The 71,486-nt window shown below is 45.5% G+C and overlaps 3 protein-coding genes across 6 annotated transcripts; 2 read left to right on the forward strand and 1 right to left on the reverse strand.

Moving 5' to 3' along the window:
- Positions 1–2,363: 2,363 nt before the first annotated feature.
- Positions 2,364–3,304, forward strand: LOC122626415. Of its 2 annotated transcripts, none has more exons than XM_043806667.1 (3): positions 2,364–2,553; positions 2,606–2,719; positions 2,775–3,304. In XM_043806667.1, the coding sequence occupies exons 1-3, from the start codon at positions 2,482–2,484 to the stop codon at positions 3,216–3,218; spliced, it is 630 nt and encodes a 209-aa protein (XP_043662602.1). In that variant the 5' UTR covers positions 2,364–2,481; the 3' UTR covers positions 3,219–3,304. The 2 variants fall into 2 exon arrangements, with proteins under 2 accessions (XP_043662602.1, XP_043662603.1); XM_043806668.1 differs by having other exon boundaries at positions 2,370–2,514.
- A 12,403-nt stretch (positions 3,305–15,707) lies between these two features.
- Positions 15,708–57,098, reverse strand: LOC122626188 (roundabout homolog 2). Of its 3 annotated transcripts, XM_043806351.1 has the most exons (14): positions 56,550–57,098; positions 31,250–31,440; positions 30,019–30,121; positions 28,580–28,864; positions 28,336–28,476; positions 26,854–26,985; positions 25,754–26,691; positions 25,550–25,669; positions 25,014–25,440; positions 21,588–21,683; positions 21,272–21,518; positions 21,007–21,170; positions 19,114–19,399; positions 15,708–16,881 (listed from the first exon to the last, which is right to left on the reverse strand). In XM_043806351.1, exons 1-14 carry the CDS (start codon positions 56,836–56,838, stop codon positions 15,843–15,845), a joined length of 4,458 nt encoding a protein of 1,485 aa, XP_043662286.1. In that variant the 5' UTR covers positions 56,839–57,098; the 3' UTR covers positions 15,708–15,842. The 3 variants fall into 3 exon arrangements, with proteins under 3 accessions (XP_043662286.1, XP_043662285.1, XP_043662287.1); XM_043806350.1 differs by having other exon boundaries at positions 25,550–26,691; XM_043806352.1 differs by lacking the exons at positions 15,708–16,881; positions 19,114–19,399; positions 21,007–21,170; positions 25,014–25,440 and having other exon boundaries at positions 21,378–21,518.
- Positions 57,099–65,533: 8,435 nt separating this feature from the next.
- LOC122611465 lies at positions 65,534–65,713 on the forward strand. The gene has a single exon (XM_043784577.1). It carries the CDS (start codon positions 65,534–65,536, stop codon positions 65,711–65,713), a length of 180 nt encoding a protein of 59 aa, XP_043640512.1.
- The last annotated feature ends 5,773 nt before the right edge of the window (positions 65,714–71,486 follow it).

A 71,486-nucleotide genomic window follows, 5' to 3' on the forward strand; every position in this document is an offset into this window, starting at 1 on the left:
CAATTGGCAACAAGTTGTATATTAGAAACCTCAATGGTGCAAGCTCAATTTAATAAACGCTTTGATATATTCAAGTGTGCTTTTCGCTGAGTGTAGAGAGGAGCTGCGAGATGTAGACGGAACTGCCATTGCCGTCTGTTTCCCCATCCTTCACAGTTACTTCCCGGTTCCCCCGACTTCCGGTTGGAACTCTGTGTTGGCTGTCGCCTGCAGATTGTCAGCATTGTCACAATTGCAATTTTTAGGATGGCAAGGGATCCGCTGATTTGGTTGCCATTTCACCATTTCACCATTTTACCATTTGAGCTCTTCAAACATTTTGCGGGCATTTACCATAAGGAGCCAGGCGACTCCCAATCCCTATTCCAATCCCAATAGCAATCCGAATCCGAATCCAAATCCGAATCCGAGCCAAGAACGTCATTCGATTGCGTTAATAGCCGAGAGTGGCGACCAATGCCAGCTGCAAATCGCGCAAATTGCAAAAGTTTCTCGCCACTTTCTGGTTTACTTCTTTGTTGTTTTTATGGCTTATGTGTGAGTTGATGCGGTTTATACACATGTAGTTGTCATCTTTTGTGCGAGGACTTTTTACGTGGTATTTGAGGTGTATGGGACACTTTCCAGAATGGCTTAAAAACAAAGAAATGTTTATTTTATGAATGCTAGTTTTATTGAATCCATAACTCCGGGAAATGCGGCTTCTCTACCATATCATACAAATTTTGTGTACCATCTAAGCAATTTAAAATAAAGGGTAACTAATAATAAAAGTTTGATTAGAAAATATATTTACACTGTTCTTATACTATATATGCATTTGAATCCAGAAAGCAGAGGAAAGCAGTTAACAAACATACCTTATGCAGCTTTAAGGACATTTCCAATGTCCTATTGATTTTGGCAACTGCTCACTTTGTATTCGATCATGTCGCCGGGGCAACTTGTATATTTGCCTGACTTTCAGTGCAACTATGATTAAAAAATAATTTCGCAAAAATATTGAATCACGTCGCGCACTTGGCAGCTCGGCAGCTTGGCAGTCAAAGAGAACGTTTGCTGGAAGACGGATGGCGCTTTTGATGGCCGAGAATCAAGTTTGTTTTTACGTGCCATGTAGCTTGGCCCGGGAACGTGGAGGACTTGGGCCTGGGGGATGTCAAAGGTCGGTCGCAGCTGCTGCAAATGGCTGGTGCTTTGGCGAAATGAGGGCTCCTCGGTATATCCCAGACCCCCAGTTCCAATACCAATCCTCCCCCACCACAAAACTCACTTTTGGCTATGAGAAATCGCTCGTCATTATCGACGCCTGCGAAAATCCGCCAGCTCAAACACACACTCACATGCGAAGTCGCCATAAATTATGCTGCTCCCAAACATATATACATTCCTTCTCTACATATATATATATATATATAGACATCTGGGGCCGTGAAAAATCGTGCCCCAGAAACTTTGACCCCAGCGCCAGGAACTCGCAACTTATTGAAAATCACTTAGCCACACATGTGACGCCCTCTAGTTCGTGAGCATGAAAATGAAGCAGGAAATTTCGGGGCTATAATTTATGTCTCGGGGCTTTGAAGTCGAGGTAGCAGGGTTAAGCCACCGAAAGCACCTATGAAAAGTTTGCAAAACGGCCAGCGAGGGCTGCTCCAAATATGCAAAGCCAAAGGATTGGCAAAATAAACCGAAAGGAGTGTCAAAAATCGGACAGCTGGACAGTTGGACAGCTGGACAGTTGGATATCCTTGGGGCTTCTTAATAGACATGACCAGCGGCTAAGACCACCGCCAGCATGTGACGACAAACTCATAATTTATGGCCACATCCCGGCCAGACGCCGAATGCTATCTCTTCCTGACCCACTCCCTCCCCAGCTCCAAGTCCAGCTCCTGCTCCAAGTCCAGCTCCTCCTCCAGCTCCTTGTCCCCCAGTAGAATGCGTTCAGGATCTCGGTTTCAGTTTCGCCCGGCATTGCGAGCCTGTCAGTGTCGTCTGTAATTGTTTTCCTAATGGAGGGGAGCCCTGGATCTGGAGAGCTGGACCCCAAAAACATGACCGCACTTAAGTTGTCAGCCCAGTTATGGGCGTGGACAAATTTATGGGGCCGAGTGAAACCAGATAATCGCCCCACCAGTGGAAGGCAGTGGCAGTTGGAACGGAAACAACTCCCGGCAGCTTTTGGGGAATTGAAATGCAACTGTGGGTACAGGAAATGCAACCTCGAGTTTATGTACTATGAGTATAGGAAAACTCCCAACACTGATGAGTGTGAATCAAATCAAAAGTGATGGGGTTTTCCATGAATTCAGCTTCGTGCACACTGTAAAGCTGTCAAACTTTCCAAAAACATTACTGCTGAAAGTCAGTTTATAAATCCTGCTCGAAGTAGACTTTGCAACTAAATTAGCTGGCTTGTTAATAAAAATTAGTTGTGTTTAAACTTGAAGGCTGATCGGTGCAGAAAGAGCCAAAATCATGTTCCTGGACGACTTTGGAAATCCCAAGGAGGTGACTCCCGAAACCCTGAGCACTTACACCTACGATCTGGTAATTTTCAAGCTACAATATTTGTGAATTAAACAAGAGCATTTGTTTACAGCACGGCACCAAGCTGCTGACATCGGCGGACTCCGAGATTTACCTGCCACCGAAGTGGCACGGCACGATCTACAGCACTGAGAAGCTGCTGGACACCTACAGGCGGCGCTTCAACGTAAGTGGCATTCCAGGCAGCTGAAGATCGATGACTGATCCATCTATTCCACCAGCCCGATCCCACGCTGCTGACCTTCCACGCCATGCAGCCCTATGAGCCCGAGTTCGTCTGCGTGCAGCGGGGCGTGGTGGAGCTGACGCTGCTGCCGGCTGGTCAGAGCCTGCACAGCGACAAGGACATCGTGGTGTTCCTGATCAAGCAGCCCGCCGAGGAGAAGAACTCGCTGGTCACCAAGGAGCTGAGCACGCTGCTGGACTTCTTTCCGCACAACCACCACTACCACTCCCGCATCCTCGACGAGGGCATCGACGTGGTCTACGTGGACGACAGGATCTACAACAATGTCCCGCCCACCAGCCACCAGTACCATCGCCTGTACAACTTGCTCCGCAACATCCAGCCCGGCGCCGTGCTGAGCCTCTCCGGCAGTCCTTTGCCCGATGTCCTGCGCAGTGCCTGCAGGAAGCCAGTGCACAAGGCCAAGGAGTCGCACTGAAACGCCGCCCCTTCCCCGGGATTTGTGTGCCTCCAGAAACATGGTCGTAGTTGGAGTCCGGTTTAATAAACTTTGTGACTGCAGAAGATTCGTCTGCCCGCCGATTGTTTGCATATCTGATGGCGACGCATTAGTCGCAGTTGGTTGGGCCAACTGTCTGCGCTCTCCTGTCTGCCGTCCTCCAATTGATTTGATTATGTCGCAGCTGGACTACGGAGAGGAGGTGGGAATGGGCATGGGAATCTGGAGGAGATTATCAGGAGCAGTTAGATTACTTGCAGGGGTACTTTGCTATTGGTTTTTCTATTCTTCATTACTTTCCTAGGAGCCATATTTATTAAACTACCACATTTCCATTAAACCATATCTGGTGGGCGTTGTTGCCACCCACCCACTTGTCAATAAATATATTTTTGGACTATGCAAAGCAGTCCTTGGCATAAACTTTTAAGTCGCCCCCCCTTCTTGGCCCACCAGCTCACATTAGTATTCATAACAAAATGTCATATATTATATTTTTGGGCGTTCGCATGGCCAAATCCCCTTGGGCAACGCACTGCGTGACATCTTTGTTTGTGGTCTGACCTCCTGAATGGCCAAAGAATAATCTGGGTCCTTGATCCCCCCCCAATTCCCCTCCTAGGATCCTGCGGCCTTCGGCCATTCGATGGCTTTGCAATCGCTTTACTCTTTTGTTTTGTGCCTGGAATATCTAATGGATGCGGCAACTAATTGAGTTGCCTGCAAAGGATCCCACTTTCTTCCTTCTTGCATTTGCAAATCCTTTTTCCGAGCCAAATCGCTTTGTTTCCTTCGCTTGGGTCGAGCTTTTGGGTGGGTCTCAGTACTTAATGAAGCGGATGTGAGGACTTGCTGGCACAAACAAATTCAGCGCAAATCAAAAAGTTAAGCATTCGGGGGAAAGTTTTCAGCGAGAGTTGCTTGAGAAGTTGAAGTTAGTATTTGAAATCAATCTAACAGGTAATATCAATATATGCATATGGTAAGGTATGTGTTTCGACTGACTTCCTCTTTGGGAAGTATGTTCTATAAGTCTTACTTTTAAAGTTTCCCTTTCATCTCCAAACAACCTGTTAGTGCGCACCTGTTCAATAATTGATGTAAATCTGTCACCACTGAGAGGCGCCATACTCGTTGGCATTCCAATTCCAATTTCTGCTGCTGGTGTTTGGTGTTTGTTGCTGAGTACCTTGTTGATCCCCTTTATTCCTGTCGCCGCTGTTGTTTCGAACCTGCAACTTGTTCACAACTTTTGATGGCCCTTGCTGGAAAAAAGCCACACCATGGAAACTTCACAGCTGCTGGCTGCTGAAGGAGCAGGGGTTAGTCCTGGCAACCGAGGACTACTCTCTGCTCAGCAGCCTATGGACGGCCTGAACTTATGTACAAGCTCCTGGGGAATGATAAATAGCCGGGCTCAAGTGGCTACCACGGCATAAAGCGACTGCAGGCCAAACGAGCTGCTCACCTTGTGGCCTTATGCAAAAGGCAAGAGAGGGGGGAGAAACAGGAAGGGCTGCGCAGGATAAGCTGGAAAACGTAATGAAAATGAGATGAAAATTATTGCAACGTAAATCAGGCGCTCCTGAGGCGCCCAGCTGGGAAAATCCTTGGAGAGCAAGCCTGGCTCCTGGCTGGCTCCTTGCTATCCAGCCATCCAGTTATCCTCCAACTATCCAGCTATACAACTCCCTCCATCGATTATCCCCCATCTGGCTAAACGTTTTCCACTGCTTAATTTGGCTTTCATTGCTTCGGATTCGGTTCGCTTTTCGCCGTTTTCCCCCAGCTTTTCCTCCACTTGCCGATTTCGAGGCGGCCTGACATGAATTATTTAACGATCTCCAGCTGCGTTGATGCGATTTTCGCCAGGGATGCCTCTAAATTAAGGCCATAACAAGCTTAATGCAAAGACACAACCGCAAAAGAGGCCATCAGCAAAAAAAAAAAAGAAATGGCAGTGCTATTCTTCATTTAAGGCAACAATATGTGGGTCCGAACAATAAGCGATTCCAATCCCCCGCAGGATTCCTTTTCCGCACATGCAAGGACTTAACTCTTTGTGCCGACGTCGACTTTCCAATTTCAAGTGAAAAATCCCGCGAATGAACATGTAAACAACACACTAGGTGGACCAATGAATCCTGAGGCAGGGGGAAAACTGGCAGCCAAGAGCGACAGGCAGGAAAAACAAAAGGAAAGCCCGAAATGCAAAGAAAAATCAACTTAGAACGGCTGCGGATCCTGTGGCTATATGCGAATAACTCGGTGTCCTATCTGGACTTTATATATATAAAAAAGATTGAGAAATCATTGACAGCTGATTTTGAATTTAGAAATGTACAAATTAGTGGTCTTACTGAAATCAATAATGATATTAACCCAGTAATATTATACCAGTAGCTCTCTTAAATGTTCTTAAGTGAGAAAATCATATAAAGTAAAATCGAAACTTTATATTTAATCCAAGTTGATTTAACGTCCCCTTCGAATGCATGAACTCTTTCCGATGCGAGGCAGGAGTGGAAACCAAATGAAAACTGCTCTGCGGGAGGTCAAGCGAAGTATCTCTATCTGCAAACTGCAATGGCCGAAATGTATCTGAATCTGTATCTGTATCTGTAGCTGCAGAGTGCCAATGTGTCTGCGTGTAGGAAACAGTTTGTGTGCATGAAACAGTTTGCAACAAACTCGTGCGTTTTCGGGGCGAAAATCCTAAAACCAAATAAAAAGCGCTCTGCAGTTGAACCCACTTGAAATATATATTTTTGGCAGTGAAAATAACCCCCAGAACGGCGGAAAAAAACGTCGAAAAACTTGTTATAATAAATGGAATGAAGCGCCAACGCGTTGAGCTGCAGGAGAATGTTGCAACATCGGCGTGGCACCAACAAACTGCAGCATCCAACCAGCGGCGCATCCTTCGCAGATAATCCCCGGGAAATTTGTCTAACTTCCAGCCCCACCACCCCCCAACCCCCCTTTAAGGCTGATGAATGGCGCCGCTGCTGTGCAAATTATAATAGCAATTTGCATTATGTGGGTGGTCCGCCCTTGGCCCCAAGCCCCTAGCCCCCAGATTGCCCCCCTTTTATGGGGCGGATTAAGGGGGGGCGCCCATTGTTGCCAGCTGCGTGGCGAATGAAATTTTAGATTGCCGAGTTAGTTATGGCGGTTAAGTGGGCGAATGTATTCCGCTGCCGGTGGGTTAATCACCGCGACTTTGTCCAGCACTCATAGCATTCATGGTCAAGGACTCAACTGGTCAGAGCTCTAAAAAGAATTATGTAAAACTACTTAAGAGAGTGAGACTTTTGTGGCCAATCCCAGTAAATATATCTCCTTTCATCTGCTTCAGAAGTGGGTGCAATGCCCAACTTACAACAATTCGTTCCTTATTCCGCTTCACTGCTGACATCATCAGCTCCTCGGCTGCGCTCCCCCATAAAAATATCCTCACATTCTAACAATCATCTAATTGAAATCGAGATGAGATCAACCGTACTAGCCCACACCACCAGCCCAAACGAGAAAACCATTCAGAACTAGAGACTTGGAACCAATTCCACCCCGTGCAGAAATAATTGCAAATACATAAATAAATTGATGGTGGGCTGTGTGTGTGTTAGCGGGCTTTAAAGCATAATAAATTTTGAATGCGCCATTAGCATGATTTATGCCCATTTAATTTTTCATAACAATGAAAAAAGCACAACAAGGACACAGGACAAACAGGACAGGCCGGCATTAGCAGGACAATAGAGCAGGAAGTTTCGAAGGGCAGAAGCGAAGAAGGGACTGCCTCATCATAAACAGAGAGAGTGCATAAAAAATGCTCGAATGAGGCGACAAGCGGCAACATAATTGAATAGTAAAAGCGTTGCACTGAAATTAACCACCACAAAATGACGCAAATAATGTTGAAAGGATGGCTGGCGGTGGTTGTGGGTGGCTGGATGGCCAGTGTCGTATGAACGGACGATTAAATTTCATTGAAATTGAATTACATTAAAAAGGAGAAAAGGAATATAAAGCCAGGCAGCCGGGCAGCAAAGTGCAAAAGGCAAACGTTTCGCTCGCCGGACAATAGTGCACAAATTAACTTACAAAAGCTAAATAAAAACTGCCATCGCGGCAGTCAACGTGTCGTGTGAATGGGTGGCCATACTCTACTATACTGTATAGTTCATCCAGACTGGACGCATTTTCCTTTCATCCTGCGGCCATCTGCCTTCATTTCAGTCCCATTCCCCACTCCACTCGCCTGCACTTTGTACGGCTTTGCGCTTTGGACTTTGGACTCTGGGCTCTGGGTTGTTTATGCCAAGTTCTTATCGCGCTCATTGTCATCCCGGCAAGCAAACAAAATAAGCAGCCCGAAAACGAGTTGCTTATAAAGTAATTTGCGGATTTATTAAAACTTTTCCGCGCCTTCAGACGCACTCTTAGTCGGAAAAGCGGGGAAAGCGGGCAAGGCTGCTTTTCTTTCGCTCCGGGAGACTGCGGCCAATTAGTTTGCCTAATTCCTGAGGTGAAACGCAAAACGCTTTAATTGAATTCAGCGGTCTTGGCTCGCAAAGGAGACAAACGGCTCAGATGTATAGTATTTAATCAGTTAAGGAAGTCAGTAGATTGGGTCTGAAGTCCTTTTGAGATCCAAGTTCACTACACTACTTCTGTAGAGTCGAAATAAAAGATGATTTGAATATTATCCCAGCAGATGTTACATTTTTAGCTGGTGTATTAAGTTCCTTTGTATGAGTTTTCCTCGCCAAAATAAATCAGTGGGAAACTCATCACCACACAGCGAAACAGCAGCAGCAGCAGGAACATAAATCCACTTGACGCAGCGAGAGCCCAACTTCAGACCTGGTGCGTGAGATTTATGAAACAGTCAAGTATTTTCTATTTAAGTTAATAACAATCATAATAATGGCAACGGCAAAATTGATGCAGCTCCGGAAGAAGGCGAGGAAATGGCAACCGGGATGGCAGAGGAAAGGCATCGAAAGGAAAGCAGAGGAAAGGAAAGGAAAAGTTGCCCACTCCCCACCTGATGATAGATGATAGATGATGTGCATATAAGCGCAAATAAACACAAGATTCGCTCTTGTCTACGAAAATAAGTTCCTTTTTTTCCAGCTCCCCATGTTGCAAGCTCAGCGGGGAGTCCTTGAGGGGGGGAGTGGGGTGTGAGTGAGTTTTCCTTGGCTGGGTGAACGTAATAAGCTATAAGGTGTCCTCCATGTCTGCGTGTGCTCAGGGTAAAAGTCTTTGCATATTTGAGCAGCTTGTTGTCTCATTGTGCTTTGTGCATTTCTGTGACATTCGCTTAAAAATTCCATTACACTAAGCTCGAATTACAAACATCAGCAATGGATTCAACACGGAGTCGTGTGTTTTGGAAAAAATCGTAGAATGCGAAGGCGATGCCCTTTGTTTTCTTGCATATACACAAAATACTTAACAATGTAGCAATTTTTCATATAACATTAAGATAAGATATCAAAATCTTATGACCCACAGCTGGTAATACTCTATTAAAGGGTATTCGGCATCCCATTTCATGCTGCGTCAAGCACAAGAAATATGAAGTACATCACGTTGAAATATTTGGCTTTGCCAGAATGTCCTGCCCCAAAACCCAGCAAATATCATTTCACTTTTCATTTCACTGCGAAGAGCACTTGAACAGCTGTCGGCTTGTGATTTTCGATGGCCTGCGGCTGCACTTAGCCAACACCTTGAGAACTTTTCAAATTCTACGAATTTTCCACACAAAATACGTTCTAATGCCGTTCCGGGAACTTTGTAATCAAATTATATTTGTGTTTTTAGCAACAAGTCGAACAACAATTTCCCAAACTTATCCGCAGACGGGCGAAATCAAACGAAACTACGACGAGGGTAGAGGAAAAATGCCTGCTGGCAGCTTATCAATTTTTGTCTATACAAAATCCTTGATTTTTTGGCAGAAAGTGAGCCGAAGTACGAGCTGATGGATTGCGGTTAGCCTCGGGAATTTTCCTACTAAGCCACTCTCTCTCTGCCACTCAGAAGCATTAAATTTTTAATCATCCTGTTGTTTGGGGGGCCAAGCCATAACTGTCAATGGCAATTAGTGGGGGCCAAAATGAATTTGTGTGCCCGCAAGTTGGCAAAGTGTTTGGGCCTGGTTTGGTGGATGCCTTGGTGGTCAGAACTTTGAGGTCAAGACAAGTCAATTATGCCGCCGGCGTGACCGTGCGTACATCAATTTAATTATAGCTCCTCAGCTGGATTTTCGCCGAGTATCTATGCCATTCGGCTTTCAAGCCGAATTCAACTTGAGCGGTTAAAGATTGGTTACTGCCAGTTTCAATGTATTTAAGCTTCCCTGCCCAGGGCAAAGGATTCCATTGATTCGTTCAACGAAGGGAGAATGCCAATTGCAACGCTTAATTAGGCAAAAACTAAAGCTAGCTCGGTTCCATGCCCTGTGGAAATAAGTCGGAAAGCCTTTAAGCAGCTCCCAGACGGAGAATGGCCAAAACAACAGAACAACTATTTATGTCTGCCCAGGTATTCGCCATTCAGGGTAATTTCCCTAATGCGATTTGGGCCCCCGAAACAAAACGGCCAACGGCCCAAAAAGGAACTAAGGGAAACTAAAACTCGAGTCTGCCCGCCCAGATGGCCATAATTAACACACGTTGTCAGTCAGTTGGGCGAAAGGAAAAACAGAGGGATCTGCACATCTGAGGAGATGAACAGCTGAGGAGATGAAGAGCTGAGGAGCTGAAGAGATGAAGAGCTGTAGAGATGAGTGCCAGACAGACGGCAAAGTTGGCTGGTCCCGGGCCTGGGCTCCAAAATACACATGACAATAATAATTATTGTCTTGATTATGCTCCCGTGCATGTTTTACTTGGCCAAGTTTGCCATTTAGCCAAATTGCCAGACATTTGTCTTCCTCTTGGTTCCCCTGGTCTCGTTTGGGTATTCATCTCTGGCACTTTTGCGCTTCGTCTTCACCTTGAACGGCGCTGCTCAAGAGCTTTTCATTTAGCTTAATTAACTTATAACCATTTTTATGCAGGTTTATTGTCTCAATAAATAACCGCCAGACATAAATCGTCAGCGGCATTAGAGCAAGTGACATTTGTGTGGTTGATTTGAGGGGCAGTTCTAAAAATACATACGATTGCGAAGAAATAAATACATTATCCGCCAGCTTTCTTTGATTTATAGCTGGCTAATCAAAGGACTCAATCAGGCCAGCAGCAATGCGTCTCGGTCTCGAATACAACTAATTTATTTAAAATGCTCATTCATGTCATGCCGAATTCTTGGCCATTCATCAAAAGTCAAACGCAGGGCCAGGACACGGGTCACTCGCCGTGTCCTTTGTGCTGGTCCTCCACTGACCTGACCCCCAGACCAGACCAGACCAGCCCATCGCCATCTTATCCGTCTTGGTCGGAGCTCCGAAGCTGCGCAATTAATATTGAAAAGCTGGGCAAAACAGGAACTCCTTGAGGATGGGGATGAGGGTAGCGAATGGAGGAATGAACGAATGAATGGCCATCCAAATCAAGATGATGATGGAGCTGGTGAAAGCGAGCGTGTGACAAATGTCCTGCTGCCTGTCCGAAAAAGATTTTCCAAATTCTGACAAAACATTTTTGCCTGGGTGGGGTAATTAATTGAACTCCTCGATAGTTTGACGTCTTTGAAGTTAAATCGAGAGTTCTTGGAAAAGATATGACGAGCTTCATATTATTTGTTTAGAGAATAATACTAGAATTACATTTGCCAAATTATTTCTGTACAGTGCCTTCAATCTGCTCCACTTCCTTTCCCCAAAGCCACAATATCCCCCGAGCTAATTGAACTTTTCAGCCGAGTTTAATAAGCGTTGAGCTGTGAAAATTTGTCAGTCAGTCGCTCGCTCCTCGGTCTTTGGAGGCTTAGTCATTATGGGGGCGTGGCATGACGGGGCAGATACTTTGGGCCCGCTGCCAGAGCGCCATGCTTAATGAGGTATAAGTATCTGAAAACTGGCGAGGCATTTGCATGATGATGTGGCAATCTCTGGCCCGTTGTATACACTATACTCGTGTTGTGGTACTTGTATCTGGCTGCCACCAAGTATGCAACAAAGTTCTTGACAAACGACTGCGATTGTCGACGGGGGCGTCGCTTGCAATTAATTGTCCGACTTGATGAGACTGCAAACTCGATCCCGGCTCCTCGAGTGGTCCACTGAGAAATGGCATTCATTCCCGTCACGGCCATCACATTACGTCTCATTAACGTTTTGAATGCAGCGCGGAAATCATTCATCTCCAGCCGAAAACGAAAATGAACACAATTTTGGCCGAACTTTGTAAGCTCTCAAAGTGATTTTTCAGCCGACAAAAAAGCGGCGATGACAACGCAGACTATCCACAAAAAAGGAAAACACCGAGTGAAAAGTCAACCCTCCGCAAGAGGAACAAAAAACCAGGGGGGAAAATGTTTTTCAATTGAATTGATTTTGAATGCGGCTGTCTGACTTCTGTCTGTGTTTGGACCATTGAGGAGTGCGTACTTACCAGCAGCCCAAAACGCCCACCCCCCCACACCCAATACACTGGAAATAAACTTACTAAGCTGAAGAAGGAAAAGAAGTCCCTGTTTGCAGCCATAGCAACCATTTTCAGGATGTGTCTTTTGTTAACTTTTATTATTTGAATTTGAAGTCTATAAAGTATCTTTCGGTTTTTCACTGTGCCATCCCCCAGTTTGCTCCTGCCACGCCCACCACCCCCTGGGGACCACGCCCCCTGCCCCACTCATCTGCTCGGCATCAATGCATTGATTGACTTTTGCGTTGACATTTGCGCCGGGTTAACACTTCTTTGGGGGATTCCCCGATTCCCTGATTCCTGGGCAATCCTGCTTCCCATCCCGCACAATAAACGCATTATGTAGCCATTAGTTGAGTGCCAGGAGAGCCTTCCGCTTGTTTGCCAGCTTCCGTTGTTGTCCTCCGTCTGTCGTGCGTTTTGTTCGCCTGTTTGTTTGTTTGTTTGTTTGTTTGTTTGTTTGCCTGCCTTTCACCTAACAATAAAAAATTCCACTCAATGGGCTTTTGAACCGGGAAACTTGAAAAGTTTTCATGCCTGGAATTGTTAATTTAGTTAAACAGTTCTCAAGTTGCTCATCGAGTTTAAGGTGATTCCAGTTGATTGAATGGCGTATTATTTGGGTCTATCAATTAATTAATTCGTTTCTTTGTGCATTTACCTATTTTATTAAACTAAACCAAATCCACTACATATTCTACTACAGTTTTCCCAACATCGCGTGCTGCATTACCGTTTAAATATTCCCCCGAGCCACTGAATAAAAGCCACTTCAATTATGTAAACGCTCAAACGAAAATGGCTTCACCGCCCATTAAAAGTTGCGATTAATATGTAAACAATCATGGCCAATTGCCGGCGGGAGTTTATCCCTGAAAGTCCTTGCCCCATCCTCATCCATTCCCCCGTTTCCTGCCAGCATAAAAATAACACATAATCATTTTATTAGCTCAAGGAGCACGATGCACTGGGGCATGATGGTCCATCCTGTTGCTATATCGTCGATTCGCTGGAATCAACTGAGCTCAGCGGAGCGAGTCCCTTGATGTCCTGTGCGATCCTGCTCCTGCTCCTTCTCCCTGGGTTAACATGCTGCACTAGGGCTTGGGATTGGGAGTGGGGTGCTAGAGCTCCAAATGCCATGTGTGTGTGGAAGCCGATGGAAGTTTTCTCGTTAGTGAAACTAATTATCCGTTGTCGCTGTCAGCAAATTTATCGTTAAACGTTAGGTGACAAGCTGAAGCCGAACGCATCTGTTGCCCCACCGAAGTGCCATCCGTCTATCCGAATCCTCGGAAGGACTGGGCAGTCCTTGGGAAAGTCCTTTGGGAGGATGTTGGATGACTGGCTGATTTGCTACGCCTTGAGCGCAAGATAAACAATGACTTTTGTATTGGCACACAAGCTATTAAATGATAATACATTTATTAGACAGGATTTCGGCTTACTGATATGCTTAACATATGTGCTGAATATTTGATAAAAAGTTTCCGGCTTCTTAGTTACATTTCTTTCAGCTTTTCGCAAATGCGTTTCCTGTTTAATCATCATTTAAATACATTTCTCTCCTTCTATTTTTTCTCCTCCTTCAGCTGTTTAAATTATCATTAAACAATGTGATGGCTTCTTTTTCGCATTAAAAACCGCAGCTCACAAATGCTGTTCCGTTCCGCCTTCCGAACTCACTCCCACTGCCACTCCCACTCTCCGTCCGGAATTTCATACACCGGAAACGGTTGTCGATTTGCAACAAATGGCCTCCGGATGTTGCCACATGGCGCACGTGGAAGCTTCGCTTTTGGGCGGCAAAAAATTACCGGATTTTTGTAACCCTAACCCCTTTGGGCCATTAATTGCCTAGCACGTAATTATTTTGTAGTTAAAATGGGCGCGGTCGCCCCACACCCACACACACCCGCACACACCCACACACACCCACGCAGCAAACACCCACACTGTTGCAGCGGGAGTCATGCATAATTCGGGTGCTGGAGTTTGCAGCTAATTAAAAGCGCGTTGCCGGCTGAAATTAGTCGCGCCATAAAAAGGGTGAGTGGGAAATTTGTGGCAAGGAAACATTTAGGAAAGGGAAAACAACGCAGTCACAGGTGGCAAGTTGTGACTTTTCAATTAGCCAACCTGGAGGAAAAGCGTTGCCTACTTCAGGGGATCCAAAAACAATGGTCCTTTCAACCAGTTTGTTCAGCATTTTAAGAGAAAAAATAAATATAGCTGCCCAGGAGATTTCGACGATAGACAACACAAGTTTAATTCAATCATTTCAGCTGCTGATTATTTACGCAGCGCAAAGTCAACAGAACCCAAACAGAAGACCCAAACAGCTTTTGTTGGTTTTAATTTCATAATTATGGCATTTTTATTTTGCTTTTGTAATTGCTACATTGTAAATACGTATTCGATATCAATAATTACAATTACGCATAGACACACATACAAAACGCACTTAATTTCCACCAATTGTGGGGTGCGGTAAACAACATGCTGAATGAACCTGTGCTGCTGAAGTTCTCAGATCGATGGATCTATCATACATATATATAATATTATAATCATAGATCTATATATATAATTGGCTGCCTTTGCGCGCAGTTCATTAGTGCGAACCAAAGAAGGGAGTAAAAAGGATCTTCTTGCTTTTCTTGGCTCAAATTGAAGGATTTTTCATATATGCCCGGGTGTTGGGTGTATTAATACTATTACTAAACGGGTTAGTTAGATAAGTGTGTATGTATGCGTACGGGTATGTATGTGGTAAACAACAACTAATTAAGTGGGCGTGTGGGCTGCGATGATTATATTAATTATTACAGTTTAAATTACTATATGCACAATTTATTCACTTGTCTGTAACTGTAACTATTCACGTTAAATATTATTTGTTACGTCTACTCGTTTGTGTTCACATTTGCATAATCATATTGAATAATTCATTTGATATTTATAGAGATATATATATATATATGTATATGCGTACGTATAATTAACTACAGCTAGTGCATTACTATATGTACACTTAGTGGATAAACATTCGTGGGTGCTGAATTGATATCTGTCTGGACGCTTAGACTAATTACGAACCCCTTAAGTAACAAACAAAATGCTGCGAAATGCGGCCCATCGATCTATCTAAGTGGGTGTATACTGTATACTATGCACTATATATAATATATTCTAAAGCTAACGCAGCGTTTTGGCTATCATCGTCTGCATACTTGGAGGAACTTATCATACGTTTTGTTTCATTTACAGTGATCTTTGCTATAGCTACCTTAGCCTAAAGTGTAACGAAAGCAGTTCTTAGTCGGAGATTAGCGCGAGCGGAGATAGTTGGAGCTGGAGAAAGGAGTAATATGTCTATCACTAGCATAGGGCCGATGGCTCAGAGTTCAGAGCGCGGAGCTCGGCTTTCTTCATATAGAAACGAAACCTTGTAATACTAATCAAACTAAAAGTAATCCTCACACGAATCTCGCACGCTGTCAGTCTCAGTCTTGGTCACAACTCTCATTTGTGACGAACGCAGCAGGGAACAGGCGAAACTCAGTTGGTTGGAGCAACTCTTCGTTACTTGGAAAATCAATCATTATTTAAATAGCTTGTTTGGTGTACCAGTTGTTCAGTTTCAATATCAGATGTTTTCAATAACACAATTTTAAGCTCAACCCTGGCAGAAATCAGTTCACCACTTCATTCATTTCGCCTGTTCCTCGTTATTGCGCAGCTGTTCAATGTGTATACCCTTTCCTTCGCATAATCTTTCCTGCAGCACATGCCTCTGCCAATACCCTTTCTGAGCAGACTACTCAAAGTTCTCCACACCGCCGTTGTTGAAGCGTTCGCACCAGGCGAGTAGTTCCCGCACCTCCCGAGCGTACAGCTGCTCCTGCGACTGCAGATCACTCTGGGATTGGGACTGCGACTGCGACTGGGATTGGGACTGAGACTGGCCCAAGGATGAACCAGGGAGCAAAGGTCAGACATTGTGGCCCGCTGGCTGGCTGCTGGTGCCGCTGCCCGAGTTGCTGAGCAGGCTCCTCTCGCTGGCCACGCTGCCCGGAGCGTAGATCAACTCGCTGGGTTCCTTGATGCACTCCTGCCCGTTCTTGCGACTGCTGCGCGTGCTCTGGTTGCGCCAGGACTGCAGATGTCCTTCCGCCGGATGCTGTGGCACCAGGGGCATCAGCTGCTGCTGCTGCTGCGCCGGCTGCTGCTCATCCACCTTGACGTACAGTCGCTCCATGTCGTCCAGATCCCCATCCGCCGTGTGGTACAGCGCGTGCTCGTCCTCGTGCGACATCAGCATGGCCATCGGCGAGGGCGAGCCACCGCAGCCCGAGTCCGCCAGCCCATTGTAGCACATGGAGGAGCCGTCGAGGTCCAGGAGATTCTGCTGGTTCTTGCCCTGATCCGTGTTCAGCACCTTGAATCTGGCACTCTCCCTGCCGATGCTGCAGTTCGGTGGCAGCTGCTGCCGCCGCACGCTGGCGAACTGCGAGGATATCGGCGAGGACTGCTTGGCGCCGGGAGCCGCCTCGTAGGTGTGGCAGTTGCTCAGCTTGTTCTCGGTGATGTGGATGTGCCGCTGCTTGTCCTTGGGGTAGTAGTACTGCTCGGAGTAGACGGAGCGCGGCGGGCCCGTGCTCGTGGGGTAAATCTCGCTGGTGGTGGACATCTGCTGGTAGATGTTGCTGGGTGGCAGTTGCTGGTGCTGCTGATGCTGCTGCTGCAGAGCCTGGTGTTGCTGGTGCGCCTGCTGCGCCTGTTGCTGCTGCTGCTGGTGCTGCTGCTGCTGGTAGTGCGGATGCATGGGGCGCTGGAGGCCATAGCCGGGCACTGGTCGCTGTTGATAACGCGGCTGCTGTTGCTGTTGCTGCTGGTGGGGACTGAGGATCGAGGAGGTGGCATATGGGGCCGGGGAGGCGTTGCCATGGCGTCCATACTCGCTGGGTGCCTTGCCGAAACTGGACACCTCGGCATAGTCGGTGGGTATGTTGGAGTACTCGCCCACGTACCTGCAATGGACAGATAAAAACAAACAGAGTTGAAACACAGAATACTCGGTTATTACTTGGCTTGTTTATTACAATATTCCTCTGACCCACTGGCTCCATGGCCCCCTGTGCCCCGTGTGCCCCGTGTGCCTCTGGTGCCCGCCCACTTCGGTTATAAATTTGCGCAATTTATGGCGCGGCGGAAATTTGCATTTTCGGTCATGCTGCTGCGCGCTTTTCCGAGCGGGAAATATGAGAATTTAGTGGGATTTCCCGTACATACACTGCGGATACACACACTCACGGCCGAGATCAGGTGCAAAATAGTGCTGGAGACGGCTATCCTTACATCCATTAAATAAATTACCAGCTTAAAACAAAGGTGCAAATGCCGGACTTTCCCGAAAGGCAGACGCCCCAGTTTTCCATCCCAGTTTCCATCCCAGCACTCGACCGCTTCATTCTCGCATTTTTAGCATTATTTTCACATTTAAATACTGAAAGCGGATTAACCTGGCGGGGCCATCGCGAGCCCAGCCCGAAAAAAGACGGAAAAGGGGAAAAACGATTTTAAAACTCTGTGAAAAGCTTGTAAAAATATACGGCGCATTGATGGAGTTGCCATGGCGCAGGGATAAAGCCAGGACTCCACATAGAAGGCTTTTAATGCCCTTAATGAGTGGCGCCGTGGAATTTGCAAGTGCAAAGTTGGTTCTGTACCCGGAGTAGTAGAGTAGTAATGAGCTTGTCAAATGTCTGATGTCTGGCTCAACGGGGCACGAACATTTTAATAATCTTTAAGCGAATTATTTATCACTAGGCCACTCAAGTTGAATAATCTCTTCAAGAACTGGTTTTACTTTCCTTTGAGTAGAGTATTTTTCGCTGTGGGCGAATTTCTCGACACATGTGACTCTCATTATGGCGTGATTACTTTTATTGTTATGGTTATCATTTCGTTGCAATTATTATTGTTAATATTGTGCGTAGGTGATGGCCATTTTCAATTTGCGTTTTAATGGCTAATTAAGTGTGCAAAATAATTATAATTATCTGGGCTGCGTATTTATTTACAGTAGTCGTTTGAACAACAGCCAGACAGCGCGTTTTCAAATTAAACATTTTTGCTTTGATCGATGTTTTTTATTCCCCTATTCTAGTGTGACTCTTTAGCTTTTGATGGCTGATTGGCATTTAATTGCCATTTTGGACGCCAGCTGCGATGGCAAAAAATTCACATTTTTAAACGAAGCAGGTTTTAATGCCAAAGCAATTGTGTTGCAAGAGCTAATAAAACACGAAATGTGTTTATAATTTAGTAGTTTGGTAGCTGCTATTAAAGTTCCCTTCATCTGGAGTATTTAACGCATAAATATTCACCACTCGAAATAATTTTTGTTTAATTTGCGGCCAGCATGAAATCAGCCGCAAATAAATAACAATTACAATTCGATGCCAGGCAGCAGGAACATTGCGCCAAAAAACACTTTCGAGTCGAAACAATATTTTCACTGCCCCATTTGATTATTTTCCTGCATTTGCCAGGGGCCAGACAAATAAATTAGATCGCCCTCGGCCGAAAGTGCAACTCTGATTTGGATTGGCCATCTACCGCAAAACTAATTGCAAATTCGCGGCCAAATTATGCATAGCATATTTTATCCTTTAGCCAGTTTTTTCTACCTTTTTTTGAGCAAAGTTAAAGTCGCGTTAAAGCCGATGCTCGGAGGCCTCAATAATTACATTGCTCTGTTTTTCAAGTGCGAACTCAACGGGGCTTTGGCGAAAAATCAACATAAATAGCGTGGCCAACATTTCTATTCCTAACTTGATTTTCCCCATGGCCCGGGGGCCAGAAAGAAAGAAAAACTCTACCGAAAAGTGAGTTTTTTCGCCGGGCTCCCCTTTTTTGTGGATGCTCCTTTTTTCTGGTAGTCGCCGCGGCAGAAAAATGCAATTTCACAGTTTGGTGAATTTTTATTGTCGTCGCTTTGAGCTGCCAGGTCGCCGAAACACGCTACCCTGGCAAAGGGTGTTTTGGACTAAACGTGGAGTTGGACCAGTCTGCGCTTATTACTGGATTTATCATTCGAATTACTTTAACCAAAATGGGGGTGCCCATCTCTTAGGTAATTGTAATCAATATTTAATATTAATAATAAGAGCATCCCCAAAACCTTGTGGTTTCAACAAAACATAGCCCTTATCTGCCCCTCTTTATGGTCCAATTGGTTTTTTCGGGTTGAAACTTACCGCTGCTGATTGCGTTCGCTGCCGTGTCCTCCATGAATGTCATCGCCGCCGCTGGCGCCGCTGCCCGCGCCACCGGATCCACCGGAAGAGGCGCCACCGCCGGCCGGAGAGCCGGGGGCACCGCAGACCGGCGCATAGTCGGCGATGTGATCCTTTTGCATCTCCAGCGAGTCGCCGCCGGGCGAGGGACGCCACACCATTCCGCCGGTGGAGGAGTCCAGCCAGTAGCCGTTCCCGTTGCGCGTCGATAGACTCGGCATTTTGAGCACGTCGCTCGTGTGATTGCCTGCAGGTGAGATGGGGCAAGGGGAAAGGAGAAAGTAGAAAGGGTGCCGTCAGTCAGAGCAATTAAATGTGGTGCAACAAATTGTGAGCCGAATAAATTGCTTTCCGGAAATTAAACAAAAACATACAAAAGAGCCGCCTAGACAATCGGATGTTCCCGCAAAGGATTTCGATGCGATTCCACTGGGATTTCAGTAAACCTATAGCTCATTAAAGTTGTTTTAAACTCTCTCGGTGACTGCAAAAAGTCGTTTATTTGTCCGCGAATTAAAATGCTGGAACGTTCAAGTCGCGCCTATAAATTGAACGCATTAAAATAATATTATCCCCAGCCAGTGACGTTGCGACTGCAAAGTTACCCCACTCCGCCGGCTGCCAAATCAAATAAATTATTGTCAATTTTCCGCCTGCATTGCCTGCTCACAAAACACAAAAACTGCAGCACGGGTGCCGCATAAAAAATGCAACCAATTAAACTGTCCCCGGGTTATAACTGAGCATCAAGCGAGTGTTTTATAGCCCGCCACCTCTCGTCCAGTGTCCCTCATATTTTCGCCTTTTTTTCAGCTGGCTGCAGGTGAATATTCTGATCTCCCTCTCTGCAGCTCTGCAGCTTAGTTTATGGTAAATGGCGCCCATGAATATGCAACTTTTTGCGTCGCTCTGTTTCGCAGCATTTGGATTTTTTGGCTTTCACTGTCTGCGCTATTGTTGAGTGTTGAGTTTCGACACAAATGCATGGCATCACTTCCAGCTTTAAGGATTAAAGCATGAATGTGAATGTGTTTTTAGTTGCTTCCACTCATCCTAAATGCCCGATTCCCCAGTCAACAGACCACTACCTTCCTAATTTCAATTAGACCACAAGTAGCGCCTCACCCTCAACCCCCAAACGCTCGCATTCCCATAACCATGGAATATATATGCACAATATATCGCGCTCCTTCCTGTTGGCCGCCTGACCAGCACACACATGCACACACACACCCAAATTGTTGGTTAATAATGCACACAAAACTAAATGCATAATTGCAATGGCAGCCATTAGGGGGCTGAGTCGAGGAATTCCCGACTGGCGGCGAACTAGGGGAAGTCGCCGTCACGTGCAAAATGTTAATTTCTATTATGTGTGGCATGTGAGTGTGCCAATGTGGCGATGTGCCTGCTGCTCGCTGCTCCTCTGCTCGGCCTGCTGAAATATTTATTCGCACCTATTTCGGTTTTTTTGCCCCACCGCTCTAGTTGTTGTTGTTGTGTCCAACAATGGGAAATTAGCGTTATTTATATATGCAAATGTGTGTGTGGCGTGTCTGGCAAGGAAGGAAGCGAAAACTAGCAGCTCGCAACGGATGCAGAGCCCGAGGGTCCGGAAGATCACAGGCGCCCTGCAACTGTGGCGTATGCATATGTATTTTGAAATAGTGTGCTCCTACACATCACGAAAATGTGTATTTTTTGTATTATCCAAATAATGATAGTCTAAACTAATAGTCGAACTAAACTAAACCAACTTGATAAAGCAATTTATGCAACAAGCCCTTGGTGGGCTTCACTTCAATGCCCCCCGTTGGGCGCCACAAATGTGTGTTTTTTTTCCAATGTACTCACCACGCATGGTATTCAGGGCCGACTGCTTCATCATCATGTGCTTGCGCTTCACAAAGACCATTGCGCCAAAGGACAGCATAAGGACGGCCAGGATGGCGCCCAGGAGTATTATGAACCAGGGCTGCGTCAGCACATCGTTAACGTGGTCCTGATTGATGGGATAGCTGGAAGCGGCAAACCAAAATTATAAATAGAAATTATCCACTCACTGCTGAAACCAAAACCAAAACCGAAAATAGACAAGTCTTAAAGGACTCGTACTTACCGCTGATTGATGAACGGATCGAGTCGCTTTGTGATGGGATCCAAACGCAAAGTAGCTGGCACACAATAGGGACCGATTCCTGCGTTATTTCCGGCCGCCACGCCCACGGTGTACATGACGCCTTCGGTGAGATTGGCCAAAACCAGAGTGGGCGAAGCCGCATCGATGGTGACATTTGTCAGAATTCGTGAGAAATTGTGGGCAGTGTCAATTCCACGGACTATTACATGATAGTTCAAGAGAATGCCTGAAAAATGTGATGGAAAAAGTAGAATAAATATGCTTATGGTAATGACTTATTTGCTATGAAACTCACCATGCCGATCCTTGAGTTCCGGTGCCTTCCATTTCAGGAAGACCGCTGAGGAATTGAGCAGCAGAGCCTCCATTCCATATGGAGCCTCAGAGGGAACTGGAAATGAAACAAATTTCGGGTGGGTTAGATTTGAATTTTAGCTTGGGCCGAGATTGAGGAGCAAGGTTAAATGGCTTTTTGATTGTGGTGCGTGATGTCACCCAGCTGACGGCCGCTCTAATGAGATTTGGTGGCCGTAATTAATTAGCATTTAGTGTGTGGGTTGCCAGGGGAACATGCTGTTGCAACTAGTTCCGGGTGTTGGCTTCAAGGGTTTCCCGACCATTGCACTGCTCAGACACATCCTGCCTGCACATCGAGTGCGTACAGCAGAGGAAACGGTTGAAAAGCAGGAAAAGAATGCTTTCCGTTCCCCCATCTCACTTCACAAGCACACACGGCTCATCTTCATTTGTTTATTTGTTTCCTGCTGTCGCTTTTTACAAGTGGGTACACTGGGCAAAATGAATTCAAAGTTTCTGGCGCCCAACGTGGGATAGAGAGATGTATGTTTCACCAAGTGCAATATCTACCCGCGCATTTCTCCAACCCTTTCGCAGGCTTTGTATCTTTTTGTGTGTGCGGCTGAGTGAAGCAATTTCTTTAAATAAACACACGTGCAAAATTCTCAACGAGACAAATGTGGGAGCTCGGGAAAACAAAGCGGAGAAAGAGTGAAATCTCTAAATAGGCAACGTCTAGCGGAGTGTGAAGTGGAGTGCAGTCGTTCTTCTGTCTTTTTTTTGGCTTTGTTGTTACCCAGCTCGCTGGATTTGCCCCTTTCCCTTGGGGACATTGCGACATGCTAAAGTGCTTGTCGTGCTTTTGTCTATGCGGGCGTTTTTGCTTTACCCCTTTGCTTTCTTCCTGGTGCTTTCTGCCTTTCGCCTTTTCTTCCGCTGATGAGGCACCGCGATGCTTAACACGTATCTGCCATTGTGTGGCATAAATGACCCCCGGGCACACGAGATTCGACAATTGTCTCAGACTCTGGCAAGCAATTGAAAAACTCCAAATTGGCACTGTGATCACTTCGAAATGCTGCTGCAACCGTGGACAGCTTATCTAAATGAGGCAGTCCACGGGCTTTACTCGATTGTGTGCTGTGCGAAATTGTGACTCATCTGGTTTTGGGGGTTAAGTCGATGGTTCAATGGTGCACATGTGACTCAGATTTGGTTGCATGTGACTGATGGATATCGCGGACACACCTTTTCTCGCATATTCGGTGTCTAACATAACAAGCGAAAGCTCATTGGGCAGTATAAAGTGTATTTGTCATAAAAGCATGCTTAAAGCATAGCACATTTGCTTGCTGCACAAGAAATGTGGTTGCATGAAGACGTATTTTTGTTTTCTTTCTCATCAATTAGTTTGAAATAGTTTAAGCTCAAATTAAATAGTTTAAAAATATTGAATAGTAGTTTTCGCAAGAGCATTCCCTAGTCATTTTAGCGCACTTTAAACTCACACTCCAACCTGCGTTCGCTCTACCGTTTACCAGGTGGAGCACACCTTTATTTGCCAACTTCCGACGTGGGTAAAAATGTTTCCTGTCGCGGCAAGAGGGAAATGTTACCAGGACTCCCAGTAGAGAAGCTCGCCTAAGCAAACGCACATCAAATTTGCATTGCCAGCACTGCACATTTTTGTGGCCCACTGTGGGAGACCGAGGATACTGGGTACCTAGTACTGCGTACTGAGTACTGAGTGCCTTATACAGCATATAGCAATAATTGTTGTTTATCTTTACACAATTGCGTTGGCAATTTCTTTGAGTCGAGCCGTTGTTGTTGTCGGCAGGAGTCGGCAGGAGTCAGGCGAGATGCTCAAGTGAAAATGTGATGCATGCGAAATGAGTTTTGATTTGATGACAGCAGGGAGCAGAAAGGGTTGAGGGTTGAGCAGTTGCATCTGAGGACTTTCAGAGAGATTTGGCTTTGCTGCGCGACGTTGGTGCATTTTATATTGCTGCGGTTTGTTGACTTATTTGCGGCACTGTGAGTGCACTCGCAGTGTCTCTCGTTTCCACTTTATTTGACTGGCTTTTGTGTTTTAATTATTTTCTTTTCAATTTGTCCCCTCTTTGAAGGAGCCTTGGCTCACTAAGAACTGTTCACTTTTCGCTGCACTTTCGGTGCTGCGGTGCTGCCGGAAGTTTTTATATCACAGCAGCTTTACGGGTGATGGAATGAAGTGATAAACCTGTCTGGAAAGTTTGCTTTTTTCCGTTGAGCTTGCACTTGCTTGGCCAGCAAGTTTTCTGCGCTTGAAGCAATCTTATCTGACATATTCCCTGGCTCTCAATGATATTTTTGGATAGCCTAATTCCCTGGATCAGCTGCAGACAATCCTTTAACCAACCCCAAAACGCACTGCCTTGGCCATAACACATGTAAATCGCCAGCATCAAGTATTCTGCACACAAACCGCATTTGATTTGAGACTCTTTTTGATTCCCCAACCGGAAATGTTCTGCACCCCGCCCTCGAGCAATTGTTTTCCACGTGGATTTGACATCCCTACCTTGCTTGGGCGCTTCTATGTAACATTGTTTGGCATTTACGTACGCATGATTTGCCCTTGTCGGTGCTCGGTGATTGACATACTTTCATTATTCGCCCTATAACATGGCCCCCGATAAAAAAGTAACCAATAAACCCACCGAGCTGCCTACGCCCTTTTTTTTCCGGCTGTGCGAACCCGGAAAAATAATTTGCGATTACGCGACCCGCATTGAGCGCAGCTGATGTCCGCCAAGGACAAAGGATATCCCCTTCTACAGAGCCGTTTTCCTTTTACCGCTCATATCCTTTTATTGAATTTGGGTAATTGTTGCAGTGCAAAAAGTGCCCTGTAACCCGCCTTCTGCATTTGTCACATGCGGCCCAGAGTTTTGGGGTTGGAGTTGCCTTGGCTCACAGCTACGGGGGTTGATTTCTTGTGAAGGTATTTATACGGATTGTTGGATTGCGCTGGATTTGATGCACATGCTTCATTAGATCGGGCGGGGAAAGTCCCAAAAAAGTACAATGCAGACAGGCGATTGCAAATCCTGACTGACAGTGGGAATACGCAGTCCAGAATATCGATAAAATCACTATGATTTACCAAGCGCATAATTCCAAAAAATAATTAATTTCAGCAGAAAAAACAAGTCACCAGCTACTGATTACTCAAGAAGTCGATTGTCTTCGATTATTTCGATAAGTATTGATTGCTAAGCAGAGTTATTTCGATAAGTATTGATTACGCTTGCCAAGCAGGGTTCTCTTCGGCCTTCATCCACCCAAAAGCAGCGTACGCATTCCAAATATCCCCCAATCAAAGGAGCTAATAGTATTTGAAGGAACCCTCTTTGAAGCCCTTAAAAGTTGCTTAACTCACCATCTTCCAGGGTGCGAGCGATGCGCGAATTCGACGGCTTGCCCTCGACGGATTTGTAGAATGGCACGATGAAAAATTCATACAGCGTGTACTGGACGAGCCCGGTGATGGTGCAGGATGAGGCGCCGCCGCCATTGAGAATCGTTAGCATGCGATACTTGGTGCTCAGTGGGGTGGGAGCTGCTCCTCCGCCTCCTCCACTCTGGTTGGTCTCCCCATCACGTTTGCCGGCAGCGGCAATATTTGGCTTTGTCGAAATCAATGCCGATGCCGATGCTGATGCCGAGGCGGATGCGGATGTGGATGTGGATGCGGAGCCCAGCAGCGGATTGGCATTGCTCGTAACGGGCGCCGGATTGTTGACTATTGGATTTGGCAACTGTCTCGCATAGACATAGAAACCCTCGACGTATTTGCCATTGATGATCTGCATGAGAAAGGAGGCACAGCGCATGAGGTGACGATGAGCAATGGGCTGGGAATGGGAATGGGGATGTGGAGGCGCAATGGAGCCGCCTGTGATGTCGATTACATACCTGCCAGGTGAGCTTCATGCTGGTGGAGTCCACCACGCTGGCGTTGCTCAGCTCCACAACATCGCCGGACAGCAGACTGGCACGAGCCTCGCTCAGGTCCAGACCACTATTGAAGTAGCGCTGCGAAGGGAAGAGGGAATGCGAGTGGGAATAAAGTATTAATGATGCAAACATAAGGGTAAACGCATGATTTTCAAAACTCACCGTTCCCACCGTAATGGGTTCCGACATCGGACTGGGCAGTGATAGCCCGTGGGAGTTCTCGGCACGAATTAGAAAGAAGTAATTCACACCAGGCAGCAGGCCCGTTTGGGTAAACGTGGTGTTTTGCACCCTGGTGCCCACAGCCACCCAGCCGTCCGTTTCGTTTTTGCCAAACATCTCGATTACATAGCCCACCAGACTGGAGCCGCCCACCTTGTTGCTCCTCGTCCAGCTGAGAGTCACCGCATTCTCGCCCTTCTCCACCATCTGCGGTTTTCCTGGCGGCCCTGGGTACGTGGAAAGTTCTGGGGCTCTGAAGAACTTGATATTCGGATTTGTCGGTGTGTCCAAACGAAGGTAGCCACTCCAAGAGGATTTGCCATTGCGATTGCTGGCCACGCAGGTGTACAGGCCTTCATCCTCGTGGCGCTGCAGATCCGAAATGGTCAGGGCTCCCGCGTCCGAGAGATTTCGCCGCTCATGCTCCTGCACATCGATGGGTATGCCATCCAGGAACCAGGAGACCTGCGGCACCGGAGTGCCCAGAGTTCGGCAGGGAAGGACCACAATCGACTTGACGGGCAACGTTTGATTCACGGGTCCCTGTTCGATAATCGGCGGTGGCAGCTCGAACTGCGTGTCCACACTGACCACAGTGCGACTGCTGACGCTGCCCACGGCGTTCAGGGCGTTGCAAGTGACCACCTTGCCGGAGTCCTCGCGGGCAAATCGAGCTATCGAGAGCACGGAGCGGCCCTCCGGCGTCAGGGTCACTTCCATGCGACCATCCCGGTAGCCGGGCAGCAGCAGGGAGCTGTTGCCCTCCACCGACCAGTAGAGCGTTGGCCGGGGATGACCATTCGCCTGGCACTCGAAGAGCACTTCATCACCGATCTCCACCAGCTGATTCTTGGGGCGTATCACAAACTTGGGGGGAGCTGCAATGAGGAAGCGAAGAATAATGTTAGTACACCTAAAACAACTTACGGAAATGGAACAATGAAGGGCATCCAACGTTTAGCAAAATGAAACTGGTTGCAGCCTTTTTTTTTAAGTGCACTCGGGGAACACTGGCCGCCGCAGTCGGGCAATTAACTTACCGTGAACGGTGAGGATGCCCGTGGCCGTGATGCCGCCCACCGCATTGTCCGCCTCGCAAGTGTACTCGCCCATGTCCTCCAGAGTGACGTCGTCCAGCTTCAGACTGCGGTCCTCAAGTACGTGCACACGACCTGTCGAAAGAATGGCCAAATCGGGCAAATGAATATCATGTGTGCGGATGTGTGAGGATGTGTGGACTGGATTGGGTTCCAGCCCAGAACCATTCGAAAGAAAAACAAACTTTCTGGCTGCCTGTCTCCGTCTCTGTCTCGGCTTCTACTTCGTTAGTAGTTCAAGTGGCGGAAAAATGGCCAAGCCGTATCCTCCACAGCCAAATAACCGCAGCAAAGTAAGCCAGGCCAAGACAAGATACGACATAGACTATAACTGCCGCCGCCCCCAGGAGAAGAGCACCTTTTGTGGTTTTTCGCCGCACAATAAACAGAAGGAGAAGACAAAGCTTTTGGGGGCGAAGCTGACTCTGCTTTCTTTTTGGTTGGCTGACTGCGAAATAGGTTTTAAATGTGGCTGCTCCTGCTCACCAGCTCGCCAGCTCACCAGCTCACCTTTTCGCTTTCCTATTCCTAGCCACTGTGCCAATTGTTTGCTTAACAAAAGTTTAGGACAACAAGCGAGACAGCCAGGAGAGCTGCCACTGCCACTGCCACTTGCCCTGCCCCTGCCCCACGACAGACTGTGGCATCTTTGCTGCTACTATTTTCTTTGAGGTCTTTAAAGAAGCGTAAACTAGCTGGAGAAAATTGCCGACCAGGCGGGGGATGGGCGGTCATCTCCCCCAGCGAGGGGTTAGTGGCACTGCCCTTCGGGTTGGCGAGCGACTCCGTCTGAAGGACAACATTGCAACAGTCGAGTGTTGTGCAAGCAAAATTGTTGATTGCTGCCAACAGAGATTGGCAATTAACGGAATTAAAAGTTACAGTTGTGTTTGCCCAGCTAGGGCGCACAGGGGGCGTGGCTAGTGGTGCGAGGGTGGCTACCCTGGGCCGAAACCGCACCACCCAAACCGTGAACCCAAACTAACAACAAACCGGCAAACGCAGTTGGATGGGGAGCCATATTGTTGCAGAGGTGTTTTGCACACTGCGAGAAAAGCAAAAACTACTTTGTATGTAAACTCAGAACATTCATTGGAACAATATAATTTTAACTACGAAATATTTCCCAGTGCACTCCGTAAACGCAGCCAATTGGCAGCACGAAGAGCCACTGGCCAAAGCAACCGCATAAACTAACTTTTTGTTTTGTTTTCTATTTTTGCGTCCACAGTGTGCTGTGTGTGTGTAACGAACCCTCGACTCTACTTGAGCCATGGGTAAACAAAAAGCTTTAATTTCATTTCAAATTGCGGCCTGTGCATGTGTGAATAACTGCCCCAGTAAGAACGAAACGAGAGACAGAGCCAACATGGCTGCCCGGCCATTTCCGGTTAATTGAAGCTGAATGAAGCCAAGGAAACTTACGCAGTGGCATATTGCCGCCGGAGGCAGTGCGTCGCCACAGGACATCGGGCAGGGGATCGCCTCCGATGCGGCACTGGAACACCACCGAGCTGCCCACCACCGCCGTCTGGTTCTGGGGTCCACGGATGAGGAATGGACGCACTGTAACAGAAAAGAAAGTAAATATGAAAGGGATATTAATAAAAAACTGGGACATCCGGCAAGATATGTTAGTCATATAACCTTGCACATTCAGACTACTCACCATGCACTTTCAGAAAGGCGGTGGCCGACTCCCGGGTGCCGACCACATTCTTGACCACACACTGGTAGCGGCCGTCGTCGGACTGGCGGGCTTCTTGGATGGCCAGATTGCCGCCGTCGACGATGCGAATCCGCTTGTTGCCGACGAGATTCAGGGTCTGGCCGTTCTTGCGCCACGAGATTTGCGGCTCCGGAGATCCTCGGGGAGCGCCGCATTCCATCAGGGCCACTTCGCCCTGGGCCACGCGGGTATTTGCCGGCTCCAAACGGAATTCGTCGCGGAGAACTGGTGGGGAGAGATGGGGAAAATGGGGAAAATGGCAGTGAGATTGACAAGTGGCACGGGAAAGCGCCCGGAGTAAGAGCTTTGATTGATTCAATATTAATAACTGTCAGGTGTACGCGCGGCACCGTCCACTTTGCCGGGCTACAGCTATGCTCCTCCATATTTTATAAGCCCGACCCACCGAACCCACCTGTCCACCTGACCCTCCGGCTCCTCCTCCATCTCCCGATCCCGCTGCTGCTGCTCCAACTACCTCAATATGCCAATAAAAGCTTGGTAATGATAGCCGGACTCCAGGTTTACGGCTTTGAGCGGACGGACGCGACGCTCCTTCGCAAACAGCCAACGGAAATATTAATAAGCTATGGCATTTGCAATGCTTATTTTTATTTATTCGCCGGCCAGCCACTTGCATCTTCTGTGCTCGCATTTTTATCGAGCGCAAATGCAAACTGGTTGGCGTACACAAAATGTAAAATGCGAAATGCGAAATGCAAAATGCAAAATGTAAAATGCACTTCAATAAACGCATAATGCGCTCCACTGAGCGCCAAAGGCACTGCAATAAACACACAGCGGCGATGGCTTTACGTTGGCAACTCGGTTATCGGGGAGTTGGTCAAGTTTATATGGCTTTAAGCCCAGATGAAATCGGAATCCTTTATGGTTTGCCGGATTAATTAATCTTTGCTGCTCCAACAACCCGCAATCCCCACAGCTCTCATAAGCTGGCTATCGATTACGTGGCAAGAAGACTTCTCTTTATATAAATTCACTTTGTTTAACTTTATTAGTAAGGAAGGGAGTGGAATAGAACGAAAAGGGGAGGACTTCTATGCAGCTGCCCGATTTGGGGTATTTTTCGAGAAATACAACCCTCCAATTAGCTGCAAATGTTGGCTTGCTCCGAGGCCCAATCAATCAAAGTCGCATTTGTGTCGCTTTCGATATGGCTAACTATATACTAACTGAACCCTGAACAAGTCGGCATTGCACTGTACAAAATAGCTGCGTAAAAGTTATGCTAGCCACCCAAGTCAGTTTAATTGAATTTGTTAAGCCACGATTAATTTCAATGAAAAACGCAAAACTGATGTATTATCATGTAGATTGTACTCCTGTTAAAACACCCAACCAATTAGCGCAGTACTTACATGCCACTTGCAACGTTGCATTCCTGGATCGCGCCACTCCAAACTCGTTCTTCGCCTCGCACCAGTAAGTGCCCGCATCGCTCTCTCTGCGCGAGTGGATGACCTGCGGGGAATGGGGGGGAATCGAGGGTAAAGAAGATTATTAAGCACACGAGTTAAGAGATTTAAGTAGTTTTTTGGGGGCAGCTTAGGCCGGGTCACGTGTCGGATCAAAAGTCTCAAAATCGCTCATCCGAAATCAAATAAAAGGGAAACGTGCCATGTGCCTCCTGCACTGCCCATACTGTATGTAGGCAGTTGTCCAGTCTGCGTATACGCAATTTAATTTAATTAAAAAATACATTCGGGCCAGCCAGCCAGCCCAAGGGGTAGCATCCTTCGCTGCTGGGCCTTAATCACTCGGCCACTTCAATTTTAATTGGCAACAAACCGAATCTCGTTGGGGATCGGGGTGACTTACCCCCAAATAACAAAAAAAAACACAAATTGTTATGGACAATAATAAAAGTGAATTGCTGAACTTGAGCTTCGCCTCGAGGCTCAACTTGAGAATTTGTGTGGAATTATTCAAGTTGTTTGTTTTTTATATTTAAATTTAACACAAATTTAGCACAAATTCAAGACCCACTGAGGCATTATTAATCTGCAGAAAAACAATAACAAAAGCGCAGAGTGAATTTGTTGCATTTAATGAAAATAGCGGCGAAAGAAGAAAAAACGAGTAGGAATTTAATATAAACAGAGTCCGAGGAAATTGCAATGCCTGATGGCAGAATCGAGAATGGAGAGACAGACGACACCCCTTTTGCCTTGGAGTTTGGGGACTTTGCGGAGTCTCGTTAGCTGAAATGGCGCAATGTGCACGCACGAAATGATATAGGGGTTGCTCAGGGGTCTAACCCCAACGAGAGATCTCTGTTTGCTCATCAGGTTGTTTTCCCTATCAAGCTATCGGCCAAAGTGCAACCAGACGGAAGCCCATAAAATAATATGGCCAGGCCCAAAAAATTCTGAAGCAGAAACAGCAGAAGACACACGAACTGCTTATGCACAAATGTTGCGTTTCACATGGCATTCGAGGAGTAGGACTCGCTCGGCCTGGGAACCCAAGCCGAAATGAAGGAATTCCACGCCCCCTGCACCACCGCCTTCGACAGCTGTATTGGCAGAGCCATAATGATAGACTCGATGCGGAATGAGTTGATTGTCGATTGGTTATGATGATGCGTACCTTGAGAAAGAATAGACCCCCGGCGGGCAGCATTATGCGATGCGAGCCCGTATCCGTCTTCAGTTCGCGGCCGTCCTTAAACCACTGAATGCTGGGTGTTGGATTGCCCTCGGCCTGGCAATTAAACGTAAATGGATCATTTTTTGGCACCGTCGTGTCCATGGGATGCTCGATGATGCGTGGATTTTCACCTGGAATGGAAAGGAAACGGGGGAAGAAGCGTTCATTAATATCGTGTCTTTCATATGCACCGTCAAGGAGATTGATGTGTGCAAAGTAACCCTACGCCGAGGAGGCCACTTGAGTGCGTGTTGGATTTCCAAAGGATCGCGTGTGTGTGGGATCATCTCTGGGGATTTCCCGTTCCCCAAACGAAACTCATCTTTGACGGCTAAACAAGTTTTGTCACTTAATGCAGCGGCAATTAAGAGGCCATTAAGGAGACGTTCTAGGCTCCACGCCCCTTGGCCCCAAAATCCAAAATCCAGCCAGAAATTATGTTAAGCAGCAGCGGAGTTTCACTTGAGGCGGCTGCTCCTCTCAAATTCAATTAGCTTCATGAAAATATTTGCCCGCCCTCGGCTCCCTCAACTCCCTCGGCATCCTCGGCACAAAGGACCCGTCCGCCGACTAAACATAAATTCGTGCATGTCGATAAGGACGAAACAAAGGACTCCGCTAGATAAACTTTATTAAAAGCAGCAAGCGGCAAGCGGCAGAAAGTAACGATAGACGGCGAAAGCAGTTGGATCCGAACCAACAGCTGAAATGTAATTACAAAAGCGCTTAAAGGTGAAAAATGTGTGTGTTTGCCCAGCGGACTGGAGGATGAGGAGGAGGAGTGCGATGTAAATCCCTGGCCAGAGGTGGAATGCGGTGGAATGCCTTTGGTTAGCAACATCATTCAGCCGGAAATTAAGTTTTCCAGATTTATTGAAAGCGGATAGTAATGAGAGCTTGCAGCGCAGCAGAGTCACGGGAAACCAGAGCCAACAGGAATAGAGATGGGCGCGTATCACTGTTTGCCCATGGGGAATAAATCACGGGATGTGGAGGGTCAACTGGGTATATTAGCTAGTTAATAATTAACCTTATTTAAAAAGTTTAAAGTTTGCCAACTAGTTGCGAAGGCTAACTCCCTACTGTTTCACTTCAGTAGTAACTAGATCTGCTCGCAATTCGACACCCGAGGCGTGACCTTTGAGCCCTGGCATGGCCAGTATGCAAGTCGAATCGCATCGTGACACCGCTATCACTGTGGGAAATCACTGAATCAGCATCCATCCAGTGATTCTATTCCCAGCCAGCAGCAGATGAACGATGACATTTGTCAAATGTGTTTCACCGAAAAAAGGGGACGAGACGAGGCTTGGGGAAATGAAAGGACTGCACCTTGGACATTTGTCAATTGCTGTTGTACTTGGCTTTTGATGTTGCTGCCGTTGCGAGCATTGTTGTTGTTGTGATTGCCACCCGGACAGCAGCCTTTTGTTGTGCCCTCAAAGTGGCAGAGGGGGAAAAGGGGTGGTGAGCTTTGAGCCATTGTCTGATTTCGGCCATGTCCAAAAGGGTGCTGCCTCCTTTGTTTGCCCGAGCTGCGTTGTCATGGCTACATTCTTGTGCTCTTGTGTGCTAATTTAAATGATGAAATATACTCAAATAGTTCTGTCATGCCAACAACGCACAGCTTATTAAGAGCGCCGCACAAAGTATACGAATTTTTGCAGTTTTTGCCAGCAAACCAGCAACACCTGCCAGAACTTTCTTTGCCGGCAAACAAAATATTTAATTAAGCAAAAATCTGCTGCTGGTTGAATAAATATTTCAGCATTTTTTTGTTATCCCACCAGAAGCAAACGAAACCACACAGAAAAGCAAAACGAAAGGGAGACAGGACTTCGATAAGCTAGCCAAAAGGAAATGCAAAAATAAAATCAGGTAAAATGTGTAAACTTTGCAGCAAGAATTTTCCACACGCACAGTCTCTGCGGCAGTTGTTAAATAAAGAGTTGATGTTTTTCATAATAGCATGTAAAAAGGCAGAAACTGAGAGAAAATGCGAGCAGAAAGAGTTGGGAGTTCTGCATAACAATGAATGCCAGATGCACTTGGAATTTTTCACGAGGAAATGTCAAGAGTTTATTGTGTTTAAGCATATGTAAACAGAAAATGAAAAAAAATCCTTTAAAAAAGCTATTAAGAACTTTTTAACAGTCCTTCACGTTGGAAAGCATGCTTTAAGCATGCTTTGAGCTATTAGTTAGTCATAAGCTCGCCAAATTTGATTTAAAATGAAATTTGAAAGTCTGAACCAAATGCTGAACCAAATGCTGAACCAAATTTCCAGTAGATCCCCAGCTTGTACCACACAATTACCCATTTTTCCTCAGCACTTAATTACGCTCATTTGGCATATATGCTCTTCATTTGTTCTGCATCTGTGTGCATATTTATGTATGTGGGTGAAAGTAAGCACATGTGTGTCTGTGTGTGGGTGGCAGGGAAATTTATGCATGCATACACCGTGCGCAAAGAACTCCGGAGAATGTAAAAGAAGTTTTGAGTAAATAAACAGGAACAGAGGCAAAAAGTGCTGCCGGCGATGAAATCATGCAAGCATGCACATGCACCTAAGCAAACAATCGCGCTCACATTTGGGGCCCAGTGAGAGAGAGAGAGACGGGTGCTGTGGCGGAGACAGAGATGGCGAGATGGGTGCAGAGAGGGACGGGGATAGCGGTGTGTGTCTGTGTCTGCTGAACTCATAATGCGCCACTAACGTGTTGGGGAGTTTTGCGGGCTGCAGCGGCAAACACCAACAATAATAACAGGAAATGCATTTCGTATATGGGCGCTGTTAAGAAATCGCGGGCTGCTGTCTGTTATCTTAGCTTATATTGTTGTTGTTGTTTGCTGCCGTTTTTGTCTGTTTGTCCAACATACATAAGCATAAAAGAAATGTGTAGCCCGGCAGCAACACGAGAACATTAAGAGGGTGTCACTCGACTGGCAGCTACCTCGTGAATGGGTGTCATGGTTTGGCAAGAACGCCTCAACGAATCGTCATGAAAGTTGGTATGTGGGTGGAGTGTTATATTAGCAGCTCGCATCCCAAAAGTTTTGGTGGTATCATTTCTAGTTCCATTGTTATACCTTTAAATGTATGAAAGGATCATAACAATTATCTTAGTATTAAGCTCAGCTTAAAACCTATATACCCCAAGAGAGGGTGCCAGAAGACGAGAAGCATTCACAACTGCAACTACAACTTGCACTGCTGTTTGATGCTGTTGCATTTCTGCTAATTTGCTGTTGCCCCGTTGTTTGACTTCGGGCCTCTAGGTGCTAAAAGAGACTCCGGTCTCCGGAGTCCGAAGTCCGGGAGTTCTCAAGCATCTTATGCCAATATGCATCATTATTAGCATGTCAACAACACACGAGTATACGCAAGATGGTGCACACCATGGACAAAAATCACAACTTTCCCAACTGACGGCAACATTAAACGTGTAAGCAAGCAGCTGGTCGAAAGGCAAATGCAAATATGCATATGCAAACCTGGCCAGTTGTTCCTCACCCACAAGACTTGTAATCAAACAACGAATAGCCGCAATTCAAGGGGGCAAACAGGTGGAGTTGTTGGGAGCAACCTGCCGGAAAACCATCATACTACGAGCTACATGTGTTCAGGTAATTGAAGATGCACAAACTTCTACGTACGTATATTATTGCAAAGGCATTTATTGTTTTCCCAGCTAAAGGCTTTGTACGTAGCCGTGTTTTCGACAGCGCAACAATGAGTTCTTATTTCCCACTCACAGACCTGCAAGTTCTGTATGATAAATATTATATTATATACAGCCGTGGACGTATAAATAGCACAAAATGAAGTTCATCTTTTTGAATAGTTTTTTTAATTAAAAAAAATTTCTTGGAAATAAAAGCTTTCGTTCTTCATAGCTTAGCTTATAAACTAATAAATTAATTAATCAAAATGAATAAATGTTAAAAAAAAAGATGTGGTAATTTAAAACTAAAAACTACGAAAATGCGTGTCACAGAAATAGCACAATTTCAAAATATCTTCAATTAATCATAAAAAATAAGTTTAAAAGTAATTAATGTAAAGCAAATTTAATATTTGGTTGAGTATCCATGATTTTTGATGACTGCGTTACATCTTCAACCCATACTCTCCACAAGATCCTGACATCTATCCTTTGGAATGGAGTTCCAGGCTTCTTGGTGGACACCTTTCCACAAATCGTCAAGATTCGAAATTTTTTTTTTGGATATCATAACCTTGACATCGTTCCATAGATTTTCTATTGGATTTATGTCAGGGCTTTGAGCCGGCCATTCCAGAACTTGGATGGGTTCGTCCTTCAACCACTTTTTAACGACACGATATGTGTGCTTTGGGTCGTTGTCGTGCTGGAATGTCCATTTCAGAGGCATGTTCTCAAACGTAAATGGTTCCATTTGATTTTTGAGAATGTCCACATACATAAAGCGATCCATTACGCCATTGATCCGGTAAAGCGGACCCACACCTCGCCAGGAAAATGCACCCCAGCACATAATGGAACCGGCACCGTGCTTAACAGTCTTCATGGTGTACCTGGGGTTAAGAGCTTGGCCTTTTGGACGACGAACAAATGTTTTCCCATCGGGTCCTACTTTATTAATTTTTGTTTCATCGCTCCAAAGGATGTTTTTCCAAAAACTCAGGTCCTTATCCCGGTGGGCCCGTGCGAAACTTAATCGTTGCGATATGTTGCGTTTTGACAGGAGCGGTTTTTTTCTGCTGATGCGTCCAAAGAGGGAAGCTTCATTTAGTCTTCTTGCCACTAATTTCCTCGATACATTTGTGCCACATTCTTTATTTATTTCCTCCAAAATTTCGCGGGAGGACTTGAAAGGATCCGCCTTGCTCTTCCGTACTATGAGCATATCTGTACGCGGATCAGTTTTTCGTGGCTTTGGTTTGCGTTTTTTTTGATTGGTCAAATATGCTGTGTTTTCCTTCACTACCTTTAGTGCATTATATACCATTTTCCTCGAACATTTCATTATTTCGGCAATTTCAGCAGGTGTATTGCCAGATTCAGTTAGGTTGAATATCATCCTCCTTTCTTCAACTGAACAATGCTTTCCTCGACCAATTTTTTTAACTTTTGTATTAAATTACATTAATTTGTTGACGAAATTTTTTAAATCACGAAAAAAAACTTAGAAAAACCACTTTTTACACGGAATTTGCTGTAAGTTCTTTAAAGTGTGCTATTTCTGTGACCACGCTAAATAATCGCTCGCGAACGAAAATTAAGCATAAAGCAGAAGAAAAAAATGATAATGGTAAATTTTTGGGTTGTACGTCATCTAGAAGAGAGCAATAATCAATTCACATCAAAATTTTTGGAATCGAAAGCCAAATACTTCTGAAATAATCGATCTAAAGTTACTGTTCTGATGTGTGCTATTTATACGTCCACGGCTGTATATCGTCGTACTGCCACTGAGATGAAGTTGAACTAAGTTTCCAGACTGCTTCATTAATATGCATTTAATGTTCAAAAATCCATTATTGAAATTATTCAACTCGAGTACAAATAAACTTTACTTATCCCTCGTCAGAAAGTAAGAGTTTTTTTCGCCGCTCGGCCCCACAAATCACAGAATGTCAAACTGTGGCAGCTTGAGTACTGCTGCAACCATACCATTTTCCATTTTCCTTTTTGCGCTTGCCTCTTCCATTTTGCCACATTTTTAAAAATGGGGAGAGCGACAGGTTGGAAGTCCTTGATGTGAACTGTGACGTCAGGCGCGGAGGGTCTGTTAAAAAATTAACTGAGCTGCAGCTAGTCCTGCTCCTGTTTTAGTGCCATTCTGATTTTCGGTGCTCCCTTTTGCTCGTGCACCGAAAAAAAATCTTTCTGAAAACCATTTCTTCTTTAAGTAATTTATGCATCTTTCTATCTATCTGTCTTTCTATCTATCTATCACTTTGAACAACGACTGCAATTACTTTTCAAATAAATTTGCCTGTAGACTTGCTTTTTCCAGTGTTCTTCCTTTCCCCGATGTTGTTGTCGTTGTTCCTATTGTTTTTGCATTGGCTCAACAACAAACTGAACAATAATTTATAAGCTTTTAGTGCAGCGCGACTTCTCAGGCAACAGTAACAGCAAAATAGCAAACAGCAAAAGCAACAGCAAGAGCAAAGTTTTTGATTTGCCGCCAGCTGATGGAGGTTGCTGTGTAGCTGCTATTTCAACTTTCTGCTAGCATTTATTTATTTATGCTGAAATGCTTAATTTTTAATGGGCATGCAACTCGCCCAGGCAGCCAGCTCGCAAAATGGGGTATCCTTTCTAAAAGCTGAGGAGTTCGTAAGCCTTTTGCACAACTTTTGCCACTTAAGCTTTTGTACAAGAAAATGGTGAAAAGCGAGAGGAGTGGGTGTTGTTTGTTTCCGTATGTGGGTATTCCGGATTTGTGTTTACCGACTTGCTTTTGTGCAGACTAAATACGCTTATTATTTTTCCCTCACTTTGGCTGCCAAATATTGATGGGTGAAGTCATGAAGTCAATGTACTGGAGATTAAAAAAAACACACAAATTTAAAGGCTGAATGTAAGTCGTTCTTGGATCTTAATACTTTTTTGTATAACTATGAAGTAGATACTATTTTTTCCACAAAGGAAATTTAGAGAATTTCCGAGTCGCCACACTTTGCGCTGCTTTCGAAAGTCAATGTTTCGGGAAAATTTGTTACTCATTGTTTCTGTTTACATTTGTTTGCTTTTGTATTTGCGCGCCTTGCGTTTGCTCTTCTGCGTCTTCGCCTCCTGGTTATTGTTGTTTTTTGTTTGCTTAGTCGGTCGGGAGGAAAAACAGGGGGGAACAGAGGAAAACCTGGCGGGGGTTTCACAAGAACAACAACATCCTGCAGCGGAAGCTGCCCGGTTGCCAATTATTTAAATGCTGGTATTTACCTACCAACACGGCGGATGTGGGCCAACCCAACGAAGAAAGAAAGCAGAAAGCAGAAAGCAGACTTGGGCAGCATAAATCATTATCACATTTATGTAATATTCACATCGGGGCAAGAACACTCGGAGGAATGGGACTCTGCTTGGTTCCTGGGACTGCAAGGAAAGAGCAGCCAAATATTTGCCCAAAAACGGAACCCGGGGCAGCAATAAAAACCGCAATAAACCAACAGGGATTACGGGCCATAATGTGAGGATTTTCAACAAGCTCCGGGAAACTCATACGCTTATGTCCTTGCTCCCTACTTTTCCCCTCGATGACTTCGGCTTTGGCTTTTATTGTTTTCGTTATTACGGCGACAGCAAAGAAAAAAAAAAGGAATGTTCGAGAAATCAAAAAATCAAATAAATTATTCAAAATGTTGTTTGGGCCAAACACGCATATTAAAACGCAGAAGGGGAACATATGGCTCTATCCCTGCACCCAGATGAACCCTCAAGGACCCTCTACTCCTTATTCTCCTTCCATCCGGAGTCAATCCCGTTGGGCGCAGCATTTGATTAGGCAAAACAAGAGAAGGCAAACCGCAGGCGAGTTCCCTGCTGAGGACTCCAGACTTGAGATGCTGGCCACCGTGGTATGAGCACGTTGTAAATGCTTTGAAAATATAATGAACTAAGCCAAGCTTTTCCTCAGGCTTTTCCTTCTGTTTCCCCAGAACCAGCGATATTAACCACTGTCGCCGGAGCCATTTGTCTAGTCTGCAGCGCTCTCATCTCGCATTTTCAATGTCAAATTTATGCCGGGGCACGCGGAGTCGAGTCTGCCGGAGTCGCTAATGAGCCAAATCGCCCGAAGGTGCCAGCGAAAATGCTCCAGACCAGACAGTCGTCGGTCTTTCACTTGCTCCATCTTGGCTTTGGTTTTGGTTTTGGTTGGCTCCTGCTTCTGCTCTTGGCTCCTCAGATTTTTTTCGCACATTGTACGCATATTGTTAATTTGGCGCCACAGGGTACGAATTCCCAGACCTCCAACTCCCCCCCCTGTTTTTCACCGCTTTCTATGGAGCAACTTTTCCATTGTCTGAAGGGGTTTTCCTGGGTTTTCCGCTCCGCTCTGCTCTGCTCCATTTTTGTGCGACTTTTGCGCTGTTAATTAAATTCGACATTCGAGTCCCATGTGAGTGTGTGCGTTTTTTCTTATCGCCGGGCGGGAGGAAAACCACTTTCCGCCATGGGGAATTTGGGATCCAAGTTTCCTCGCACTCACTTCGCTTATCAGCAAAATATGCATTTCAGCTAAAAAAAAAAGAAACCGCCACAAAAAGCTCGGCAGTTCGCCTCGACTCGGCTTGGCTCTTATCAATAATTTCATAAATGAAAAACACTGAAATCCTTTTAAAGGTTCCATCCCGAGCATTTACCATCCAGTCCCCAGTCATAAATATATATGAGAGGTGCACGCAAAAAGGCACAGGACCCATATGGCTGCGAAAGGGCGACTATCAATGTCATATTTTTTACTCGGCTTTTTATCAACTCTTTTATATAGTTTATATCTTCGTTTTCTATCTCGCCTTCCCCTTCCTTTTTCGGCTCCATTTATGTGAATGGAAAAGGGTTTCTGAGTGGGCCGCAGTTGGCTTTATTGAGAAGTTGCACTGGCCAAGAGAACGTTTAACTGGCTTATGATGTAACCGAAAAAAAAAGAATAATAATACAACTGAACCTTATCCTACCCAGACAAGCATTATGAAGTCAGCTAAGAGCTATGCTAATCCGAAATCTGCATTATAATATGGGATCATTTGTCAAGAGATGAAGTGATAAAGATGATGTATGGTGAATGCTGTGCATAATGAAGGTGAGAACGGTGGGAGATCGCGCTTAAGATACTCTACAGATACTCTGGACTTGTACTTCAAATATTTGCCACTTTCTGCAGCTTATTTACACACATGGAGTCACTCCCTCAAATGCCGTATTTGTAACCCTGAGTGCACAACCCCAGAAAACTACAAGTCATCGCACCCTCGAAGGAATAAAGTACATATAATGCCATCAAGTCTGTCATTATCACCTGTCAAAGTTCGTATGATCTCATATCGAAACCGATGTGCCCGACCCAAATAGAGTATGTATTGTGACAACTAAATAATAGATGAAAAAATGGCTGCGCAGTACAAGAAAAAAGTTTGGGCCACAATCCAATTAATCATTCAGCCTAATCTCTTAATTGAATTTTATTTAGATTTTAATTTGCCTATTTCATAAGCCGATTTGAACAATTTCACAGTTCGCATTGTGCGGTAAACGAAACCTGAAACCGATTTAAAAACCAGAATAAATTCATTTGGGTGATGTAAAAGCAGCAAAGTTCATAATTTGTCAATTTTTCTCGTGCCTTCAAATTAATTACATTTGTCATGCCCATTGACATTTCGACAAGTTTTCTATTAATTATTTTTGATAGATGTTGGAACTGTTAAAAATACAACCCGAAAGCTCTACGAAATGTGTCAATGGCTTGTCTGATTTATGGCTGCGACACAGTTTCCAAAGTTTCCGAAATGCTCCACATTTGATATTGGAATTCCAATTTCCCATTCCGCTGGCCAGCAGATCTCAGCAAACAGATCGTTATGAGTTGGTTTTTTGGTTTTTTGCTTACCTAGAAAGAGAAGAAAGAAGGGAAATTTATTAGTGAATCATGAGGCGCATGGAAAATGAGGTAGCCCTGTTGGTTTCGTGGAAATCTGGAGCCACCGAGAGGAAAACAGAAGCTCCCGAATCCGAAGAAACCAGTCTCAAAGCAGAGCCATAAAACAATTGCACATAAACCTCGTTTATGGGACGGACTGTCGCATGTGCAGCATAAATTATGTTTTGTCGTTTTGACATCCCTGACAGATATGCATCTATGCTATAACCCCCGGATCCGCACCGCACTGCCAGCTGCCTGCCTGCCTCTCAGTCCTCAATCCTCCTGCTTCCTACCAATCCAACAAAGAGATCATTATCGAGCTGGGCCAGAGCCAGGGACAGGGTAAGAGTAAGGGTAAGGGTAAGGGTCGACTTGGGGCAGCACACAAAAACAGAGGCCAGGCAGTTGGGAAAAAATGCTCACAGATGTCGTTTATTGAATATCGATTTACGCCGCCGACTTCGTTAGAGAAAAACGCATGTTAAATGTAAATATGAATAAATGAGCTGAAAAACGGCAGCGAATGCCCGTCCACCCGTCCGCCTATGATCATAAATAAGCCGGCGATCTGGGGCGAGGGTTCCGACCTTCCAACTCTTCGACTCTCCGCCGACTTGAGTGCCCACTAACCAAGCGGACGGGGGCTCTCAATGTCACATGTTGCATGTCCTGCGGCCAGACGAAGGAATCGGGCATCGGGAATCGGGCATCCACAATCCACAATCCAGGGCCACTCGAAGCGCGAAACTCAACACTGACCAAGGGGATTGGGCAAAGATGGAGGGATGATAGCGTGCACGAGGTCGAAGAGGAAATACCCTTCGAATGAAATATCTAATCGCTGGTGTATTGTGATTTCCAGCCCAATGACTTCGTGGTACTTTCTGAACAAAAGGCATCGATTTCACATATTTACAGAACCAATAAGTTGATGCTTTGCTTTGTTCAAGAGATGTAAACATACGTGCCTAGTCGACTTTACGCACTAGAAAGGTTTCAATTCAGAAAAACACTTTCAGCTTTTGATTAACGATACACTATCCCATTAACAATTGCTATATCTTTTAATTTTGTACCACTGCCCAAGAGCTCTGAATGTTTTGGCATACCCTGCGTTCAGGGTATCCACTTAGCGATGAAATAAAAAAGATGGAAAGAGTAAACAGCCTCATTGGCCCTGGGCGAGATTTCCAAGTCGGATAAGCGGCGGGCAGGACAACGGCGAGACTTGAACCAAAAAATGGGAATAAATATATATATTGTATGTATGTATATACAGCAGGAGAAGAAAGAAGGGTTGCCGTCTCTTGCGATGATTGATTTCATGCCAAAGTTGATTTCAATCAGCAATGTTTATGCAGTTTTTGCCCCTCGTCGCTTTTTCTGTCGTCGTCGTCGTCTGCGGACTTCAGTCGCTTGGGGGTTGGCTTTTGACAAGAATTATGACACTAGCCATATTTGGAGCCAGTCATTCCGGAGGAGTCTTGTGGAAAGGGGCGGTGGGCGGGGCGAATGTCGTTTAATTGCCAAAAGCGCATAATTATCAGGCGAACCGAGCGTTCACTGAACCTCCTCCTCCGAGTCTTAGGCCCATGCCCCCGAGCAGAGTGGGGAAAAGAGGGAAATCGAAAAGCTAATAGGCTTTTTGGCACTGGTCCATTGTCCGAGAACTGAAGTACCAGCAGCTTAGGCGACACAACGCAACGAAACCAAACGAAACAACGTTAATCAAGAGCCATGGAATCGCACCGAAAGAGAAAACAACCAAAAAACCAGGGAACTGGGCAACCAAAGTGGAAGAAAATCAACAGATTCTAAGCGTTATTATTGGAGTCGAGAAAACAGACTTGATGACGATACAAATTGCTGTTATTAAAGCGCGAGCGGAAGAGATACAAATTGGTGCGGCGGACGGGGGAAGATACTTTGCGAAGATACTTTTTAAATGAAACGAGATACGTTCGTGGTTAAAGAGGAATCAAGCGCTGCTTCCATTCCAGGAAGGTATTTCCCTAATTTAAGAAGTACATTTTTAAAACACATCCACTAAGCCCCAGAAAGTGGCAACTAAAACGGGGCACTCGAATTCCCCGCAACCCTTGAGCTAATTTCGGGGCGCAAAAAGCCATTAAAGCGAACCCTTATTATCCTCATCTAATGTCCAGCGTCCAACGTCCAACGGCCAGTCGAGACTCTTTGCCCGGGACAAACTGATTTAAGCTTCTTTGGCACACACAACATTTAATAAGCGTTAAAAGTAAATGTCATTAGAGAGCTGCTCCTTTGGCGCTGGCAGCATTCTGCGCTGACACTTGATGAGCTGTCATAACATTAGATCATGAAGGTCTACCGCCCCCATTTCAGCTACTCGCTTCCTCGGCCCCTCATTAGTCTCGGGAGCAACTGTTTGCTCAGCTTATTATGATAAACATTAAGAGTCCGGCGACTTTAACGCACTTTAACGTGGGCTTTTCTCGGAGAAAAGCGCTCTAATTGATTGATTGATGGGCGCATTGGGTGATTGACTGGCCATATGCCGAGCACAAAGTCAAAGGTGTCAGAGAAAGTTTTCTTTTTCTTCCTAGATAAACAGATGAAATATTTATTTGACTTGCTGAAATATTTCCAGCGTTTTCGGTATATTTTTGTTTAATATTCGGAGCAGCTGTCATCGCGCGGGAAATTCGATGCGCTCAATGAAAAGCGACACTTCAGATTGGCTGGGAAATGCACATGCACATGCGGGGAAAACTCTGTGCTCCGGCCTGACTAATCATGGAATTATGAGCCGATTTGTTACAGAAAACCATTCAGTCTAATGAGTGAGATTGTGGTGGGCTGGGAAAATCTTCCCAGAATGGGAACTTGATTAAGATGTGGGCTCAAGAAGTGCTCTTGATTTGGGAATGGAATAGGCAGTATACATATATCCCCATATCTAAACGGCTTGGCACTGCGGCTTAGGTCTCTGATTGCCAGTTTGTGTTGCAGTTTTTTCCGCCTCACAAATGACTTCCGCCACAGACACAAATTATAATGTAAATCGATGCAACATGAACATGAAATATAATTGAATTGAAAATGTTGCCACACACGGGAGCAGCAGCAGCGGCAACTGACAGGCGACAGCGACTGCAAAGGGCAAAATGCTAATAAATGCAAACAAAAACTCTGCGACTTGCAGCAGCAACAGCAGCAACAGCAGCAGCAGCAACTCTAAGCAGCAACACAAGGCAGCAACATCAGCGGAGACAACGGCAACATGAGGCACGGAGACAACGACAAAGTCATGTAACTTGTAACTTGTAGCCGGGCATCAAATATGGCCAATCGAAGGGGAAAGAATGTTACTTGGGCGGCAATATATCATCAAAGTGGGTACTGGATACTGGGATACTGGATGCTGGATGGCCTACGGATCATCGGCGATGGGAGGCAGGCGATGGAAGGAGGGAGATACAACCCGCAGCAGCAACATCAAATCAATGCAATTTCCATTTGTAAATGACCAAAATGAGCAGCACACAGACGAATGTTTGGGCTCGTTGGCGGGTTACCGAGTTCCCGGGTTTGTAGCATGTTTGCAAGATGGACCACCTGGAGGAGCCTCCACTGATAGAGTTCTTAGAGCACGCCCCTCCCCTTCCCTTCCCCCAACAAGATCCGACATTCCATTTTCGCTATAATTAATAAACACATGGCAAAACAATTTATCAGTTGCTGCTGGCGCCCGAGTCATGGCAAATCGATTAAGCAATCTCCGGCTAAGCAAAGCAAAAAACAGCAAGGAAAATGAATTAAAAATGGCAAACAAAAAAAGAGCAGCAAACCGGCGACTCATGTGAGTGCAGAAATATGAAAAACGACGCCGACTTCGGTGATGCATGTTGCCAAAGGGCAGCAGTAACTCCAAGACTTGCCCCAACGCCGCACAACTGGGGGGCAGGATGAAAACCGCCAAGAAACCGAGAAAACTTGTCTGCCCGAAAGATTTGTTTGCTTTTGCTTTACTTTGGCGGAGGCAGCAGGAGGAAAGGCAAAAAATTCAATTTAAAATTATTGCTGCACTTTGCTGGTTGCTTGTTGCACGGCAGCAACATGTGCCTCCCCTTCTGCCGCTGCCTCTGCCGCTGCTGTTGCAACTGCGGCCCCAAAAACATGTTGATTATTTTAAAAGGCAGCAGGAAAAATGGCCCTGCGAGTAGCAGCATAATTTGTTGCCAGCAACATGTCCGAAATTCTTGTACTCCCCTCGCGAGTGGCAGCCTAAAAGTTTAATTTCCCATTTCGCATTTCGCGTTTGGCATTTGGCTCATTTGCATTTTACTGTCAAATTAATCCAATTTAACACAAGAAGAACCGCGACTCCACTCCACTCCACCGGGGAATTTGAATCCATTTCAGAGGGCTACGCAAAATGCAGCCTGCCAAAACGAACAACATAATTACCGTTAAGAATTGCGAGTTGCAACATCAGCAGCAGCAACAATAAGAGACATGCCCCGGACAGGCAGCAGAACACAGAACGTTTTGGGCTCCTTAATTGCCATTGGGAGACTCCATTTGGCATGGCCGAGCAGTCCACGGAGTCCACGGAGTCCATGGAGTCCAGCTGCCCAAGTGGCCAAGTGGCCAAGAGCACGACTTTGCGGCCCGAGCTGCGCGCATTAGCAATATGGGAAACGAATCGGGCTTAGTTGCTCTTGACCACAGGTAAAGAAGGCAGCAACAGCAGCAGCAGCAGCGACAGTGGCAGCAACATTGCGGCATGTGCAACATGTTGCTGCCTGCTCCCTGTTGCACGTATCGATCGCATTCCGCGTTCCTAATTCGCTAGCATTTTACCAAAGCTTCTTTACCATATCCAGCCGCACAGAGGCGGGGCAAAAGGGGGTCCAAAGGCAGCAGATAGCGCGACTCGACGCGACTTGACTGTCGCAAATCAGATACAAGAAAAGTGCCCGCGATGGGCGAGGAGTCGCGCCGAGGAGCCGAGAGCAGAAACAATGCTGGACCCTGTGTTTAGCATATGCAGATGGGTACGGGTCTGGCTCTGGATCTGCATCCGAGCACTGAGGAAAAAGTCTGGCGAAGATCTAGATCTGGAAAGATTAAGCAGAGACTAGACAGGATGGCATGCACTCATGATTAAAGGATTGAATCCCAGTTGGATCAAACACTCTGCTCATCTAAAGACCATCTCAACTATATTCATTTCATAAGAGAAGTTGGCTAAATAATCTAATATAAACTGATATACTCATGAGTATATCTTTTAATTGGGTAGATTTGTGTGCAGTGTATGATTTCGTTGTCTCTTCCCGGTTACGCACGCTGGATTTGCAGCTTGAAATATTTGCATACATGGACCCCCCGAACATGCCCCCCATACTCTCCTTTTCCGCAGGTACGAAATATATTAAATTTAAAACGGACCTCGAAACGAAACGAAACGAAAATATGTTAAACGCGTGACTAATGTGAGAACGTTCCACGAGATACATTTGGTTCGTTAGCCTTGGCACTGCGACGTCGCTGGCTGATCAATGATCAAAGACCGACTTCAGCAACGGCAACTGCGGAGCCAAAGTTGGCTAATTAGCTATGCAAACTATGAGATACACAACACAAGATACCATGTATCTCAAAATGCCTCGGCCTCATGCGTGCAATTCGCGGCGTTTTTCGTTATTCGTTGTTCGGCTTAGCGAAAGAAAGTTTAACTCGATTTACTTCCAATTAGCTGCCATTTTCGGCTATTTGAGTCTGTATCTGTGTGGGCGCCAAATTTGTGGCGCAAAATTGCACAGATACGGATACGAGACCCCAGGAACGAACGCCAAAGAGTCTGTAATTTGACTAAAGACTGAAATTTGAATGATCGCTTTGTCTAAGTGGAGTCTGCGGTCTGCGATCTGGAGTTTGGGCTTAGCGTTCCCCGCTCGGAATCTCGAAGAGGAAGTATCTCTTAGTGAGCATGCGAATAATGCGATTCGGGGCTGGTCGAATGCGTTCGTTTAGCGATCACTTAAGTGCCTGCATACGGAGTTTGTGTCTGAACGGCACATTTTCATGAAAACTTAGAGAGTGCAAGTATGTGTTGATCAGTAAGGCTAAAATGGGAGCTAGCATGGCTAGTTTTTATCAAGACAGGTTTCCGAGTTGCCTGCACACAGAATAGTTTTCCGTTTTCCATCTGCACAAAAGATCTGAGGACGCTGTCAGCAGGAGTTCCTCAAATATCTTATCCTAATACAGTTTCCTTTCCAATTTCCCGCGGCATATGGTTTTCCCCTCGCCTTTTCAGCCAATCTTCGAGTGAACACTGTGCCCTGGGCCAAATGACACCTGCATCCATGGATCTCTACTACCTAAGGCGAAACCTACTTAAGATACTTTAGATACTTGGCCAGCCCACGAGTGCAGTTATCTATCCATCGAATGCAAGATGGAAATGGATGGGTCGCCTACCTACTCTGTGGATTGGGATTGGGATTCAGGTTCGGGTTCGGATTCTGTCGCCGTGGAGAACCTTTTCAGCCTCTTTTCTTGGACTATTTGCTTTTCAATGCTGCTTCGATTCGTGTTCTCCTTTTGTTGGTTTGCTGGGTTCGCTTTTATTGTATTCCTCTATTTTTTTCGGGGAAAATTTATGACTTGCTCATGCGGGGAATGCGTTCCTTGTTTTTCCACCATTGTTTGACTTGGCTCGGCTGAATTTTCTTTTCTTCGAGCTGTGATGCCGCTGCACCATCGGAATTCTCTACCTACGCAGCAGAGTCCACAGATTTTCCACTCCTTGAGCGGCTCGAATTGCCTTTGACCTTGCTCGGCGGCCATTTTCCGGACGAGCGGACAGTGGAATAGATTTTCCCGCCACAATTAGGCAACTTCTTGGTCTCGCATTAAACGAAATTGTAGATGGAAATTGTTGCCACAGCGCCCAGTTGCCACTCCAAAAGCGGCAACGGAGATAATCGTAAAAATTGTAGACGGGGAATTGTTAAATTTTATTGCCAAAACTTTTGGCCAACAAAATTTAATTTGCTCAAAACGAAAAAGCGAAAAAACAACATCAAAAGCAGCTGGTTTTGGCCAAGACGAAGGAGCAGCCAGCAGCCAGAAATATATGTATATAATCATAAATACTTTTCGGGGGACTTAGGTGTGCGTTTTGTGTGTGGGCTTCTCTACCTGGTGGGATTAGACCTGCCAATGCGAAATTATACAACTTTTATGTCTGGTCTTTGTGTTCTCCCTTACTTATTGCTTTTCCAAGTCTTTGTTTTCCTGGGTGCGTGCATGTGCATGTGTGTGCGTGTGTGTGTGGGAGAGCGTGAAAATTCGCTAAGCCAGGCTAAGGAAACTTCTGTTATTGCTTCCCCTACGCATTCCGCTTCTTGGCTCTTGACCCACCCGCCTTGTAGCTGCATCTGTATCCGTATCCGAATCGGAGCTGTATCTGCGCGGCTAATAGAGATACGTCCGGCCTTGCGAGTGCGAAAATTTAATTTATACATTAACCCTTTGGGGCATCGTGTCACACGATTTGCATTGCATGTTGTCACGTCATGCTGTCAACAGTCAGCCAACAGCAACAACTGCAGCAACTGCAACTGCAACAACTGCAGCATCGACAGCAGCAACACAGAATGTCGCGCGCAAGTTTGCACCTTGAATGAGATACTCCCGGCTGCAATTCCTTTGCAGTGACGCAAAAAAAGGGGGAAAAAAGAAAAGATACTTTCCTGCCTTCTGGCCACTGTGAGTAATTAAGCCGCATGCCTTTTCCCAGCCGATGTCCCTTTGGGGCAGCTTCAAAAGGGGCCAGCCGCCGAGGTCCTCGCCCAATTAAAGCCCTATAAAAATCACTTAAGGGCCGCATTTGACAATCAACTTTAATAATAACACGAAAACCCTTGCCCCTCCCTCCACCCCCCTTGCTCACTCAACCTTGACCCCAACCGACGGTGGGTATTTTCACAAAACATGGCCAAAGTCAGTGGCGTGGAGTGGCGAGGGGTCAGCGGGGCTGGCGAACAAGTTGCGATAACAACAACAGCAGGAAAGGGCGCAAAAAAATTATGAAAAATTAATTTCTGCCCGACGGCAGATTTTCGCTTTTTTCGTGTTTTCCCCTTCTTTTTTTTCACTGTGTGTGTGTGGGGCAGGCAGACAGAACATTGATGGGCGTTCGAGGGGATCAGAGGGAAGATATTGCAATGGGGTTTATGCGTTATGCGTTAATAAAAGCGAATGGCATGGAGATAAAGTAGCTGATGAGTAGGATTTGCTGGCGATAAGCGAGAATATTGGATGGCATATTTTAGAAGGGAAGCCATTAATGAATCATTTATGGGGCCAACTGAATATAATTTACTGAGTAAACTCGAACTTGGCATCAAGTGTCTACGTTGTGTAACTTACAGGTGCCATGTGGTAAGTTCTCGATTTACCGCCACGCATAAACATGATTGTCACACATTCCGCAAACGCAAATTCTCCCATCATTGAAGCGGGCATCGTTTTTTTGCCCCCACTAAGTTGCAAGTGCGGCTGTTCGCGGACCTAAGCCCTTTTGTGTGGATGTTTTACAATGTGCTCCACTGTGTTGTGCTGTGTTGTGTTGTGGTAACGATGACGATTGCCGTCGATTGTGAAACCGACAAGGAGCGGCAGCAACAGCAACATCACAACCACCAACAACATACAACAGTGGCAACTTTGGCCTGCAGCCTGCGAAACCTTCGATTTGTTGGTCTGTCATCATGCCTCATCATTGTCAGCCGACTCATCCCGGCAGCCCGGCATGTGCAACGTTTTCATCATCATTATTTCATGTTGCAGAGTCCCGAAGGCAGCCCAAAGGCTCCTGCGTTCCCATGTACTCCAGTCCTTGCTCCTTTTTTGTTATGCATTATTGAATTTTTGTTTATAAGACAACGACGTGTTTGGATGTCTGCGGTCGGGCAATTATTATTATGACTTTCAGCCCCGACCCTGAGAATGTTTACAAATCGCGCTGCACGGCTGCACTGCTGCAATGATGTTTATGAAACGAGCGGGGCTCCCGCAACGCAGCGATTTCCGTTGAGATCGATCAAATGAAGTTATCACCCGGCCAGCAGGCAATTGGCAATTGTCACAGGAACCGAATCACAGCCAATCCGAGTGCCAAACACTGTCAGTCAGGCTGATCCTCGCGTTGATTTCAGCCCGCTTTCAGTTTGCCCCCCAATCCCCCAGAGATCCCAGCTTCCAAATTCCAGATTGCAGATCGCGGATTGCGGATCGCAGATCGCTGGACGTTGATGCCTATTGACAGCTCACAGCGGTTTATTAATGATCATGCTGCGGCTGCCCAGAGATCGAGATATAGTCTCCGTGGATCTGTTGGATGGTGGATGCCTGGCTGGTTGGATGGTTGAATATCTGGATGGTTGGCCCTGCACGCGATGCGCATCAATCTCAGATAAAGAAAGATCACTCAGCTGTCGAACGATCACTTTAAGATCGCCGATCGCCGATCTGCGCTATGCAAATTCCCTGATCCCTTTGCCTTCGCTTCCCTTCCCTTCCCTTGCTTGATTAATTGCCGCCGCTGCACTTTTAATTATTTTTTAAAGCCGGATTCCTGGGCTCCCTTCGGCGGTTAATAATACCAAGGCTGCCTTCCCAGAAATCCAAAACCCATTTCCCACAAGGTGCGTCAGCTAGCCAAATATTTGCTCCCCCGGAGACGAACACACCCGCCGTCTAACCCAGTTTCAAATTCTGATTGCAATGTTTACCATGCCGGGTTCTCTGGCATTTACCAAACCGTAAACAATTCCACCAACGAATGTCGGAGTGTTCTGTAACTCGAAACGATCCCAGAACACCAGAGACAGTCGTCTTCGAGAGTCTTTAAATGTAAATACTGCTAAAATAAAAAACAAAGACGAACACGAATACGAATACGAATGCCGAGAGGCGACAAGTGAGGCCTTATCTTAAATGCATGCCCCTCAGAAGAAAGGGGAGTTGCGAGTTGGGAAAGTGTCGCCGCACCGGGGAGTGATTGGCATATCGCATTTCCCCATTTGCCGTCGTCGCAAAAGTGCAATAAATTAACTCGGTGAAAAAGCACAAAATAAACGAAAACCAAGCCAAGCCGACTGAGGAGGGAAACCAGTAAAATCTTGTGCCGCAGAGCAGGTTGACTGCCTGTCCAGCGGTGGACGATGGACAGTGGACCGTCCTCATCATCAAGTAACCAACTAAAAACCAAATTAATTTTATGACAAACTCGTTGAATGGCCAAAGCTACCAAATCTCCAGACTGACGTGGGCAGGTTGCTCAGCCCACTCTGGGCTTATTTCCCACTTGGCTGCGGAGAACAAAAAAAGGAATTATAAAACACAATCCGATGCGGCGATACCTGCACTAAAAGTGCCCAACTCCAGTGACCAGGCTCTGGTTACCCGGGGAAATTCATGGGAAATTTATGCGTGATTTGTTTGAGATGCTTACGGGTAGTGAGTGGAGAGGAATGAAGTCGTTGAATATTTTATACATAGTAATCTAATTTAGGGGCCAGCTTAAGTGCCATTTGTTGTATTTAAATAATTTAAAAGAGGGAGGAAGTAAGATCACTTCGGTATCCAACCAAAGCAATTAGAGCATATATATAGTAACCATAAATTGTAAAAGTAATATCGTAGCACATTTAGCTGCCCATTTTAATTAGATTCTACAATATGGTGTCCACCAATGACATCTTTTACCTCAGCACTCCCAACCAGGTGGAGTGCATTCCTTCTGCATGAGGACATAGGACATGAGCCCTAACTAAATGCTTTCTGCTTTATGGCACTGGCAATGCCATCGCAATATCAATATCAAGTTTATTTTAGCTTTTTAGCATATTTCAGTGTCTTATCAGCGGCCGCCAATGGCAGCAAATGAGACTGCGTAGGGGATGGGTAAGTGGTGAGGTGGGGGGTGGGGGGACGACTGGCAACATGTTGCTGCTGCAAGAACAAGGCTCCATTGTAGGTTTCGCCTGGGTTGACAGTCATTTAGATTTATGGCTGATTGTCTGCAACGGCAGCGCCTTTTTATAGCCAACTTGCTTTGGCTTTAACTTCACCTTGTTGCTGCCTTATTTGCACGCAGAGTCAGCAATCCAATTTTTGCATGTTTGTTGTCGTTGCTGCCGCTGTTGTTGCAACTTGCTGTTGTTGCTGTTGCTGTAGCTGTTGTCGCCGTACGCAGGTGAGTACAAGCCGCAAATGCAACAACCGCGAAACTTGTTTAGCAACATTGGCCAATTTGCATGTGTCGCACTCGCTGGCAAGACTTTAGACACGGCTCTTGGACTTGGACTTCCCATTGGAGTCGCAGTCGCAGTCGTTGTTCCCCTCCAGATATTAGATGTCCGCAATGCGATAAACGTCCAGCGATGGACAATCGAGTGGATTCGATTCGAGTCGAATCAAATCGAATGGAGGAGAGTCCCAGGCTCATTGATTTAAATGCCGCGCATCCTCGGAGATTCGAGGATCGCACAGCAAGTCGCCGATTGAGATTAAGCCGTTTGTCAACTTGTCATAATTGCCGGCATTGCGGACTCCACGGCGCCGATCTCCTTGGGCTTGTTAACAAATTATAAAAACTTTTCAGACCCACTCCGAATGAGGCAAAAATAGAGAGAGAGAGAAAAATCCAAACGCCAACGTTGTGGCAACTGACTGCAAACGATGACTCAAGGCGATTCTTTGAAAATTTTTCATAATTTCCTCGCCGCGCGTAGGCAGCTGAAACTTAAGCCCCAGCCCCGAACTCAAACCGAACCCCAAATGGCGATTGCTGGCGGCCATGTCTGCCACAGCAGCGACTTGCAACTGGCAACTTGCAACTTGCAGCAGCAGCAGCATCATCAAGTGCAAATATGCAAATCTCTGGCGACGACGACTTGCTTAAGGATAAATGACAAAGACAAAGACAAACCACTTTTCGGGGCAGCAGGAAATTTCAGATTTGTGTAATTAAATACGTATTAGCCGAGCGAAACTTGTTGATCCACCCAGTTAACTCATTTTGCCTAACTGTAAACTGTTTTTCCAGCGCCCAAAGGATAATAATGGCTGCATCTCGTCTCTCTACTGAATTCGATGTTAAACTAAGAAACTAAGATTTCAATGAATCTCACAGAGATAAGCCTTTCTCCCGTCGATTTCGCGCACTGCTTTTCCCATAACTTGTGAATCAAATTTCCATGTTGATTGACCCCACCAGAATTGCATATCCTCCTCCAGTTGCAGCCCCCTCCCCAAAACTCTTTTTCCCCTGGAAAAACTCCTTTGCACATAGCATTTCCAATGCAATTTGCGAACCTTTTTTTCTCACCAAGCTCGGCTCAGAGTTGCTCCGAGCTAAGCACCACGAACGAATATAAACGGGCCGAAAAAACTTTTCGGAAAATCCAGCAGTAACGCCTTCTCGAAAAACGAATAACCATCCAGGCACTGGGCATTGCATTGCATTGCATTGCATGCAAAAATGTGGCCAACAGCAACGGCTTTAAACGCCAACTGGCATAACTGCAACATTTCGGATGCAAGTTTGCATTTTACGCGGCTGCCAGGCTTAATTTTCCTTTATTTTTAATATCACAGCAGCGAGCACAGCAACGGCAACAAAATGTACATAAAACCCACGGCTATATCAAGTACGGCACCCAGATATACCCACATATATACGCTGTTCACTGTCCGCTGGACTGGCTGTCAGGCGGGGTCTCCAGATCTCCAGGAAGCAAGAAATAACAAAAATCTTTGCGTAGGCAAAACTTGGCTCCGACTGCCCAGCTGACCATGTCCAAGTCGCCTTTCCGACTCTTTCAGACCTCCAGACTTCCAGACTTTCAGGCCGATGTCTCTGGGCTCTGGACTCTACGTTCTGGGATCTGGCCTGTTGTTTTAAATAATTAATTATTGTTTGGTTGGCAAATAGCCGACTCGAGATCGAGTGCTCTCAGTGCTCTTGGGCGTACTGAGGCCACGGGTAGTTGCAATTAGTAGTAAACGCTTTTCCCCAAGGAGTGGCGATATGTTTTCCAAGGAATTCGAACCAAATTGGTTTTATTATTATAAGTAAAACTGCATAAGATTAGGAACATTTCACTCATGTGCTAGTCGTTAGTTTCAAATATCCCTAGAAGTACGTCGCTATCCGCCATACCTTTCGCCAGCCAACTTGCAACACCTCCACCCACATGGGCCCGACTTTCAATCACATTCATGCCCCAAACTGTGTGCCAGCGTATCGGTGCAAGCTATGGCTATGGATACCAGCCCATAAGACCCCTCATTATCTAGCCTGCAGCTGGGAGCAAATGGGAGATCTCGTTGAGTGCCGGGCGATTGGCGGTAGGGCAATCATGTGATTGAACAAATAACATGCTACGGAGCTGCCACAGCACTTGACTCCATTTCTTGCGCCCGGGAAAGTAGGAGAACTAAGCCAGAGACCGCTACTTAGCCCAATTTTCGCATAATGCACATGAGAAAATTGCACAAGAGCCGAAAGGCTTTTGCCAAAAAAAACACAAAAAATGCCAACATAAACGGCCAAGACAAAGGAAAGGATAGACTTCAACTGCCACCCCCCGGAGTCAAAAGCAAAAAAAGGGAAAAAACAAAAAGAGAAGTGCAGTCAGTCCAGTTAGCTGGAAAAACGCTCCCCAGAGTGGCATTAGAAGGTTGCCACCAAGGCTGTCAACCCTGCAACTTTGTGTCGAGGGCGATAATTTTTATGACCCCGACAGATTCTCAAGCCGACTGCGATTGACCCACCACCCAAAAGCTGGATGGCTAACTGGATCTCGCTGGTCACACACCACCAGAAGTGAGGACGGGAACAAAATCCTGTCGTGTGCCGGTGCAGATAATTTTATACAATTTATTATATCAAACGGGCGACGGGCGACGGGCGACGTCGCGTGCAACACTTGCCACGTCACATCGGCGTTTTCGCCGTTCGGTTTTCGGGATGGGGACACTGAGATACAGATACTCGGTGCTGCAACACACAGCCTCAGGTTGCGTGCTCGAGTGTTTACTGAAATCCGAATTCAAAAATCCCAATCCCAATCCGAATCCGAATTGCGTGTGTCCATGGACGATATCGGTGGACTGGGCGTCGTTGGCTTGGCATTAAAAAGCGTTTAATAAGCATTAGATTACAACATTCTCGGCGTTCTCAGCGTTGCAAGGGGTGTGACGACTTAAGCTCATTTAGATATATGTTTTATCGGCGAAGCTATAGAGCCATGAAATTGCCAAAGGGTCTGCAATCAAAAGCGTTGCTTAACTGCCATTCCTTAACCCGCCAACCTCAAACCATTTCGCCTCAGTTTTCTTTTTGAACTTGCCATCTCGACCACAAAAGCCACAAACTCGATTCTTTGTTTGATTTTCCTGTAATCAGTTCCGAGATTGGTGCGGGGAAACTACACTCGCTTGATTAGTCTTTCGAACTCATTACTCATTTATCTAAAGTTGGGTTTTGGTTTCGGGCTTGGGCTTGGGTTTGGGATGGAGAGTGATCTTTCCCGAGATCTTCCCTTAGGGGTTTACGTTTTCTGTGTTTCGATCTACCCTCATCCAACTCATTTTCCACATATGCAGTTTGTTCACTTTGGTTTTTGGGTTTGATGTGTAATACGATCTCTGTATTCTTTGTAGGTTGTATGTAGTTTTCCCAAATGTGATCCCTAAGTGGGTTCAGTGGGTTAGCATTAGTTTTTGTTGCCTAATGTGTAAAGGAGAAGAAAGCGATTGTTCTAATCCATATAAAGATATTCTTAACTTCACTGCAGAGAACATCTGAGAGATCTACGGAATTACGATTTCGATTGCGATGCCCTGCCAAAGCCCAAACATCCAGCTACGCCCAGCCGAAAACGAAAAGTCGATTTCGCCCCAGTATGTGCATCTCTAATGAGAATCGGGAGAGAGAGGCATGAATAATGGGTCTATGGGCAGAGTCGATGTCGCGTTGTCTATAAAGCGGCCTTAAAATCCATTAGCGAACGTTGCAGGCATAAATAAACCGCAGTGCCTTAATTTCACTTTGTTGTTCGCTCGAGCCCTTTTTGCAACAACCAAAAAGCCAAAAACGTAGTCGGACCCACCAAATAAACGGTAAATGGGAACATATGCGCTTGTCTAATGGGGATAGGAGAGAGAATGGCGCAGCTAATCCATACAAGATATTCAACTCCGCAGAGAATCTGAGATCCGATCGATGATGCTGCAAAGCCCAAACATCCAAAACGAAACGGAGTATGACCAAAAAAAAAAATAAATGGCAGACGATGCGGCTAAAGCTAAAATAAAAGCAAAAAAAGCAGTGCAAGGCGCTGGGCGGTGGCAACCAAAATAGCAAAGAATCGACCAAAAAAAAAAAGGAAAAAATAAATAAATATACACACGACTCCGCGAGGGAACTAGTATGTCATATTGCCCTTCAAATGCAAACGGTGCAACGCAGTGCTCCCACATTGCAACCCTGGGCTGCGAATGCAACTCTGGCGCTGCATCTGTTGACACTTACCCTTGAGCGCTCCGACTTGAGTTAATCCGTTTAATCCCGCGAGGAGCAGCAGCAGTGGGAATACCGCTCGTCGACTCCGAGAGTCGCGATCGACTGGCATTATTTTTAGCCGCTCCCCATGAAAGTCTCGATTGTTTCTGTGTCGGCGTTTGATCTCGCTGGCAGTTTTATTTTTGATTTTAATTTTAATTTTACTTTTGATTTTGATTTTCAGTTGAATTTCGCTTTCGTTGGTTAAACACTGAGGTTGCAAGCGCTGCGGCATGCCACGCATCTCGCACAAATGCATTTTGTCAAGTATTCTCGTTTCGCCTCCTTAATTGCACACCATTTAAAATAGATTTGCACTCATTTCCCGATACGCGCAATCTTTCGGCTCTTCTTCTCCTTCTTCGTTTTGGCACACACAGTATTTATTCTATCCCACCGAGTTTGTTATTCGCTGCAATCTGAATCTGAATCCATGGCGGCGCCACTAAGTCCGTTTCCCGGAACGACGACGCGCGGAACCCGACGGATTGAACGGCTGTATCTGTATCCGCGGCACATGCGAACCGGCTGACAATCGAAATGCGACTGAGGAACGAATTCTCGTTTCGCCTCGGCTCCGTCGCTTCGTGCGCCGTTCCGAATGGCACAGTCGTCCCGAATCGTTCGCTTGTTGCATGCTGTGGAACGCGTTGGCGCTTTGTTTACAGCCGTTTCGGGTTGTTTTGTTCCGTGCCCACACGTTCCGATCCACGTGCGTCTGGTCGGCAACATTTCGGACGGAACGGTTGGAATGCTGCAGCATCATGTTGCTATGGCTGTGAATTGTTGTCATATGTATGTGTGTGCTTCAACGGACTTTCAGGACTCCTTAAACAGTTAAGGATATCGAACAATGTGGATATTTGTATATTTGTGAGTTGGGGAATTTATGTCCAGCATTCATTTGATTGTGTATAAAGGTGACATAAATAATCTGCTTCACTTAGTAGATTTAGTAAAGATTTATACAGCGTGCCACATCCATTTCCAAGCTCAGCTTGTTTATCTCCGGCTCTTCTCCATGTTTATGCGATCATTCAACTCTTTTTCACGCTGTCAAGCCAACAAATTGCCAGCCTTTGTGCCGCTCAGCCTCGCTCATTTTCCATCCGAAAACCAAAAATCCGAATCCGTAAACATTTCGAGCTCGGATAATCCCCACTTGTTGCGCTTTATTGCCCCTGGCTCCACTGCGTCCCCTTAACACTCTGTCGGCGCAGAGAGAGAGTCGAAAGAATGACTCCAAAGGGGCGACCATTTGCTATCTAATCTGCTCGAGTGCCCCACTCACTCTCCAGCTGTTAGCTCATCTATTTCCAAACTGCAATAAAGCCAGGCCAGACACACAGTTCTAGACGAGCCGTTTCACAATGCGATGAATAGAAATCCAAATCAAAATCAAAGTGGAGACCCGTTCTTGGACACTGTCCCAATATCTGCGGTACGAGCAGACGCCTCTGCGCGCTAATGAATTTCGAAATCAATTGAATGGCCAGCTAGACGATATTGTATTAATTTATCAAAGTGCATATCCGAAAGGGCTTTCCTCTATAAATCGCTGCCTAATTTCCCAGCGTTTGTTAAATAATCAATAACTTCTCCTCCAGGTAGAGTGGCACAGTCTTTCGGCCGAGTGTGAAGTCGGTTCATTAATGCCGGTGCTCAGCAAAGATACAGATACAGATACATTCGACGCGCAGAAGAAGAGAAGTGTAAAATAAAGGTGTGTACCTTTCCTATAAAGGAACTGTGCGTGCATTTAGGAGCGGGCAGGTGTGGGTTCCCCTTCCCCTTCCCCATCTGAGAATGCAGCACAATGTGCATTGTCTCAGCGAGAAAGAAAGGTCAAAGTGCGTACGGCGTATGTGAGTTTGTTGCCTTCTCAAGTCCCTGTCCCTCGATTCTCCGATCCCGACTCTCGAATCCCGATTCTCGATTCTCGATTCCCACTGCCGCTCACCTTTTATAGAGGCGAAGAATCCAGGTAGAGGCAAGAGAGAATTTGTGGCAGGTAAACCATATTTCAAATGCTGATAATTGGCCAATTTACAGCCGGGGCGAGTTGCTCTGCTTGAAAGGCGAGATATCTGAGCCCGGTTGCCACGCTTCATTAGCACTCCAGTGAAGTTGGGCAACGCAGCAGCGATATAATATGTATTACCTTAGCTCTCTTACCCAACTAAAGTAAAAGGATTGTCATTTGCTAACTATCCGAAGGATACAAGCTTGGATTACAGATCTGCACCCATAATATTTACATCCTAAGCTGGCCCGATTAAGCCTACCCACCCATGACCTTACCAAAACAGAGCGGCCAAGAAGTTTGGCAACACGGCAATGCATTCTGAATTATCTAGGCTGAAATGTTGACACTGCCTTTGTCGTGTTTGGCCCTGTCGCCCTCTCTTTCCCCAGCTCGTCCCCTCTTTGTCACACAGCCAACTGACTGACGGTTTGTCTGTCTGTCATGTCGGCTGCTTTAAGCCTTGGTAATGACATGTAAGTTGCGTCTCAATTGCGGATTTGCGAGCTTCCAAACGAAATGAAATGACATTTTGATTGTCAAGCCAAAGCCGAAAAAGATGAGAGGCAAGGCAAGGAGAGGAGAGGAGAGGGGAGGAAGGGAAAGGCGAAGCTCACGAAACTTATAAATGCACTTTAATGTACGTGTTTAAGTTTATTGGAAGGATGCGCTGCCTTCTTTTCATTTCTCGGGCCATTTGTGCGCTCAAAAGTAAACAAATTACGTATACGTGCACACTCAAGATAATTGAAATTAGCGACTGTGACAGCATGATTACCTTCCCCAACATCTCCAGGGATCCGCCCATCCACAAATCCCGTGGACAAACAGCGCACGAGTGAGGATGCGGATGCGGATGCGGATGGGGGGACTCAGATACGAAATACGTCCGAAAGATACAGATACAGCTACAGCTACAGCTACACACGCACGCACCACGTATCCGCAGACGCCGAACGCCCACTCGAGTGCCAAACCCCTATTGAGTGGGTTTTTGGACAGGCCGCGAGTGTGGCTGCTTCTGCCTTCCCATTTCCCATGCTATGCACTGGAAGAAATTACTCAAATTACTCAATAAGAATTCAAGAAATAAAGAACTATCTCAACAAGCGAGTACCTTCCATTTCCAAATGGTTATCAGTTTCATAATAACAATTCGATTGGGTGCAAAAGTATCGCGATCGTAAAGGTAGCTTTGTTTCGCTGAGTGTACCAATACGATTGAGCCTCCCCGAAGACGGAAAACTGAAAGCCCAACCCAGAACGCATTGAGATTGCGTCTGAGGTTTGTACAATTGCTGGATATATGATAATGAGCAGGAAATGAGTTGAGTGTGAAATTTATGGGCAGGAGTGCTGTTCTATGATTTCCACAATGACTTATGATTGTAATTAAAAACTTTCCCGAGAGTGTCAATAAAATATTACGCCTTTTAAAGGTGGCTTGTTGGCAGTGTATAGAATGCCTTTCACACATCATCTATCACAAACACACTCCCTAATCCCGTTGCTACCAAAAATATGCGTAAAATGCCGCAGCTTCGCCATAAAATGCTAATCCCATTAGCATAAACTGAATGCAACAAATGAAATTAAAAGTCAATAAAAGTTTAACTAGCTCGCACAATAGAAATCAGCGACTGCATTCTGATGGCCGGAAAATAAATGAAGTAAATACTAGCGAAATAACAAAGTTTGGGTGAATTATGGGGATATAGCCAGCATAATGCAAGCAGATAATGATTGTTTTCATGTTTAATTACAAAACTAAACTGGCAAAATCGGTGTGTTGTAATAAGGAATAAATCTGAGCTATTGGCAGTTACTGAAAATGAAATGATAGAGTGATAGTAAAGTTCCATTTAGATCTTTCTATACTTTGGTAATATCTCCTCTGTAGTCTTTAAACCAACTTTAATCCAACTTCCTACTAAACGATCCAAACTACCCATTCCATGCGTAATTAGAGCACATTTATTTGCAAATGGTTGTAGAATTAGCATTCGCCTTAATTTTGAAATGGGTTTGGATTTCGATGTGCAGGCGATGATAACTGCTTATTAACATTTGTTGCTTTTATGGCTTTTAATTAATATTTTCAGTAGTTCGCCGCCGAAAAGACCACCAGGCGAGACGGCAATAGCGGAGAAAGAGACGGCGATGGTGATAACTCTTCATGCATTCAGTCGTGCATGCAGCTTTTTCAGCTTTTTGTTTGAGTGGGCGGGAGTATTTCATTTGAATGGTTTGTTTGTGTGGCGCTTTTTTCGGTTTCGTAATCAGATAATCATAGAGTGGATTCATTAAAATCGAAATATGAGCAGCAACAAAAACAAAAAGCCAGCGACGCTTTTGAAGCTGCTGGCGGTCCCTCCGAAAACCCAACAATTCAACAATCCAGCAATCTAACAATCCAAAAGTCCCAAACCCCCGACGTTTTCCAATGTGTGGCAAATAGTTTTGTAGATTTCTATCGAAAAAAAATGTTTGTTGTTTTTCGGTTTCCATTTTAGTTGTTTTCTGGTAGCAGAAAATAAACAGCAGGCGTCCACCGCCTATGGGCATAATTAATTACATATTTCAATTGTGCGACACTGGGGGATTACGAAATGTTCAAATTGTCATTTGTTTGTTTAATGCTTGCCCTTTTCATACGAGCATTTCATTTCCATTTTTTCGAGTGACATTCAATTGCGATTGAAAGTTCATCGAGCTTTATCCGTAGCTAATCCTCGTCCCCGCTCCCCTTTGCCTAATCACTTAATACCGCCAATAAGCCATTGTTAGGCATCCAGACAGGCAGTCAATTTAAGAACCATCTATCATTAAATAATTTGTTAAATTTCTGCCAAACTAACAGCGCCACGAAGACCCTCGGGAACCGCAGTTTGGCCCCTTCGACGTTCTTTTTCACTTTTAATTAGCTGTGCAGCCGATAAAAATGCGCTGAAAATGAAGCGGATCGGCTCCGCCAGCCACAATAACAAAGGCATCCGCGAAGGCGAAGGCGGGGGGAGGGGTTCAGATATAGATATGGGGAGCGGGATCCCAGTCGGCGGAAGATTCGCACGGCGGCTTCTGGGAGAAAGGGACTCGCGGAGGGCGGGGGTTTGGAAAGGAGCGAAAATAGAAGGGCAGTGATCACCCAAACAAAAAAGATAGCCAATCAATATGAAACATCTATGCCTTGGTTACATAGCTACCTTGGTTGATACTTGTCAGTATGGCTTATGTGTTGCTTTAAGGAAATCCACGAGAGCAAGGTCCGTCTTAGCGAGGCGCCACCGTACCCAACTGGGAAAGAGGGACAGATTTGAGCAGTGCCGCTGGCAATGGCAAAGGCGCTGGCGAAATGATCGCGTCTGAATGGTTAGTACGTGATCGGTTCATAAAACTAAAAGCAGCCATAAACTGATAATTTGAGAATTTATAAAAAAGCGGAGATGCAGACATCGGGTTCTTATGGGTTTCGGGCGATTGATCGACTTGAGTAGCCCAAACACAGACAGGAAGCAGCGACCATCATTGATTCTGACGATATTGCTGATAACGATGATGGTGATGATGATAATGCTAATGATGGTGATCCCGATGCCTTCTTGGAACCTCTGATCTATCATCCAAGACACCCACTATGAAGAGAAATGGGAGAATTTAGTAGGCAAATAATTATTAATTTACTCCCTAGAAGACGTCTGACTTTTATGGGACTTCGTCTGGGCGGATAATAATCCTCGTGAGGCGAAAATACCTAACAGAAAGCTGTAAACTGCCAAAGTTTGTTGACTAATCCCCTTGTTGCCCGAAAGAATGTGCCTCGAATTTCATTGCCAGGCTCGATCCGTGATCCCTGTTTATGTTCCAGTTAGCCGACTGGGTTCCATGATTAAGTTTTAGTGCGATTGCGTTTTCGTTTCGGGCGATCCATTGTGCAAACTCGTTCGACCCAAGAACACAGCTCACTGAGGAGTCGCTGCTGCGAGCTGTTGCTTCTGGCAGATCGTAAAACGCTCAGTTCTCCCCGCCCAAGTTTAATGATCGGCGGAGCTAATTAAAATATTTAGCCGGGGAACTGGGAGGGAGCTGGGGAACTGGGCACACACAAATGAAATTCGTGTTAATTTTTTTACGGCCTCTATGTGCAATTTGCAATTTGCCATAATTAAGCATTAGCTTTTGCGGTGTGTCATGAATCGGGAGGCAAAGTAAAACGAGGCGTGGCTGGGTAAAGAAACAATCTTTATCTGCAGGTCAAGAGTGGCGGCGACCCAAGATGCCTATAAAAATTGAAAATTACCAACGCAACGAGATAGCGACGCAGCTACAGATACAGATACATCTACAGCTACAGCTACAGATGCAGATGCATATACAGATACAGATACATGTATTGTTACAGGGTGGAGGGCATCCCGAATCGCAGCCATGAATGAAGTGCGTACTGAATGAAATGGGTCTGCTCTGGGAAACAGAATTCCCAGATCCAAATCCAGAACTCGAAGTCGAAGTCGACTCCTCGCCATGGCAAATTCGAGCTAAAAGACACAAAAAACAATGTTCCTCTTCCCCCATTATGATTATTACAGTTTTTGTTTGTTGGCTGGCTGTGTGACAATGTCGGATTCGATTCCCGTGTCTTTCGCTCGCATTTCAATCGTCGCATGAACACAGCACCGATCCGAATCCGAATCCGGAATACAGAATCCAGAATCAGGGTTCTGCTGTCGCAGAGGCGTCGATAAAACCGCAGGGGGTCATAAATTTTTCGAGCTTCTTGCGTTTTGTTTGCCTGGAAATATCAATTGAAGTAGCCGCCGGCTAAAGTTATCGCCAAAAAATAAGGAATGTTCCTCAGGGAGATGCAAGTTCTGTTCCTTCCTGCAATATAACTTTTATTTTTGTCTTTAGCCACTGCAACCCTTTTTTCCGATGTCTCACTGTTTTTTTTTTATACGGGAATGTGTCATGTAAGATTGAAATTATCGTCGATAGGTATTTTCGAAGGGGTAATGACTTGAGAACCTCAGCCGAAGAACGACATTAAATAAGGGATCTCAAAGGTGTATATAATACCATTATAATAAATGGTTTTTATGTATTATTTATCTAAGTTCCTTCAGTCAAACTGGTTGTTTTCGAAACTTGATTCTTATGGTATTTATAAAAAATACTTCATATTTGTATTTAGTTACAGGGAATGTCTGTGTCTACCCCTTCTCGGAGTACGCATCTTTCGCGCTGCTATCGCACACGATTTAGTGTCGTCTTTGTCGCTTATCTGCGGCTGCTTTCTTCCAGCAGAAGACGCGTCTTCGGTTGGATCCACCTCTGCGGTATCCCCGTCTCGCTCTCCGGTCAGCCGTCTCTGTCGCACTTGGGAGACGTCTGGGGAGCGTGTGTCATCGCAGTTAAGTGGCGCGGCAAAGAGTTAATCTCGTCGATAATTATAATTTATGGCTCGCTGTGGGTTCACCTTCTTCAAAAATACTGCAACTTGGCGTGGATGAAGTTCACTTTTTTCTTCAGTTGTTTTAGTTATTTCTCTTATTTATTTGAGTTTGTTTTGTTGCTTCTCTTTTGGGCCACAGTGCTCCATCATAATCTCAATTTTAATTGGAGTTTCGGCATAAAGGAAAATCAACGCATCGAGTTGTTTTTCCTTATTTTTACTTTTCGCTGCCGTCAAACTGACAATATTTATGATTCAGATTGCTCACTGTAATTGATCATTGTCTGTGGCGATCATAAACCACGGGCTCCACTGTACTGCTGCGTTTATGGTGCGCCCAATTATGTCAATCACAGTTAGGGGCTACTACACTTTTCCGTTGACCACATTTCACTTCTGTCCCGGACACCCCAAACTCACCTACTTAGATACCGGTGCTCCATTGTGCGAGTCTATATCTATATCGTAATTTATCAAATTGATAAGGCCGGCAGGCGATGTCTGGAGGTGGGATGATCAATGGTGCCCTGTGATCGCAGCTAGTCCTTAATCTCGGCCACATTAACTCAATTTGCGTGATAAATAATAAGCGCGGCTCAGCATTCGAGCAAATCGTCTGCTCAATCTGCTCAATCTGCTCAATCTGCTCAATCTGCTCACTCTGCTCAGCCGCAATCATAATTTATCAGTGGCCCATCGCACAGTGGGACAAAACAAGCCTATAGCTGGGTATTAGATATAATTGTTTCAATCTGCCTTATATATATGTTAAGATGACTGACTGTACTTAGATGATGCACTTAAAATATTATTCAAGACCAATTCCCATTGGGATTTCAGTGGCATTAGGGGACATACCACAGTGAACTCGAAGCCTGGTCAGAACGAATCTATTTAAAGACCCACTCTCGGCGGCCACCACCTCCGTTTAACTCGCCCACCTCCATTCCGATTCGGAATTCACATCCACATCCACTTCCACCTCGACCCCAACCTCAGCCCCATCCCCATGGCCAGCCCCAACCGAAGTCTCCACCTCCTCGCGAGTGCGAACAGGCCCAGAGCACTTAATCATGCGAGTCTTGTTGCAGATTAACTCATTACTTAACACTTTTCCACCGCCGAAGAAACTGACGGATGTTGATGAGCATAATTGTGTGGCCACAGTGTAAATCGCAGAGGCCAGCTAAGCTGGCGAGATGAAGACGACAACACCTACAAATCAGCAAGGCCTCAGATACGGAATGGTACACTTTGAAAAATTGACTTTATAATCTGACATATATTAACCATTTGGTCTTGACCGTTTATGAAAGAAAGAGTAGCCTTTTTTTCATCAAATAATATTATAACTTATCAGTTTTATAAGTTGATATATTTAATATAGTATTTGAATATTTTCCCAGTGCCATCCCCTGCGGGGCGTGCCCATCGACATCGATTTGGACTACTTCGAGAGCTGGGGAAAATGTTTCAAAATTGATGTTCACCTTCTGCCATGTTTGCCAACCCTCCGTGGCAGTGGGGGGACTCCTCCTAATGACTCGGAATATGTTTTGCCGTATTTGTAGCATTAACATTCCTGCGCAGCCGAAAATGTCTTCGGAACACATAGTGGATGTTGCGCAAACAGGCTTAAGTAGAACTCATCCGCGTAAGTAGCTCATGGATGTCACTGGAAACAGTTGCAGCTGATGGCTTTTTGGGATTGGATTGGATTGGCTTGTCTTTGGCTGCATTGGCGGTTAATTATACTTACAAAGATTTTGTGTGGCAGACTCGGAATTAAAATTAATGATCTGCGATGAAAATCAAGCACAAGCTTCATTTGCATAAGGAAGTGCAGGTCCCTCAATTGGGGGAAATTGACAAGAAGGAAGTTGATGATCAAGGAGAAGAGACAAAGTTCTATGTAAATAAACATCCAAATACTGGTGAATGCTTTCTCAATCAGTAAACTTTTTAGTAACAGGGCCACCACGAAATTGTTATTCAGCACCATAGGTTGCCTACAGTTCCTAACAATTAAATGAAACTATTCAAAGCCCAAAAATTTGTTATAATTATTTATTGCACCTTATTTTGAACAAATTTATTCTGGGTAAACGAGGCTCGCTGGAATATTTTCATTTATTATTTATTGAATTCATAACTCAGGCGAGTTTCCATTTCACCAGCAGGATTTATGTGATTTCTAGGCAAATTCACAAGCATTAATTGAACAAAACTCTCACGCACACGCAGCGGGCCATATAAAATGCGGCTGACAGACGTCAGAATGGAGAAATGCGTAGATAACTACTGAGGAATCGAGGAGTCGAGGTATCAAAGCGAACCACTCCCGAATATCCCCCTCCACCTATGCAGTATATGGTTTCATTTGTTTTCCGATTTTTCCGGCATGGCCTGCATATTGTCTGGCGTTCGCAGAGCCATAACCAATTATTTACCAACACTCTGGTGTCCTCGAACATCCTGGATGTTCCAGCAATCGGAAATGCAGTCGAGTATGCGAGTGCAACCCTCTGGCGCAGTTTCCAGGGCCATTGCCGTAATTACAGACATTTTTGCCACAATTGTGCTACAAATTTAATGCATTCTCTACCTGAATTGCGTATGCAAAGGACCAAATTTATGGCTCTGTAAAATCTTTTTCCGATTTTGTGGTTTTGCCCCGACTCGGTGATCATTCAAGCAAACGATTCTGACTCCGATTCCGATCTTTCCCACTCTACCATCCCTCACAGGCCACAGTAATCCCCCAGATAAACTTGGGCTATATGGTAAACGAGGAGATTGAGGAACTTTGGCCAGAAAAGCGCTCAGCGTTTGTAATCCTTTAATGGCCAACTATAAATGCACAAAGCTTTGGGGCCAACTGATAAATTCCCCTCATTACTTCCTCTCTATGCTTAATCCATTGTGTTTTCCGATGACTAAGAACTCCCATTTGTTGTGGCAGCCAAATGGGGAACGAAAATAAATCCATGCTTTATTGGGCGATATATTTACCTAAAATTAACTTGGCTCTGAGTTAAGACTCGGGTTTGTATGGATTTTCTGCTGCTGTATCCATCATTTTCCTATCACTCAGATTTCTTACACTTATTAAAATGTATATTCTTATGACGTTACTTGCCTTCAAAGGCGTTTCTAGGCATTGTTTAACCTACTTCCCATATCCGAGTGGCTTTTTGTTCGATAAGCCATCACCGCATCCGTAAGATGCGCCGAAGAGTATCTTTTCTTGTTGACTTGCTAATGAAAGCAAATGCATATGATTAATTACAAGGGAGTCTCCGCCTGTGACAGCAACAACAAATGAGCATTTTTATGTTGTCCCAACCCCTCGACTTCCCCGACTTCCCCGATTTTCCCGACTATGCCGCCTTTTTAAAAATAACATCAAAGCAAACAAAGGCCAGTGAAAATATGAACTGCAAACTGCAGCGATTTGGGGAGGCACAAGTCGCAGCAGGGAAAAATCGGGAAGTGGCGAGTGGAAAACGGAAAACCCAAGACTCAGATGAAAATCTTGGCGACAGTTGAGCAGTCGAACAGTTGTTGTTGTAGTTTTAGTTGTAGTTGTTGTTGTTCCTGTTATTATTGCCTTTGGGGAGACCGTCTCATTGGCATGGCCAACTTATTCCAGCCACAAGGCGGCTCGTCCTCGTCTCCATCTTCATTTCCATCTGACGAGTGTCTGGCTGACAGGCGACTCCACGTTTGACGTTTGACAGTCGACACTGGCCAGGAAAACGCGGGGAAAGTGCCAAGGGGCAGGGACTTCCAGGCGATGGAAACGTGAAACTCGAATTGATTTTAGCATTTTCAAAAATGACTCAGAAAGTACCAGCTAATTGTCTAATACCTACTCCCCTTATTGTTATATATGTACTTTTATTTCATACAGTTCATACATATTGAAATAGTTATATGTTCATTATTCAAATTCGAATTGGATCTTTGGGCATCCCAAGGATCACATGTCCACCTTATCCGCCGATATGCCAATCAATCTGAGGCGTGAGTCACGCTGCCATTCCCATTTGCCCACAGACGACACTTTGCATCCTCTTCAAATTTTCCTTTTTTATTCGGCGGCTGCCAAATTCCGATGGCGAGATGTCGGAGATGCAATGGTGAGATGGTGAGATGGCAGCATGCAAATTGCGAATTGCAAGTTGCGAGTTGCGAGTTGCAAGGGGACAAACGCACAAATCGAGTTGTCGTAAAATTAGCACTTAATGCTTTAATTAATTACGGAGACGTGCGATGCGGGAATCGAGCTGCAGTTGTCCCCCTGTCCGATGATTGTTGTTGGATGTTGGTTGTTCGTTGTTCGTTGTTGTTTGGCTGTTGTGTGCGCGGCATTTAATGCATTTCGCATTTATTTATGGCCATTGGATGCGCGTAACTCAGCGATGCCACTCCTTCCGCCCCATGTGCCCCATGTTCGGCCACGTCAAGTGTCAGGCCATTTCACCAGAAAGCCAGAAAGCCATGCGAATCCGCACTCGAATCTGAATCCGAAAATACAAAAGACGAAAATATAGCGGCACTGCGAAAGATATTCATTGGGCATCTCTCGCAAATATTTCACACTTTCACAAAAGGGCAACCTCACTTCTGGCACCTCATTCTTTCGCCCTGCGATGTTTGCCTTTATGAATGGATTGTGTTGTCTGGGGATCACAGAGTACACAAAAGATACTGCGGTTGCAGTTTTACATGTCTTCTTATCTGCTGACTGGAACAAGCTGCAATTTGGCCAACTGAAGGCATTGCAATGACCCACATTTGAAGTACATTGTCTTGCCAAAGAAAGTCGAAGGAATTCAGATGAAAATAAATGTATTCTTTGCATATATAAAACTGAAAGACAAACTACCGAGAAATTATTAGGATGTCATTGCGATTTGTTGGTAATTTGAATCGATCAATTAAAGGTCGGTGCAGACTGCCCATCCTTTGATGGAAAACGCATCTCATTTCGCCTATCGGCTCAATTGTCACATGATTAATGCCAACGTGGCATACAATATACACCTTTGTGAGCCATGACCACGCCCCTTCTGGCCGTGACTTAATGAATAACCGCCCGAACGAGCGAATGAATGAAACGAATGATGGATGAATTGATAAAGGCAAATGGCGAAATTGTGTATTTGTGTATTTGTTGGTGGCCATTGTGCGGTCCACTCATCTGCGATACTGCGATATGGAAAGCAGGTTCGGCCTTATCTTGGCCCCGTCTTGACCCCGACTTATTGTCAACATATTGTTACTGAGGATGCCTCGGATGTGATTCATTCATTTGCCACAGTAATGCCCTCGAAAACACAATTTATCTGGCTTGGGGGATTTAGACATTGGCATGGGATGGGTTCTCCGCCAGACGGTGAGATACCGAGATACAAAGATACAACCGCATCGACAGCGGCATTGACATCCGCACCCACCGAAATCCTTTCGGCCACTTGACTCATTAGGCGCGTATTGATACCGGGACCCACTGCATCATCATCATCATCATCCCCATCGCCATCGTCGGCGGCGGAATCATCCTTCTCACTGGACGGTTGGATCTTCTGGTGTTTGCATGATTTGCATTAATTTGGCAAATGTTGTCGATACCGGACGCCGACGATAAGCGCTGACATGACCAGATCCATTTGGTCATTAATTAGCCCACAGCTTTCCATTCCTCCAACTTCCTCCTCTGGGCTTGTGGTATACTGATGTTCTGGTGTTCTGGTGAGCTGGTGTTCTGGCCCACATGAAAGCCATGACATTGCATAATAAATTACCAATTCATTTCGGATTTCGCACGTTCTTCGGCTGCGGCTGCGACTGCGACTGCCGCTTTCCCCGTTTTGGTTACACATTTGAGCTGCTTTCACAAAATCGGCAAAAAACCGACACAGAAATTCGTTGAAGGTACGCCGCTCAACAAGTAAAAGGCTTTCCGCCGATGTTCTATTAAAAATTCATCAATTAATGGCTACTTGGGCTGGCAAACATGTGTGGGAAATCAAATGAATACCTATTTCAGGCAACTACTATAGCATATACCTACTTTTTGACAAAATGATCAGTTAATGCAACTTAGTTCCCTATATACTTTATTACCTTTTCAATAAAACTTCCCAGTTAACAGCTACTAATTTATATGGGCACTTAGCATTGCAACGTATTCACTTATTTCTCAATTCAATGGTGTTAATCAAATACAAGTTACCCAATTAACCACGGTGGTGGGGGTGACGTTACCATTGAACTTGCCATAAAAAACATAATTTTCCCACCCACAAAAAACGAACTTCCCGCTGGCAATGAATATAAACGATCTGAGCTGACTACGAGTAATGAAAAACTGCAGCCCAATCGAATAAAACAAATTGTGATTCATTAGAATGCCAGGAGGAAGTGTGGTGGCCGACTATGTCAAGTTAATCGGGGCACAGAATATACACAAAATGCAGCCACAAGAAACGAAAATGAAAACGAAATTTGCTAATTAAAGTTAATATTGACAAATGATGGGGCGTTGGCGAATGGACAATGCCAAGATGTCATGTGGAGCCCACTAGTTGGCCCTCTTCGCCTGTTCCAGTCCCGATTTCCAGTCGCCGATGCGCCAAGTGTTGAGAGATCTATGGTCGTGGATGCAGGGTAGACTTGGGGATTGTGCACTGGGAGAAAAGAAGGCAGTGTACGTTCTGTATCACTATGAAAGATGCAAAAGTATAGATAAGGAACTATGATTGTATGCTAAATGGTAATATTTTATATTAATGACAGTTGTTACTTGCAGGCCTGCGATTTTCTCTTGATTAAGACCATTTTCTCTCAGTGTACGTGGGGAGGGGCGCTCGTGTCGCTGTTGCCGCCTCCGCTGTCGCCGGCGAACACTGAACGCCGAATCATGTCGATGTCGCTCGCGTTCAGATGCGAACGTAAATGATGCATGTTTAATTGCCCGCGCATAAATTAAATTTTTGGACACTGGCAGCGAGTGGGTGCCTCTGCCACATTTGCATTGTTTATGGGGGTTCGAGGAGTCGCGGGGGGTGTTCGGGGGCTGCCTGTTCCTACAGCAAGTTGATATGAGCAATCAGTTGCTGGCGGCAGATCGAGCGGGCTCTATAATCTGACATATCAAGGCTTTGGCGGCAACATCACTACACTCGAGTTTAGTACGCACAGTTCAGACTGGCAGTTCTATGAGTACAATAAAACACTGAAATGGAATGTACAAAGCTCATTCTTTTAAGTAACATACATACTCTGTGCTATAAATAGCTCCAAACCTAAGTAGAGTTCATATTTCAAAGTAGAAGTGCGGAATAATGGATTTACAAACTCATTTTGCTATTTACAAATATTTTCCAACAACTCGCATGATCGATAATGCAACGTAATGCAACCAAAA

Source organism: Drosophila teissieri, chromosome 2L, assembly GCF_016746235.2.
Source record: "Drosophila teissieri strain GT53w chromosome 2L, Prin_Dtei_1.1, whole genome shotgun sequence".
Classification (NCBI taxonomy): domain Eukaryota; kingdom Metazoa; phylum Arthropoda; class Insecta; order Diptera; family Drosophilidae; genus Drosophila; species Drosophila teissieri.

Bases quoted from the DNA above. Each gene is read 5' to 3' on its own strand.
- LOC122626415 (XM_043806667.1), top strand. From the start codon at position 2,482: ATGTTCCTGGACGACTTTGGAAATCCCAAGGAGGTGACTCCCGAAACC. The intron at 2,554-2,605 runs GTAATTTTCAAG...ATTTGTTTACAG, and splicing joins GCACTTACACCTACGATCTG to CACGGCACCAAGCTGCTGAC. The intron at 2,720-2,774 runs GTAAGTGGCATT...CTATTCCACCAG, and splicing joins CCTACAGGCGGCGCTTCAAC to CCCGATCCCACGCTGCTGAC.
- LOC122626188 (XM_043806350.1), bottom strand. From the start codon at position 56,838: ATGCATTTGTGCGAGATGCGTGGCATGCCGCAGCGCTTGCAACCTCAG. The intron at 26,986-28,335 runs GTAAGTTTCCTT...TTCTTTCGACAG, and splicing joins CGGCGGCAATATGCCACTGC to GTCGTGTGCACGTACTTGAG. The intron at 25,441-25,549 runs GTATGTAATCGA...TTTCTCATGCAG, and splicing joins GCATGAAGCTCACCTGGCAG to ATCATCAATGGCAAATACGT.
- LOC122611465 (XM_043784577.1), top strand. From the start codon at position 65,534: ATGTTCACCTTCTGCCATGTTTGCCAACCCTCCGTGGCAGTGGGGGGA.